This window comes from Felis catus, chromosome F2, assembly GCF_018350175.1.
Source record: "Felis catus isolate Fca126 chromosome F2, F.catus_Fca126_mat1.0, whole genome shotgun sequence".
Lineage (NCBI taxonomy): Eukaryota > Metazoa > Chordata > Mammalia > Carnivora > Felidae > Felis > Felis catus.
Window position 1 is genome coordinate 54,762,929 of NC_058385.1, and position 72,089 is coordinate 54,835,017.

Genomic DNA, 72,089 nt, shown 5'->3' on the forward strand with positions numbered 1-72,089 from the left:
TTCTGGAGAATCTGGCTCTTTGTGTCTGATTCATTTTCTGAGTGGGTGGTGTATGGTTCTAACCTTGTCACTGACAGGAAAGTTCAGGTTTCACACTGTAAAGAAAGAAGAAGTCTGTCCTTACAGATCTCTTTGACTGAAGTATTTGCCTGCAGACAATGATTATACGCACTCTTCCATCATCACACTGGTAGTTGCTAGTGTCAGTTCTTTGAATTGAAATTGCAATTTCCTTTGTTCATCTGGGCTATTTTTAAATCTTGGCAGCTCATTTAAAAGGCACAAGTTGTGTTTCAGGTTAACCCTGTCCAAATTTTGTAATAATGGTTTATACAATTGAGTGCAGCCAAAATAATCAAATGAAGGAAAAACACATATTTTCTAATTTATTTGACCAAAATGAATGTTCAGATAACATGACTTTAGTTTTTATATAAACATAGTGTTTTGGTAAACAACATCTGAGAATAGGTTAATGAATCATCATGGGAGGAAACTAGAGAATCTTTAATTTTATAAAGGATGTTTGCAGTCATTTAAGTGAACCTACCACCCAAAGCAAAACTCTCCACAGTGTGCCTGATGGTCTATCAGTTTTTGACTAAACCCCTTCCATGACTGGATTACCACCTCATCAGAACACCCATTTATTCTTGGACAGCTGTAATTAAAAATTCTCCTTTTTATCTTTTCTTGAGTTGAAATCTTTTTTTTTTTGTTTTTAGATATTCACTTGTTCCTTTTTTTTTTTTTTTTTAATCTCTACCTTTACATCCATTTTCAGAAATATTATTGATTCTTAAATGTTTGGTCTTCTCCAGAACAACTAGGCTGCTAATCAGCTTTTCTTATCATGTGTTCAGGAACCCACTTTCTCAGATCGATGGTTAGGATGAGGGTAAGTGTTAGGGTGAAGGTGAAGGTTAGGGTTAGGGTGAGAGTTAGGATGAGTGTGAGAGTATGTGCCTAGCATCTTGCCGTTCAGAGACCTCTCCATAGGGTTAGGTTTAAGTTAGGGTTAGTGATTAGGAGTTAGAGGTTACAGGCAATGTTAGTGTTAGGGTTTGAATTAAGTTTAGGGTATTTGCCTGGTATTCTGCAGTTCAGAGGACACTTCAGAGAATAAAACCCCAGACTTCTGCCGGGGTGAAACGAAACTTGTCCTTTTGACACCTACTGGATGATACATTGACTTCTTTTTAGGGCCTTACAGAAAAAGGTGTTTTTCTTCTCCTTATAATCCTTTAAATATTTGAGGACATCTATATGGTTTCATTCTTTGATACAAATATCTTTAGCCCATGAAGGCTTTTTTTTTTTTCCTAAGATGATGTTCATATTCCTACTCATCCCAAATGCTTTCCTGGATATTTTCTAATCTGTCCATGTTCTTAAAATAAGGGCTGTAGCGCACAAAATATTGGTTTACCGATAACAGTGAAACCACTTTGCCTTCCTACGATCTTGACTTGAGATTTTTGCTTTACAAATATCTTAGGGACTTCCTTCAAAGTTTGTTATTGTGTAAGATTTCCCTGTTATATACCTATAAGTACATATTATTTCCAACAGTCTTATCCTAGAACACAGTCTCTGAGACATGGCACCTTACTCACAAGAGTTAGATGTAAAGTTGGTAATTATTAAGCTCTTTTATAAGGGCTCCGTCATAAAGCCCAGGTGCTTTTGATAGGAAGTGTGGTTCATAATAGATAAAAACATTATCATTTACACCTGAGAGCTAATCTTTAATTGCACCTTGAATTTCATGACCCATAATGGGAGAAAATTAAAAAAAAAAAAAGAATTTGTCAACACACCACAACGAGCAATAGACAGTGTTGTATGCCTAGGGGATTTGTGGTCTAATTATTTGTAAAGCATATCAGACTTAGATTAAAAGGGATCTTTCACATCATATCCTCTTATATATATGCTCAGGTCATTGATCACTCCTGACCTATCTCAAATACCTAGGAATCATTTGTATTTTGAGAGATTATTTGAGAACGGATTTCACTTTTTTACCTTTTTGTTTTCTTTTTTTTTTTTGACTTCCTACTCTACACAGATCATTATTTTCATCATTTTGAACATCTTGATTGAGTTCAATCAATCTGTCTATTTAATAGAAAACAAAATCAGTTAATGTTTAATGACATTTATTAATGAAGTTAGCCACAAGTGTCAATCTAGCTATTCCTTAAAGATATAAAAATAAAAAATATGTGGTATACTTAGTGCCTTGTCATTTTTTTAATGTTTATTTATTTTTGACAGAGAGAGAAAAAGAGAGTGCATGAGCTGGGGAGGGGCAGAGAGAGAGGGAGACAGAGGATCTGAAGCAGGCTCTGTGCTGAAAGTGGAGAGCCCAATGTGGGACTCAAACTCATAAACTGTGAGACCATGCCACGAGCTGAAGTTGGATGTTTAATTGACTGAATGACCCAGGTGCCCCATTGTGGTTTGTTGAATTAGATTTTAAGATTTTTTAAATTGTGAAACTTATATACAAATACAATGTGTATATAATATGTAACATGCATATGATTATATATATATATATACACACACATATATGTATATGTATACACTATGTATAGAAATATATACATATATCTCATATAGCTCAGTTGAAGAAATAGACATTATTAATGCCAGAAACACCTCTCCCTTCCCCCACCGTGAACACCTCCTGATTCAGACCTCCTCCCAACAACCATCCTGTCCAAAACACAATCTTGGCTTTTATGATAATCATTTTCTTACTTTTTAAAAAAATGGTTTTATTAAGTAAGTATGTATCCATAGGCAATACATTGCTTAATTTTTCCTATTTGGGGCCTTAGTATAAATACAATTCTATTTTGTATATTTTTCTATGGCTCGCTGCTTTTGTTCGATGCTGTTTGTATAATGTATCTACATGGATATGTGTAGTGTGTTTCATTTATTTTTTATTGCTGTATGGATACATTACAATTTACTCAGTTTACTGTCAGTATGTAATTAGATTATTTCTGGTTTTTGTTTTGTTTTTGTTTTTATCTATTAAAGGTACTGCCACTAGTAATACTTTATATATATCAACTGGTACACAGGTGCATGTTTATATTTAAAAATGGAGGGTGCTGGGTTGTAAGGTATGTGAATGTTCAACTTTACTACATTAGGCCAAACCGTTTCAAAGTGATTATATTAGCCATATATGTTAGTATAATCTCTGATTACTAACAAAACTGAGCTTCTTTTCGAATGTTTACTGGTGTTTGAGTGGTCTTTATTTTTGAAGTGCCTGATTAGGCTGTCTTTTTCCTTTCTGATTCATAGACTTCAAAATGAAAAAAAAATTTTTTTTAATTTTTTTTTCAACGTTTATTTATTTTTGGGACAGAGAGAGACAGAGCATGAACGGGGGAGGGGCAGAGAGAGAGGGAGACACAGAATTGGAAACAGGCTCCAGGCTCTGAGCCATCAGCCCAGAGCCCGACGCGGGGCTCGAACTCACGGACCGAGAGATCGTGACCTGGCTGAAGTCGGACGCTTAACCGACTGCGCCACCCAGGCGCCCCTGAAAAAATTTTTTTTAAGTTTACTTATTTTGAGAGCGACAGAGGGGTGTGCACAGGGGAGGGGCAGAGAGAGAGGGAGACAGAGAATCCCAAGCAGGCTCTGCACAGCCAGTGTGCAGAGCCTGACCTGGGATTCAAACTCATGAAACCATGAGATCATGACCTGATCTGAAATCAAGAGTCCGATGCTCAACCAACTGAGCCACCCAGTTGCCCCCAAAATGGTATCTTGATATTGGTCATTAATTGAGAGCCAAAGCATAAGAGACTCTTAAAAACTGAGAACAAACTGAGGGTTGATTGGGGGTGGGAGGGAGGGTAGGGTGGGTGATGGGTATTGAGGAGGGCACCTTTTGGGATGAGCACTGGGTGTTGTATGGAAACCAATCTGACAATAAATTTCATATATTGAAAAAAAACAAATATCTTTTACTAATATAATTTTTTATTGCCTCTAATTTGTATATTTTTGGAACTGATGTTCTTGATTTTAATGCAGTTGAATATATCAGTCTTTTCTTTTTTGGTCAGGATGTTTGGAATTTTGAGTTCTGTTTGAAAATTTTTCTTCTCTATGTTGAGACTGAAAATAATTTTTCTAAAAGGTGTATCACTTTGCTTTCAATTATTATGTGTTTGAGTGGCAGGAAACATCTATCTGTGTTATATATGGACAGATTAAAGACAAAGAAAGATTTCCATTTCTTTGTCCTAAGCGTAGGACATTTGGTATTTATGGAAGACACTTACTGTTCTATCTAGTGCTTAAAAACCAATTTTATAAATAACCTATTTCTGAGGGTTTTTTTTTTCTGTGTATTTCACTGCTTAGAAACAAACTAAAAAATCTGATTCTTCTAGAGCCTATTGTTATATTTCACAGTACCAAACAATTTCTGGAAAGTGCTAGAAAAGGGTAGCTACAAACTGTGCAGAACACCTGTTCTCTGAATATTCCAGAAGACATCACTTAGTCAGGTACAGATAACTACTTTGTAAAGTCACACTGCCAGCCACTCTGACAACTAAGTGTAGCTATTGGAGGGGAGTTTCTCATTGTTTTAAGCTTTCTATGTAGGTGATGATAAATAACCCCTTTTAGCATAAAAAAGTAAAATTAACATTTAAGTTCATGAAAGCATTCCCCAAAAGAGGTAATACTTCAGAATGGTTTAGAATATTCTCTTGCCTTTGGTGTTATGTCTAAGACTTTGCCTAACCCCAGGTCACAAATATTTCTATGTTTTCTTCTTAGAGTTCTATCGTTTTAGCTCTTAGAATCAGTCCACGATCCATTTTAAGTTCATTTTTATGTATGATGTAAAGAAGGGGTCCAACTTCATTCTTTTGCATATGTAGGTATCCACTTCTTCCAACACCACTTGTTGAATAGACTATTCTTTCCTACTGAATTGTCTTACTTAGCACATTTGTTGAAAATCAACTGACCATGAATTTAAGGATTTATTTATGAACTCTTACTGATGTTTCATTGATCCATATGCCTGTCTTATCTCAATTACTCAATTACATTGTCTCAATTACTATAGCATCAATGTAGGTTTGAAATCAGGAAGTGTGCTCTAACTTCATTCTTACTTTTCAAGATTGTTTTGCTTGTATTTTCAAGATTCACATTTAGTTTAGGATAGACTTGTGAATTCTCATAAGAAAGTTAGCTGGGGTGCAGGGGTGCCTGGGTGGCTCGGTCAGTTAAGTGTCAGACTCTTGATTTCAGCTCAGGTCATGATCCCAGGGTCATGGGATTGAGCCCTGTGTCATGCTCTGTGCTGAGCATGGAGTCTGTTTGAGATTCTCTCTCTCCTCCACTTGCACTTGCTCTCTCTCTCTCCCTCTAAAATAAAATAAAAAATTAAAAAACAAAAAAGGAAAGTTAGGTGGGTTTTGACAGGAAGTACATTGAATCTGCAGATTAATTTGGGGAGTATTATCATCTCACAATATTAAGCATTCTGATTTATAAATACGGATTTCTTTCCATTTATTTAGGTCTTCGGTTTCTCTCAGTAATGTTTTATTGTTTTTGAGTATAAGTTTTGCACTTCTTTTGTTAAATTTGTTCCCATATGTATTATTCTTTTTGACACCAAGTGAATGGAATTGTTTTCTTAATTTCAATTTTTGGATTGTTTGTTGGTAGTGTGTACAAGTGCAGTTGGTTTTTGTGTATATTGACCTTGTATGCTGCAATCTTGTTAAATTCATGTATTAGTTCTAAAAATGTCTGTGGGTACCTTGGAGTTTTCTACATACAAGATCATGTCATCTACAAATAGAGATAGTTTTAAAACTTTCCTTTTCAATCTGGATGCCTTTTTTGTTTCTTGCCCAGCTGCCCTGGCTGGAACATCTCATTCTCTGTTGAATAGAAGTGGCAAAAGTGGATATTCTTGTCTTACTGCTGTTCTCAGAGGGAAAGCATTCAGTTTCTCACTATTAATTACGTTAGCTATGGGTTTTTGTAGATGCCTTTTATCAGATTGAGGAAGTTTCTCTCTATCCCTAATTTGCTGAGTGTTTGTATCATGAAAAGGTATTGGATTTTGTCAAATGCTCTTTCTGCATTATTGATGCCCCTTATCAGACTGAAGAAGTTTCCTTTTCTTCCTAATTTGCTGAGTGTTTTTATCATGATAGGGTATTGGATTTTGTCAAATGTTTTCCTTTTCTGCATTATGGAGAAGGTAATACATTTTCCTCCACTTTATTATATTGATGTGGTGTGTTACACTAATTTATTTTCAGATGTTAAAGCAAACTTGCATTCCTAGGATAAATCCCACTTAGTTATGGTATATAATTATTTAAATGTTTTAGGTTCAGTCTGTTAATATTTTGTTGAGGAGGTTTATGTCTCTATATGAAATATTGGTCTGTAGTTTTCTTGTGATGTCTTTGTCTGGTTTTGGTATCAGGGTAATACTGACCTCAAGGAGTGAGTTAGGAAGTATTATCTTCTATTTTTTAGAAGAGTTTGCAAGGAATTTGTTTTTCTTTAAATATTTTTTTTATGTTTATTTATTTTTTTGAGAGAGAGAAAGAGAGGGGCAGAAAGGGGAGGGTCAGAGAGAGGGAGACACAGAATCTGAAACAGGCTCCAGGTTCTAAGCTGTCAGCACAGAGCCTGATGGGGGGCTCGAACTCGTGAACCATGAGATCATGACCTCACCCAGAAGCCAGCCACTTAACTGACTGAGCCACGAAGATATCCCTCTTTTTTAAATGTTTGATAGAATTAACCAATGAAGTTATCTGAGCATGGACTATACTATTTAAGAAGTTTTAAAATTATTAATTCTATATCTTTACTTGTTATAGATCTATGCAGAATTTTTATTTTTTTTCTTCAGTCAATTTTGGTAGTTTGTGCTTTAGTAGGAATTTCCCCATTTTATCCAAGTTATCTAATTTATCAGTGGATTGGCTCTTTCTTCATGTTATTTTGCAGTTAAATGAGGATTCTCAACAGTGTATTTACTGTTTGCAATGGGGTTTTGATTTAAAAAACACCAGAGCCATCTCAAAGCTGGTAAACTAATCTGGTATAACTCCATAAAGGCTATGGGGTCACACTTTTTCTTTAGGAAGTGAAGTCTCTATTACTTCAGGCTATAAAGGGGAATACCAAGGGGGAAGAAGAAATGTTTATATTCAGTCTCTTCTATCAGGATTTTTTTTTCCTGAGGCTTCGGTTTCAAGGATTTCTGTTTCAAGGATTTCCTGATTCCCATGATTGTACAAAGTCTCTACAGAACCATTTTTTTTTCTGACTAGATTGGGCTGGGTGAAGATAAGGAAACAACTATGGTGCTATTTTTATGAAGGAAGACCATTTTTTAAACATCCTTCTTATGCAAATTATATATAACTCTTGGGTCACAGAAGTGCATTTTATCCAGGACTAGCCTCCTGAATAGCTTAGGACTATGGAGTTTCCAGATCTGTTAGGGTCTTATGTAGTCCTGGGTCACCTGCCTGAGGATGTAGCTTGAATTAGTCTCCTTGGCCACAGTGTATCCAGCTGAGGCCAATTATGTACAGCCAATCCATATGCCTCAACAAAGTAATAGATTCCAAAGGCTTTGAGAGCCTAGCATGTGACATTCAAGCCTGGGGAACCAGCAAGCTGAACAGGAGTAAATGCTAGGGGTCACAGATTACTGGTCAGTTCAGATACAGGGTGCAGGGGAGACCTCCTTTGGGTCCATCTCGAGGACTTTTTATTAATACCCTTCTGGGCTTTGGAAGCTTTAGTCCAGGGGACATCAAGTTTCACAAATTGTTTGTGACTGGATAATGGCTTCACAAGGGGACAGGGACAGCCGTGCCGAGGTCAGAAAGTCTGTTTGGGAATTTATTGAAATGTCTTCAAAGGAAGAAAGAAGTGCTGAAAGTCAGTGATTAAGTGGTCCTAATCCTTCATCTTGTAGTGAAGTAGGGCTAGGAGCTAGCTCATTTCTGTTGATTCAGAGAAAATAGACCATTCCTAGGAATTGTACAGTCTGGAAATGTTTACCTGTGAGGAAATCATTCCATTTTAACTTCACAGATTTATGCCTGTCCTTGTATCAGAGTTGGCAAACTGGGGGGGTTGGGAGATGTCTTTATGCCTACTTGTGAGTTTAGCCAAAACCTGGGTGACGCCAGGCCTGTGTTCTTGGAATACACATTTTCCACAGCTGTCCAGGAAGGGTTGCAGGAGATGTCATCTGAAGTCAGCAGGTGTAGTTCGAGGTTAGGTGAAGGGAAAAGAGGCTGGTTAAAATGAGCTCAGCCAGTTCCTGTTCTTATCTGGAAACCACATCTTCCAAAATTTTTAATAACTTTGTAAGTTTAAACTTTTTTTTCTCCCTAGCGTGGACCTTCTGGGTTCTTAGTCTCAGTCTTCACTTATCTTAGCCAAAAGGCCGAGAAGCGATTTGAGTCTCAGTCTTAATAAGGAGTTAAATTTCCTTTAGAAAAATTGTGTGTGTGTGTGTGTGTGTGTGTGTGTGTGTGTGTGTGCGTGTCTTTTAATCTGACCTTGATCTCTCTTTTCCTGCTGTTTGCTTGGTAGGTCCTCTCCCTCCCTTCAGTCAGCTGCTCGAGACCAAGAAAAGCCAGGGGAACATTTGTTTACCTTCCCAGGAAAGGCCTGATAATTGATCTCTGCTCTGCTTTGGAGACTCTGCTTTGCTCTGGAAGATCTCTGCTACTTCAACTTCGAGGCTGTGGCTGCTTCCTTCCCTCCTGCCCAAATCCCTCCTCTTACTGTGCCCCCATCCCTCTTTCTCTCAGCTTTTCACATTTTAGTAACAGATCATGGACACTTTTGCATGTTAGTCTGTCTGTGGATACTGTGTGGATACTGTATACATACAATGAGTCTTATATATTTGACATTGCAAGGCGATTTATTCTAATAACTGAATCAAAGTCTTATAGTATGTGCTTAATTATTATTTTCTCTTCTTATTTTATGCTAGCGCTACAAAAATGTACATTCATAAATTATAGTAACTAAGAATTTGGATTAGAATGATAATCGCAGTATCAAAGATTGGTGGTGGGGGGAACCCCAGACATTATACCAACCTCTTTTAATTCTTACACATTATATTTTAGTTTTTAAAGATGTAATTTTTCAGTGTGTGTGTGTGTGTGTGTGTGTGTGTGTGTGTGTATAGTTTTATATTCCAGTTTTGTAAGTAATCATTATTTCTATAAGTCTACATAATTATTACCTAATGGACTTAATCTTATCTCTCATTTACATACATATGAGCAATTCACTATTTAGGTGATTTTAATTTCCTTTCTTCCTGCCTTCTTCCTGCCTTCTTTCTTCCTTTCCTGTATTAGAACTCCATTTGGAATAGATCTCTTATTAATGTAGGTGTTTGCTTTTGTTAAATGTATTTCCTCCTGAAACATTCCTGTGAACAGGGTTGCTAGGTAAAAGGATATGAACAGAAATGGTTTTACAAACAAAAATAATTTTTAAACTTTTAATGCTTCCAGCTGTGTAAGTCTATACAAGTTTCACCATGGCCTCGAGCATCATATAGTATCATTTAAAACATATTTTATTAATTTGATATGATTAAATTGTTACCTCTAGTTTGCTTTAATTTGCTTTTCTTCTTCTTTTCCTGTTCCTTTAGGACCATGGCTGAGTGGAGGTTACAGAGCTATTCTGATTGGCCTCGCAGTGTCATCCACTCGATTGGTTGTAAGAAAGTAGGCTCATTGTAAGAGAAAGAGGTGGCCTGGCATGGATGGCCTGCCATTGCTGTACCTGGGAGACTTGTTCTACTCTCTGAATTTGTTCCTAACCCTGGCCACCAAGGATTTATTACAGAGCCTTGGTGGCCCCACACATGAGAATGCCCTTTAACCAGTTGGGAGCTCTCCCAGGGAGTAAGTACCATAATATTGAAGCCATTCCCTTTTACCAGTGCAGCCTCCAATCAGAAGTGCTGTTTAAAGGGGCACCTTGTGTGGGGTGGGGGGGACTGGGTGGCTCAGTTGGTTAAGCGTCCAACTGTAGCTCAGGTCATGATCTTACAGTTCATGAGTTTCAGCCTCGTGTTGGGCTCTGTGCTGACAGCTCAGAGCCTGGAGCCTGCTTCAGGTTCTGGGTCTCCCTCTTTCCCTGCTCCTCCCCTGCTCATGTTTTGTATCTCTCTGTCACTCAAAAATAAATAAACATTAAAAAAAATTAAAAATAAATAAGTATAGGGGCACCTTGGAACCTCGAAAGACTCTATGATCAAGCAGGAAAAAGGTATAGCCATCCAAAAAAAATAGGAGGGAAGGAAGTTGTCTCCCAGCCAGAGGCTGCTGGGAAAACAAAAGGCTTCTAGATAGTTCCCTCTGCCTTCAGAGCTTCTTGCAGCACCAGAGGAAATTCAGAGATACCAGTTTGATGGACGTATGCCAGTTGGTTCCAGAGGACTTTTGTCTCTGTCTTTCCTGTGCACATCTGACCCAAGCCAGTCCTCCACAGAAGGAAAGAGGCTGTTTGTTTCTCCCAGCCCTCCTCATCTTCCACATGTGCTTCTCTGCCTCATGAGTGCCCACAGCCTGAGTAAAACAGGCTAATGGCACCACAGACCAGCAGGCATTTTCACCTTGACCTTTTTCAACATGTGAACACATGAATCCAGACTAAGCTCCGGAAGAAGAAGCTGACTCCAGAAATGGCCATCCGCAGCAATAAAAGCCAGGAGCCAAAGACTAGGGAGGAGCACCAAGACTTTCCGCCCCCTGTCCTGGGCCCCACCATAGAAAGTCACAGAAAAGCACAGGTTGTCTTATGTCCCTAGTGAAGGTCACAATTTGGAAGCCAGTCTTAATTCTCACTGTGACTCAGGTGAGACTGATAAACATGAAAACACATCCTTAAGCTTACAGGTCTGCTCAGAAGCAACTAGTGAAACTTATTTAGATTCAGCTCTTATTTAAAAGATGGCTCCTTAAATCCAGAAGCCATGCAGCAAAGTGGGCCATATCCACCTATAGTTGCCCATCCCGCAGATAAGTTCAAGACACGTGAACCACCCAATAGTCTCCTAGATCTCTTAAAAACAATGATTTCTGCTAACCTGTCAGCTCCATTGAGCCAAAAGCTCCAAGTAAAACATGGCTTACACTTGGCTTCTGTCTTCAGTCATAGTATTCTGGTACCTCCATCTGAGTCAAGCCCTATGTCCGGAGATGCATTTGGCACAGAGGATGATATGAGCAGCTTTTTCTGGGAGAGAGCTTCTTGCTAGCTCCTATTTAGGGCAAAATGCTACCATTGGCCAGTCTTGCAACAATCTACAGGCCATTCCAAAAAATCGTAGGTCCTCTCTGCAGAAGAGCTGTTGTCCACCATCATGGTGGTCTGGGACTGGCTCTGCACCAACCATAGCTTCCCACACATTGTCAGGGTCCACTGAATTTGTGAGGTCACCAGTCTGTGCTGCTGAACCTGCTGCCCTCAGTGGGAGACCTTCAGAAACTAGGCGTGGGCATGTCCCACCATCTCCATTATCTGTTGCAGAGCTGTAAGGGTCCAAACCTTCCTAGGTTCCTGCAACTCCCTGGTTATGCCTTCACCTTATTTTACGCCCTGTTCAGGTTTTCAGTCTTGGCTAGAGCTGGGTCAGTAGCCAGACTGCTATGGTATGATTTCATTTGTTCCATCTAAGCATGATAGCAATAGTCCAGGGACTGTGTTTGATAATCTGAGAATAGATATTTGTATTTTTCCCTACATCTGCTGCTCAAATTTTCCAATTTTGGCTTCTATGACATTGTCTCTTACTTTTTTTTTTTTTTAATTTTTGGTTCCCAGATATCTTTTGGGACTTCTTGTCAACCTCCTACTTGGCATGTACTCCAGAGGATAGGTCTTTTCCTACCATTAGTAGACCTCAAATGTGCACTGTGTAAATACTGGACATCAGTTAAAATTCACAACTGCACTCAGATTGGCATGTGTTGAAACTGGTAACATCAGTCTCCTCCCCATCACCCATCCCCAACAGACTTCACTGATAAACCATCACATTTCAAGCCCAAGTTTAATACTCTTTCAGGATCCCTAGTTCTTGAGGCATCAGAGTCCACCTGTGTCCAGTGCACTTTTCACTAACAGCCCCAGATCCAGTTGCTCCCCTGAGGAGCAGAGAAACTCCATTCCTAACTTTCCTTCACTCTGGGGTTCTCACTTCTCAGTTGTCTTAAGCTGAGCCTTTGTGTTTTGGTTAAACTTCCTGTTACTTCCCTTTCTCCACACTTTTGAAAGAATTTTATTCTATTTCTTAGAAAAATTTCGACAAACTAAAGAAAAATAGAAAAAAAAAAAAAAAGAAAAACCCAAAGGTAGTTTCACCCAAACATTGCCACTTCTGTTGTTTTGAGTTATTTATAACCTGCCATGCTTCCTCTGCATACATGTTTTTCTTAGTTGTAATTTAATCTAAAAAATTTTTTTAGCCTATTTTTCTTCAAATTACAAACACTTCTTATATTGCTGCATTATCTTTGTTGCCCCTTTAGTGGCTACTTCCTAGCATCATTTGCTTAACATTCATTTTTCTTTTCTAACATTTATTATTAAATTATTAATAATAATGTGATAAAGATCTTTGATCCATTAGGATTAATTCCTTAGGGTAGATGACCAGACATTGATTTAATGAGTTAAAAGGTTTAGATCTATATGTAGATATGCATATACTTTACATTTCATTATATTTATGTGTCTATATATAGGTGTATGTACATATGTATATAAATATAACTTTTCATGAGACATTGTCAAATGGATTTCCAAGAAAGAATTTATTTCCAAAAGGAGAATAAACATTTTATATAGTTTTATAGCCTATATTTTTCACTGAGTGTATCATGATCATTTTCTTACATATTTATTTTTTAAAGATGATTTTAAAAAGTGACCATCATATAAGTAGACTGTAATTTACTTAACTATCATATTATTTTGGGGCATTTGTTTCTACATTTTTTTCTGTTATATATGATGTAAATACATTTTTGTATGTGTCCTTGATTATTAGAATAAATTCTTGGAGAATTACTGAGACCTTTAATGATACTAAAGGATTAGAATACATTAAGGCTCTTAATGATACTAAAAATGATACTAAATAATAATGATAATGATACTAAATTGGCCTTCAAAAAGATTGAAACAATTCTTACTCCCAAGAATGAGTGGACATATTTCACTGCATTCAATTCAGAGAATTTTAATTTTTTTCTTGTCAGTGGGATAAGTGAAATTATCATTGTGTTATTGACTATAGGAGACTGAAGTTAATAGCTTAGTGGTTATAATATTTTTTTAAATTTATTTTTATTTTATTTTATTTTATTTTATTTTATTTTATTTTATTTTATTTTATTGAGAGAGAGGGAGAGTGTGAGCAAGCAAGAAGGGCAGAGGGAGAAGGAAAGAAAGAATCTTAAGCAGGCTCTTACCTCAGTGTAGAGTCCAACGTGGGGCTCAATCCCATGACCCTGAGATCATGACCTGAGCTGAAATCAAGAGTTGGATGCTTAACTGACTAAGCCACCCAGCTGCCCCAGAGGTTATGTTATTACTTTAAAATTTTTGCTCATGTCTCTTTTCACTTTAAAATAGTGTTTTGTTTTTGTTTTTCTTATTTCTTATTGTTATAACATGCAGCCAATTAAAAGCATATGAGCGTGCAAATTTAATTGGACCCTAAATACAATTGTCTAAGTAGCTGACTGTCCTCCATGTTCTTTGCCTTGTTTGCTGCAACCTGTCAGGTACAGTGGTTCATTCAAATGAGAGAACTGATAATACTTATGGCTTTAGGGGGTGCATAAAGTAACTCAGAGCATGCTACAGAGCAGAAGAAAATACAAGAAAAAGAATAAACTATTTTTAAAAACAGAACCAGAATTGTTTTCCTGGTTGGAGATATTTGGTGGTTTTCACATATGTAAAAACTGCTTTCATCACTATGGAAGATTCTCCCTTCAGGAAGTTTAGGTGGGAGGCTCCAAATTGCATTTGGGAGGTTCTAGGGTAAATAATATGAATGGAGTGAGAACAAGAGAAGCTAAGGCAGTGCTTACTGTCAATATAGTGCAAATTTTAATTGTGTGTCACAGTGGGTTTTGGTTCTTTTATGCCCAGGACCCAGTCCCGGTTCTCCAACTTACTGCTAAAAAGGGGTAACTTGAACATGCCTGGTTAGCTGCGGATGCTAGTGCCAGGGCAAGCTCTCAGAAAGCAGCAATAGTAGTACCAGCCAGATCATCATTGGTCTGCCAATTTTTTTATTTGTTATTTTTTTATATGCCAGGATCATGCAACCCAAGAAAGTCTCCTGTTGTATTCTGTGATATTTCCTTGCTCACCCCTGTAGGCATTTTGGAACTTCAGGTGTTCTGCTACCATCAGCAGATATGCTGCTCTGGACTTAGGGAAACACTGAGAAGCACCAGTGGGTCACCTTGAAGATGTCATTGCTGTGAATTCATGACACATGTCACAGATGTCTCTTGCAAGGCTTGCTGATTCCTGGATGCCATACCAAGAATCTTGCTCAGTCTGTGGATGAGTTGTGAGGCAAAGAGCAAGAGAGTTTGTCATTAAATGATTGAACTTCATTGGGTTTACTTGGAGGATAAGCGCCCTCAAATCAGCCTCTGCCAATAGATCATGGAGATAAAGCCCTTTAAAGAAACATCTTACATTACTTATTGTTTCTACTCATCCTAGAAGTGTTTGTCTCCTAAAAGTATGGTCTTTTGGCTTAGGCCTAAGGGATTGGAGACAAAATTTTATATACTAGGAGATTTAAATTTTCTCTTCGTGTAGTTTTTTTCTTTTTCCCATCGATACATGTTAGGAATGTTATATAAACAACAGGTAAAATTTTAAGCAGAATAAGTACCTAAACCTTAATATTTGTATGGAGGCTCGGCTGAGGAGAACTCTTCCTCAGTGCATTAAACAGGATGATATTGTTTAATGCACACAAGTTTAAAACTAGATGTGGCTATTGCTTAAATGGCTGTAGTGAGAAGGGGATCTTCTTCTTCTTTTTTAAAAATATTTATTTATTTTTGGGAGAGTGCAAACAGGGGAGGGGCAGAGAGAGAGGGACAGAGGATCCAAAGCGGGTTCTCTGCTGACAGGCTGACAGCAGTGAGCCCGATGTGGGTGGGCTTGAACTCACAAACCGTGAGATCATGACCTGAGCTGAAGTCCAATGCTCAATGGACTGAGTGAGCCACGCAGGTGCCCCAGAAGGGGACCTTTTATGAGCAATTGTTTTCTAACTCCTTTTACTCTGGAATGTAGGAAAGAACCCCTATTTTACAGATTAGTAAGGTAAAATCAGTCAAGTTAAGCTGCTTTTTCAGAGACATGTAGCTACTAAGTGACTTACCTGAGATTTGATTCCAGATATACTTGGCTCCAAATTTATCTCAAGTAGATTTGGCTCCCTTCTAGATGCACAAAAGCATAGAGTGTCCAGTAACTAGGCAGAAAGAGGACTTTTAGTGAGGGTCAGTGACAAACTAGAGGGCAGCTTGTGAGGCCCAGAAACCCTTACTCCTTCCCCATCCGACTGCCCAGATGATAACACAAATTTCACCTTTATCTAGATGCCCCTAGGGAAGGGAAGTTTAGTGGAGGGGAGAAATAGCCCCGAGAGGGAGTTTCATCTCTGACTTGAGAGAGTATTTACCGAAGAAAAAACTGCTTTAAATGGGAAGACACTGAGTTATTTTACTAGGTAAATTTACATCTTCAGTAGAATAGGTTAGAAGGTAAGATAGATTCAGAAGAAAACTAGAGCTAGATATTTCTTTCCTATGTATGAGTTCTAGTGCATAAATTTCAACCTCACTAGAAATGTGTGTTATATGTGCTTTTCAAGTAGCTGGAACTGTATTTATTCTGGTTGAATAATATATCTTGACAATAATTTTTCTTATGAACCTAAGACTCATAATTCCATCTGCCCCCTCTACATATTCTGCTGGAACTTTCCATATATCAGAAATTCAACACGTCTAGCAGTGAAGTTATTATTTCTACCTCAACTGGCCTTTTTCTTGTAGGCATTATCTTGATAAGTTGCATTTAGGAAGGTTTGAAACACTGTTTATTTTGAGACAGAGCAAGTGCACAAACACAGCAAGGGCACTAAGAGAGGGCTCTGGAGACAGAATCCCAAGCAGGCTCCACCCTGTCAGCACACAGCCTGATGCAGGGCTCCATCTCATGAACCATGAGGTCATGACCTGAGCCAAAATCAAGAGTTGGACACTTAACCGACTGAGTCACCCAGGTACCCCTCTGATCCTTTTAAAAAAAAATTGAGACTCAATTGACATGTGACATTACTACAGCTTCAGGCATATAATATAATGATTCAATATTTGTACCTATTGCAATATTGCCTGATCTAAACTTGACTCATTATTGCCCGATCTTATCATTCTCAAAGAAAATCTGAGATGAATTAATACAAATATGTATTCCTGAAGTTATTATGAACTCAAAATCAATTTTAATGTACCAGGTAGAACTGTTTGTCTTTTCAAATAATTCGTATCTTAAGTGACTCTTTCAAATGTATTGTTTATAATTTTATACTTTGTTAATTGAGAGAAAAATATTTAGTAGTTCATCTCATGTATGTCTGTCTTGATTTTGCTGCACAACTATTAGTACTTCCTGGCTACTTAGGAAATGCCAACACATACCTTTGCAAACACACTTCTGGGTTTTCCTACTGAAAGTGTGTTTTTAGTTCTTCTTTTCTTTAATTAAGTCTCTATAACGCAGTGCTGAAGAGTATGGGCTTTGAGTCAATCATTCTTACCTCAGTCACTTTACTTTCTAAAGCTGAGAAAATGGATAAGTTTTTATTTTTCTGATTTGATTTCCTCAGGGTTGTCATGCAGATCAGATGAGCCAACATATGCCAAGCAGTTTGTAGGATGCTGAGCACAGAGTGACACAAATACAGCTATCAGTTATACCTCTCTTGAATTATAACTAACTGGAAAATCTGAATGGTTTGTTCTCTATCAAAACCAAATAGAAAGGATCCTGGGCAGAGTACTTATGGGTGAACATTTAATTCTATGTTCTCAGTTTTCTTGCCTCTGACTTGGAATAAAATGAAATAACCTGAATCTGATGTCAACATAGAAAAATTTGTGATCATTGAATGATCACTGAATGTTAGAGCTGGAAGTTCCATTACAATTGATCTAGGACAATCTCTTTTCCTTAAAAATAAAGCATCTGAGACATAGAGAGGTAAAGCAATTTTTTCATGGTTATACACTAAGGAACAGCAAGGTAAGAGGCTCTCCTTTGGGTCATTCTCGTAAAGAAACATGACTCACAACTTTTTTCCTCTTTAACCAACGATTGCAGCACACTTATCTAGTAGAGGAAACTATGTTTTTCAAATGAGTTGGTATCTATACAATATCTATGCAATATTTAAAATATTAAGGACTCATAAAGGTAAATGAAATATTTTACAGAACACAACTCCACAACTAATTTATTTATATTCTTTATTTCCTAATACAATGGAGGTGTATCAGGTTGGATGAGTTTATCTGTAACTAGTTTGACTCTGATTAATTTATATGGTACCCAGTTTAAGCACTCCCACTCTCTGCTCTCTGAGGTCTTAGTGTCAGGAACAGAGGCTGGCATTAAAGTCAGAGCAGATGTGCGATCACTTCCTCCCCTCTAGCTTGGCTTGAGCTGCTCGTATAATCACTAGTCTACTGTAACACTCAATTTTTGGATCACTGCCTTAAAAAGTAATAACATTCTGAATGAGACTCTGGTTCAGAAATCCTTTCCCAGATGGTGTTATCCTTCTTGTATTTCCTTGACTGGAAATTCTGGGAGGAGCAGACAGGTTGGATGGGTGTGTAGTTAATATAATTCCTCTTCTTTGTGTGGAATTTGCTCTGTCCATAAGGAAGTCTGCCTATTGGTAACTTACACCTTGTACATAACATTTGTTATGTGGGTCCAACCTTATTTCCTTTTCTGGGTGTATAATACCTATTTCTCAACAGGGGTGGCTATTCATTGTGTGTGTTCTTTTTATTTTTCTGAGTCTCCCAGGAAAGTTTAAGCAAGCAGCAAATTCTGAAATAGGTTTTACCAAAGTTTAAACATGTTAATGGTTCACAGCATCTTAACTTGGTGGAGCAATGTTTTTTCATTCTAGCTGAGTGGATTCTGAGGAGTCTTCTTAGAGTTTTCAGTTTGACTCCTCTGTTGTCATTTGACATTGCTATTTCTATTTATTTATAATGTTTTAAAAGAGAAAGGGATGCAAATTCATGACAGAAACTGTGGACAGTACTCTGGAGAAGCCACACAAAGTCATATAAAAGCCAAAATGATGAGTTGTAAACAGGGCATTAAAAAACCTAAGAGTAAGCCTATTTGAAGTAGGGACAGAATGAAGACATGTTTTAGCCATTTTAATTTGTGAAGAGAAATCCTGCCACTTTCACATTGGAAGGTGATTCAAATAACGTGGAAATAGATGAAGGTCACTCATTTGAACAAAAATTTTTGAGAGAAAGATGCACTAGGATTTTTTTTTAAACCATATTCTGTTCCAGTAGGAACTAGCTTGTGTCCATCTTGATGAAGTGCCTCCAACCTTTTACTGAGTTTCTTCTGTAGCAGGAACTCTGGATCAGAAATGAGATCAGATTTTTAAGTTGCCACTAAGTGAACATCATTTAGCATTTTCATTCTTCTAAGAGAGCTCATCAAGTAATTGCCCTCTAATAGCAGGCGAGCAGGATGACGAACAGGATAAGGCATCGTGAAGCTAATGAAACTTTAAAATGGTCTCCATTTTCCATCGATTGGGAAAAGCATATTAGAGCAATGACACACACCATAGAAAATGACACACCTCTGAAAAGACCTGCAGAAAGCAAGATGCATCTTCTGGTTTCCCAAAGCATGGCAGTGGCTTGACTTGACAAATTCAAAGGCCAAAAGTCAGAGATCAAGATCCCTATAACTGAAAAGGATGGAGATTGTCTTTAAGTAAGCATCTGCATAAAGATGTCTATGAAACTTTCACTAAAGCTATCTCCTTTTAGGTACTGTATCAAGACTACATATTTCTGAATCTTTCCCAGATGAATTTTCTTAACTCTAACTTCTAGTCCTAAAAAATACTTAAGTTTTTTTTATTAACTTGTTTTATTGTTTTTTAAATTTACATTCAAATTAGTTAGCATATACTGCAACGATGATTTCAGGAGTAGATTCCTTAGTGCCCCTTACCCATTTAGCCCATCCCCCCTCCCACAACCCCTCCAGTAACCCTCAGTTTGTTCTCCATATTTATGAGTCTCTTCTGTTTTGTCCCCCTCCCTGTTTTTATATTATTTTTGTTTCCCTTCCCTTATGTTCATCTGTTTTATCTCTTAAAATCCTCATATGAGTGAAGTCATATGATTTTTGTCTTTCTCTGACTGACTAATTTCACTTAGCATAATACCCTCCAGTTCCATCCATGTAGTTGCAAATGGCAAGGTTTCATTCTTTTTGATTGCCGAGTAATACTCCATTGTATATATATACCACATCTTCTGTATCCATTCATCCGTCGATGGACATTCGGGCTCTTTCCATACTTTGGCTATTGTTTATAGTGCTGCTATAAACATGGGAGTGCATGTGTCCCTTCAAAACAGCACACCTGTATCCCTTGGATAATGCCTAGTAGTGCAATTTATGGGTGTAGGGTAGTTCTATTTTTAGTTTTTCGAGGAACCTCCATACTGTTCTCCAGAGTGGCTGCACCAGCTTGCATTCCCAACAATGCAAAAGAGATCCTCTATCTCTGCATCCTCGCTAACATCTGTTGTTGCCTGGGTTGTTAATGTTAGCCATTCTGATGGGTGTAAGGTGGTATCTTATTGTGGTTTTGATTTGTATTTGCCTGACGATGAGTGATGTTGAACATTTTTTCATGTGTCGGTTGGCCATCTGGATGTCTTCTTTGGAGAAATGTCTATTCATGCCTTTTGCCCATTTCTTCAATGGATTATTTGTTTTCTGGGTGTTGAGTTTGATAAGTTCTTTAGAGATTTTGGATACTAACCCTTCATCTGATATGTCGTTTGCAAATATCTTCTCCTATTCTGTTGGTTGCCTTTTAGTTTTGCTGATTGTTTCCTTTGCTGTGCAGAAGCTTTTTATTTTGAGGTCCCAGTAGTTCATTCTTGCTTTTGTTTCCCTTGCCTCTGGAAACGTGTTAAGTAAGAAGTTGCTGTGGCCAAGATCAAAGAGATTTTTGCCTGCTTTCTCCTCAAGGATTTTGATGGCTTCTTGTCTTACATTTAGGTCTTTCATCCATTTTGAGTTTATTTTTGTGCATGGTGTAAGAAAGTGGTCCAAGTTCATTTTTTCTGCATGTCACTGTCCATTTTTTCTCAGCACCACTTCCTGAAGGGACTGTCTTTGTTCCATTGGATATTCTTTCCTGCTTTGTCAAAGATTAGTTGGCCATACGTTTGTGGGTCCATTTCTGGGTTCTCCATTCTGTTCCATTGATCTAAGTGTCTATTCTTGTGCCAGTACCATACTGTCTTGATGATTACAGCTTTGTAGTACAGCTTGAAGTCCAGGATTGTGATGCCTCCAGCTTTGGTTTTCTCTTTCAAGATCGCTTTGTCTATTTGGGGTCTTTTCTGGTTCCATACAAATTTTAGGATTATTTGTTCTAGCTCTGTGAAGCATGTTGGTGTTATTCTGATAGGGATTGCATTGAATATGTAGATTGCTTTGGGTATTATCAATATTTTAATAATATTTGTTCTTCCTATCCAGGAGCATGGAATCTTTTTCCATTTGTGTTTTCTTCAATTTCTTTCATAAGCTTTCTATAGTTTTCAGTGTATAGATTTTTCACCTCTTTGGTTAGATTTATTCCTAGGTATTTTATGATATTTTGTGCAACTGTAAATGGGATTGATTCTTTGATTTCTCTGTCACTTCATTTTCTTTCTGTCACTTCATTGGTGTATAGGAATGCAACTGATTTCTGTGCGTTGATTTTATATCCTGCAACTTTGCTGAATTCATGAATCAATTATAGCAGTTTTTTTGGTGGAATATTTTGGGTTTTCCATATACAGTATTATGTCATCTGCGAAGAGTAAAAGTTTGGCCTCCTTCTGGCCAATTTGGATGCCTTTTATTTCTTTGTGTTGTCTGATTGCAGAGGCTAAGACTTCCAATACTATGTTGAATAACAGTAGCGAGAGTGAACATCCCTGTCTTACTCCTGACCTTAGGGGGAAAGCTCTCAGTTTCTCCCCATTGAGGATGATATTAGCATTGGGTCGTTCATATATGGCTTTTATGATCTCGAGGTATGCTCTTTCTGTCCCTACTTTCTTGAGGGTTTTTATCAAGAAAGGATGCTGTATTTTGTCAAATGCCTTGTCTGCATCTATTGAGAAGATCATATGGTTTTTGTCCTTTCTTTTATTGATGTGATGAATCACATTAATTGTTTTGTGGATATTGAACTAGCTCTGCATCCCAGGTATAAATCCCACTTGGTCATGGTGAATAATTCTTTTAATGTATTGTTGGAACCAGTTGGCTAATATCTTGTTGAGGATTTTTACATCCATGTTCATCAGGGAAATTGTTCTATAGTTCCCCTTTTTAGTGGGGTCTCTGGTTTTGGAATCGAGGTAATGCTGGCTTCATAGAAAGAGTTTGGAAATTTTCCTTTGGTTTCTATTTTTTGGCACAGCTTCAAGAGCATACATGTTAACTCTTCCATAAATGTTTGGTAGAATTCCCCTGGAAAGCCATCTGGCCCTGGACTCTTGTTTTTTGGCAGATTTTTGATTACTAATTCGATTTCCTTACTGGTTATGGGTCTGTTCAAATTTTCTATTTCTTTCTGTTTCAGTTTTGGTAGTGCATATATTTCTAGGAATTTGTCCATTTCTTCCAGATTGTCCATTTTATTGGCATATAATTGCTCATAATATTCTCTTATTATTGTTTTTATTTTTGTTGGGTTGGTTGTGATCTCTCCTCTTTCATTCTTGATTTTATTTATTTGGGTCCTTTCCTTTTTCTTTTTGATCAAACTGGCTAGTGGTTTATCAATTTTGTTAATTATTTCAAAGAACCAGCTTCTGGTTTGTTCTACTGTGTTTTTGGTTTTGATAGCATTAATTTCTGCTCTAATCTTTATTATTTCCTGTCTTCTGCTGGTTTGGGGTTGTATTTGCTGTTCTTTTTCCAGCTCCTTAAGGCATAAGGTTAGGTTGTGTATCTTAGATAGATACTTTCTTTAGGAAGGCCTGGATTGCTATATACTTTCCTCTTATGACCACCTTTGCTGCGTCCCAGGGGTTTTGGGTTGTGGTGTTATCATTTTCTTTTCTTTTCTTTTCTTTTCTTTTTTTTAATGTTTATTCATTTTTGAGAGACAGAGAGAGACAGAGCATGAGTGGGAAGGGGCAGAGAGAGAGAGACACAGAATCTGAAGCAGGCTCCAGGCTCTGAGCTTTCAGCACAGAACCCAATGCAGGGTTCGAACTCACGAACTGCAAGATCATGACCTGAGCTGAAGTCAGACACTCAACCGACTGAGCCACTCAGGTGTCCCTGGTGTTAACATTTTCATTGACTTCCATATAATTTTTAATTTTATCTTTAACTTTATCTTTTAAATTTTACCTTTTTAATTTTATCTTTAACTTCTTGATTAGCCCATTCATTCTTTAGTAGGATGTTCTTCAGTTTCCAGTATTTTTTACCTTTCCAAATTTTTTCTTGTGGTTGATTTCGAGTTTCATAGCATTGTGATCTGAAAATATGCATGGTATGACCTCTATCTTTTTGTACTTAATTAGGGTTGATTTGTGTCCCAGTATATGGTCTATTCTGGAGAACGTTCCATGTGCACTGGAGAAAAATGTATATTCTGCTGCTTTAGGATGAAATGTTCTGAATATATCTGTTAAGTCCATCTGGTCCAGTGTGTCATTCAAAGCCATTGTTTCTTTATTGATTTTTTGATTAGATGATCTGTCCATTGCTGTGAGTGGGGTGTTGAAGTCTCCTGCTATTATGGTATTACTATCAATGAGTTTCTTTACATTTGTGATTAATTGATTTATATATTTGGGTGCCATCACATTTGGTGCATAAATGTTTACAATTGTTAGGTCTTCTTTGTGGATAGACCCCTTGATTATGATATAATGCCCTTCTGCATCTCTTGATACAGTCTTTATTTTAAAGTCTAGATTGTCTGATATAAGTAAGGCTACTCTGGCTTTCTTTTGTTGACCATTAGCATGATAGATGGTTCTCCATCCCCTTACTTTCAATGTGAAGGTGTCTTTAGGTCTAAAGTGGGTCTCTTGTCAACAGCATGTAGATGGATCTTGTTTTCTTATCCATTCTGTAACCCTACGTCTTTTGATTGGAGCATTGAGTCCATTGACATTTAGAGTGAGTACTGAAAGATATGAATTTATTGCCATTATGTTGCTTGTAGAGTTGGAGTTTCTGGTGGTGTTTTCTGGTACTTTCTAACATTTGTTGCTTTTGGTCTTTATTTATTTGTTTTTTATTTTTATTTTTTTTCATCTTTTCACCCCTCAGAGAGTCCCCCATAAAATTTCTTGCAAGGCTGATTTAGTGGTCACAAACTCCTTTAATTTTTGTTTGTCTGGGAAACTTTTAATCTCTCCTATTTTGAATGACAGCCTTGCTGGATAAAGAATTCTTGGCTGTATATTTTTCTGATTCAGCACATTGAATATATCCTGCCACTCCTTTCTGGCCTGCCAAGTTTCTGTGGATAGGTCTGCTGCAAACCTGATCTGTCTTCCCTTGTAGGTTAGGGACTTTTTTTCCTTTGCTGCTTTCATGATTCTCTCCTTGCCTGAGTATTTTGTGAATTTGACTATGATATGCCTTGTTGATGGTCAGTTTTTGTTGAATCTAATGGGGGTCTTCTGTGCTTCCTGGATTTTGATGTCTGTGTCTTTCCCCAGGTTAGGAAAGTTTTCCACTGTGATTTGCTCACATAACCCTTCTACCCCTATTTCTCTCTCTTCCTCTTCTGGGACCCCTATGATTCTGATGTTGTTCCTTTTTAATGAGTCACTGATTTCTCTAATTCTTTTTTTCTTTTTTTTTTTCAAAAAAATTTGTTTTTCAACGTTTATTTATTTTTGGGACAGAGAGAGACAGAGCATGAACGGGGGAGGGGCAGAGAGAGAGGGAGACACAGAATCAGAAACAGGCTCCAGGCTCTGAGCCATCAGCCCAGAGCCTGATGCAGGGCTCGAACTCCCAGACTGCGAGATCGTGACCTGGCTGAAGTCGGACGCTTAACCGACTGCGCCACCCAGGCGCCCCTGATTTCTCTAATTCTTAAATCGTGCTCTTTTGCCTTAATTTCCCTCTTTTCTTCTGGTTCATTATTCTCTATAAGTTTGTCCTCTATATCGCTGATTCTCTGTTCTGCCTCATCCATCCTTGCCGCCGCTGCATACATCCGTGATTGCAGCTCAGTTATAGCATTTTTAACCTCATTTTTACTATTTTTACTTTTTTTTTATCTCTGCAGAAAGGGATTCTAAACTATTTTTGACTCCAGCTAGTATTCTTATTATCGTGATTCTAAATTCTGGTTCAGACATCTTGCTTGTATCTGCGTTGGTTAAATCCCTGGCTGTCGTTTCTTCATGCTCTTTCTTTTGGGGTGAATTCCTTTGTTTTGTCATTTTGAAGGGGGAAAAGGAATTAATGAGGTAGAAAAATAAAAATTAAAAAATATTAAAATTAAAAAATATTAGAATTAAAAAACTTAAAACACACACACACACACACACATACAAATCTAATAAATGATGCTAGATTCTAGATGTATTTTGGTCTGGGTGTTGAAAGTAGTTTGACAGATTAGAGAGAAAAAGGGGGGAAAGGAAGTCATTTGAGAATTTGAAAAAACAAATACACTAAAGTAGACTAAAATGAGATGATAGGAGTAAAATAGAATTTGAAAAAAATTTACACAAAAGTAAAGAATATAGCAGAAAAAAAAGTAAAGAAAAATATTTTTAATAAAAATTAAAAATAAAAGTGAATTTTTTTCTTTCTGTATTCAAGAAAAAGAAAAGAAATGCAAAATAAAAAAGAAAAAAAAGAAATCCTTTGAAAATTTGAAAAAGTGAATACAGTGTAGTAGACTAAAATAAAATGATGGAAGTAAAATAGAATTTTAAAAAAATTACATAAAAGCAAATAATATAGTGAAAAAATTAAAGAAAAATATTTTTAATAGAAATTGAAAGTAAAAATGATGTTTTTCACTTTCTGCACTCAGGAAAAACAAAAGAAACAAAAAAGAAAAAAAAGAAAAAGAAAAAAGAAAACAAGGAAATCGTTTGAACATTTGAAAAGGTAAATACACTGAAGTAGACTAAAATAGAATGATGGAAGTAAGATAGAATTTGAAAAATATTACACAAAATTTAAAAATATAGTAAAAAAATTTAAAATATTTTTTAATAAAAATTGAAAATACAAATGAATTTTTATGTATTGAAGAAAAAGAATAGTGTAAAAGAGAAAAAAAAGAGAAAAAAAATAAGAAAAATTGAATAGATGGACCTGCTAATGGATTGAAATAGGACTGAAATTACTTCGTTTTCCCCTAGAAGTCAGACTATGTAGAGCTTTATAGTCCATAAACTAAGTAGGCGGTGAGACTTGTGTTCTTGAAGAGCAAGGTTGGCCCACTTGGGCGGGTCTCAGTGTAACAGCTCCGTTCTCCACTAGATGGCGCTGCTAGCCCACTGGGGTGGACTGCTGCAGAGCTTGTAGGTGCGTATGCGCATGTGCAGGAATGGTGAAAATGTCGTCACCCAGTGCCCAGTCTCTAGTATGGGAACTCCTTTCTCTCAGATCAACAATTGTGCACCCGTCCTCTGTCTTCAGCTTTTGTCCACACCCCGCTTCTTCACTATCCGTGACCAAGCCCCAGGTAGTACCCCTCTCCTGAGTCTTGTCTTAGATGCGGCTATTTTTCCCGGCCCCCTACTTCTGAAGGACTGCGGCTTTGACCCGTTCCGCCCCTCTGTGGGAGGGTCTCACCAAGCAATGGCCGAATGCAGGCTGCACCTAGGAATGCCTGCTGGACCCTGCTGCTGCCATTGAGACTGCGGCCAGGTGGCAGCCTGCCCCAGAAAAAGTTCATGAGATATTGTAGCAGCAGCTTTTCAGGGATTATGGAAAATCACAACGCGCATCTGGCACCAGGCTTCACACTTAACGACCTTGTTCCAGCACCAGCGAATGTGGCCGTTTTCTGGGGTCTACTGGGACCAGGTGGCTACAGTCTCTACGAAATGCCCTTCCAGCAGTGGAACTTCTTTTCCCCGTGCGGCTCGAGAACCTCCCAGACCCCACTCTGCTCCTGGGGATTCGCCCTTCCCACCAGAGCACTGCCAGGTATCGAGCTGCGGAGCTGCAGACTTTGCGCTCCCCTTGTTTACAGTCTTGGAATTTAAACCCTCTCCTTTCTCCTTTCTCCCTTTTTAGTTTAGTCCCTGCGGCTGTTTCCAACTTTCCACTTTCTCTCCAGCTGCTTTTGGGGAGGGGTGCTTCTCCCGTATTGTCCTCCGCCCAGTCTCCGTCCTCTCTCCGCCTGCAAAGGCAGCTACCTGCCACTGCCAGCTTCTCTCTCCCCACGTTCACCTCTCTGCGCCACATACCTGCTGAATTCTGTGGTTCAGGTTGTGCAAATTGTTGTGTTAATCCTCCAATCAGTTTTCTAGGTGTGTAGGATGGTTTAGTGTTGGTCTGGCTGTATTTCACAGACATGAGACACACAAAAAACTTCCATGCCGTTCTGCCATCTTGGCTCCTCCCAAATACTTAAGTTTTATTAAGGGTGGAAGGACACTTTTTTAGATTAGGTTGACCCAAAATCAGAGCCTGAGAAAAGGAAATAATTACATGTGTTACATTTGGGAGTTGATCCCAGAAAGCACACAAGAAGGTGTGGGGAAATTAAGAGAGCAAAAGGAGAAAGCCAATGAAGCAAGCATGAGTGAGTGGGTTACCAGTGTGGACACCTGGGATTCAGTTCCTCTGGGGCTCTTCTGAAAAACCATGAAGGACTTCAGTATTGTCTCACCAATGGAAGAGGAAACTGGGTTATTTGTCTATCAACCCTCATCCCTCATTGGTGTAGGGTTACCTGGTGTCTTGGGCTACCTTACAAGTAAATTGAACCAGCTCTTGTGGTACTTGAAAAAGCTCTCAGACAGAGAAACAGAATCATACTTGACAGCACCTTCCTCATGACCTCATAACCTCCCCAGCACCCCAGATCTCCAAACACCATCACATAGGGGTTTAGGTTTCAACATATGAATTTTTTTTGTTGAGGGGGGTCAGAATCATTCTACAGCATTCTGTCCCTGGATGTCCCAAATGTGTGACCTCACATACAAAATATTTATTTCATTCCCCACCCCCCCCCCCCAGATCTTAACATGTTCCAGCATCAACTCTGATGTCTAAAGTCTGAAGTCTTATTTAAATTTTGTCTAAATTAGCTATGGGAAGACTTAGATATGACTTGAGATATGCTTTTTCTTGAGCAAATTTATTCTCCTGCTGTGGACCTTTGAAACCACACAAGTTACATGCTTCCAGAATATACTGGTGGGACAGACATAGGATAGACATTCCTGTTCCAAAAGGGAGAAGTAGGAAAGAAGTGTTAAATTAATTTTAGAAGGAAGCTATTGCCCTGAGGTGGTTTTAATGCCTTAGTAGCTTACATAAGCAAACCAAAACCTAAACCTGGAACACCTCATGTTTAAGAAACTGCAACCTAAAGACAACCAGTTACAAGCAGCCAACTAGACTTTCCCAAATAAGGCAACTGCTTAAGCTGTAGCCAGTTAAATAATTTTCTTGCTTTGCTTTGTTTCTTTATCTTCTCTATACAACATTTTCTGCTAGCTCCTGTTGGTGGAGCAGTCCTAACCACTTCCAGTTTAGTGATATTGGATTTAAACTGTTTTTTTGTAAAATAAACTCTTGCCATATGAATATGGCTCAGTTTATCACTCAACAGAAGAAAGGAATGATGGGTCCCAAGCAAGCCCAAAGCCTAATGAGGCAAATTTCATTAGACCATAAGGCTCAAAAAGAATGCTCTTTGACTCAGAGTTCAGCTTTTCAAATGCGCAGGGGGTGGCAATCCACTCACACATCTTGGTGAGCCCCACTCATGCCAAGGCTCTCTGCTGGAATGTAGTGGCTTTGTCAGATGACGCTGTCCTTTAAAACCTAGGTGAAGGTGTCATTGATTCCTCAAAACTATCAAATCCCAAGATGAATTAATTATCTTTATTCTCAAACATTCCTTTGTTTGTGTTTCTTTTCTGAGGGAATGACACAATCCAGTTGCCAAAAATAGTCATAATGGATTCTTCCCTCTTGACACCTCCCACATTCCAGGTCACAAAATTCTATAAATTTTGGGAGGATGTTGGTATTCCCTTACTAGTACATTCCTTATTTTTTAGTGAAGGAAATGTCATTCAGACCTTCCCAAAAAACATAGATGTTGGCCTTCTGATTTCATTCTGACTTGCTTACCCCTCCATTCCTTCTGATCTTTTCCTTATTACTTTGCCAAGGCAGTTCTGCATCTCACTTTTGGTGACTGCAGGCTATCATCATATCGAGTCTCTAGGGACATAATAATATCAAGGGAGAGTACTCCCGTACCAATAAACCTCACCTCCCCAGTCCTACACCCTAACTATTCAAATCCATGTCCCCATTTCTTGCTAGTATGTCTTTGCCAGATGCTACAGCTTTTTTTGGTAGATAAGCTATTTATTCACATAGGACTATGCTTGTCTGCTCAGGATATGCTAGTTATTGATCTATAGCATATACTCTAACCCAGAGTAAAATGGGTTTTGGGAGCATGAAAGATATTTATATATATTACAAGTTTGTGTTGTCCTCCAAGGGACTACAAAACAAACAGATATATGGTATATCTGCGGCACTAAAATTTAATCAGGGGGGTTAGTAAGGGAAAAATATCTAAGAAGGTCCTTAGGTAGATGATAATGAAAAAAGATTGAGAAATTTTTGTCTAGGTGCTACAACTGTGTTCTGCAACCTTGGCAATATTGACATTTTGGACTAGATCATCTTTATTCTGGGGCCTGTCCTCTGCATTACATCCCTGGTCTCTATCACTAGATGCTAGTAGCATTTTTCTCCTCCATCCCAAGTTGTAACAACCAAAAATGTCTCCAGACGTGACAGTGGTTCTCAAACTTTAGCACACATCACAATCCCCTGCATAGATTTCTGGGTCCTACTCCTTGAGGAGACCTGAGAATTTGTTTATCTAAATAACTTAAGGAAAGCGTGGGTGATTTTTAGTACCCCATAGGATTATTTTGAGGATTAAACAAAATGAGGCAGAGGACAGCCAGTACAAAAGCCTTGCAGTTGGAGTATGCTCAGTTTGGTCAGGGATACCAGTGGCTGAAGCAGAGTGAAAAAGGAGGAAAGTAGAAGTAGATGAAATAAGAGCAGTAGTGAGGCACCGTATCACGCAGAGCATATTGACCACAGTTTGACTTTAAATTTAACTCTGAAAGTGATCAAGAGCCGCTAGAGTATTTTGAACTGATGAATGGTGTGACTTGACTTACACGAGGAGGTTTACTCTGTCTGCCTTGTAGGGTGTAGACTGAATGGAAGCAACAGCAGAAGCAAGAATACTAGTTAAGAGGTTATTGCAACTCACGAAGAAATGTTGGGGTGTGGATTTATTGTGGAATTGAGGGAAAGCATCAGGTTATGGAGATATTTCCAAGTAAGAGTTGGCAGAATATGGTGGTGGATTGCATATGGTGTGATGGAGAAAGAGAGGAGCCGTGGGTCAAGGATGTCCCCAAGGATTTTGGCCTGAACTGGAATATGAAGTTACCATTTGCTAAATTGGAGAATAATGTGGAAAAGGAAAGTTTTTGGAGAGAAGATCAGGAGTTTAGTTTTGGAATGTTAAGCTTGAGGTATCTCAAATGGTGATATTATGTAGATGATTGGATATATATGAGAGCACTGAATCCTAACCACTAGACCACCAGGGATGGTGATGATTGGATATATGAATCTGAAGTTCAGGAATGGATCTTGGATAGAAATACAAACACCCAGTTATATTCCCACAGATAATGTTTAAAGTTTTGATATTGGATGAGATTATCTAACAATGAATACAGATATAAAAGAAGTAACATCTGGGGTCTGAACCATGTATGCTAAGAAAATTTTAGTGTAATTAGAAACTAGGGTTATTATTAATAAAATGGATCATGAAGAATTGTTTTGCAAAACTTTACAAGTAAGGTGATTGAAAAACGCATCAGTCAAATGTCTCCTAGTAAGACAATTGGGGTAAAAGCCAAAAGAAGTTATTAACCTTGGTCTTTAGAGTTTAGGGTAGGTTAGATTTATTGAAAAATTGAATTTGCATGTGTATCCATGGGCTATAATAATTACCTCTGGAAACCAATTATAGGAATTAGGAGTAGTCTAACACAGTTATTATTTTACTTGAAAAGGAGTACTGAAATTTGTTTTATGCTGCATAAAGAACTTGTTTGATATATATTTCATGAGCCCCAGTTGAGAGGGAACATTTTATATTGGAATATATGAAAGCTTCTAATCAAACATTTATGTCAGCAAGAGTTTTCTTTTGTGGAAGAAAGTTAACGTGATAAAAAAGTAAAAAGGGCATAATAATGCCCTGAAGATGCTAATCCATTTTAGACGAGACAGAGGGCAGGGAGGAGTCTTGGTAATGGACAGACCTTGACAAGTGGCCTGAAGAGTCTGAGCCATAGACATGGTTTTTGACCTCTGCTTCTGCAAGAAGCCTCTTACCCTTCCGTTCTCTTAGCTAACTCTGAGCTCATTCTGTTACACCTGCTCAATGACACAGCACTTGTGAGTGGTTGCCTTTAACTCTTTTCATACTTTTGCATTTGAATGGGAGGAAACGATGAAGTTTAGTTTAAATGAATATAGGATCTAACATGAGCAATTTCTGAAAGGGAGATGAGATGGTTTAAAATGTATTTATTTTACTCAGTGTAATATGTTTCTTTTCAACTTCTGTCTTTTCCAGCTATTCCAAGCTGACCCTCTGATGGCTTCTGGCATAGACTCACTCTCCCTGGAAAAGTGAAGGAATTTTCACAGACCTTGTGCATGACATCCACACCTTCACCAAGGCTCTCTTTTCTCTATCTTCTTCCATCTTCTCCATGGCTGATTGGAGATTGGAATAAATCTAGTGTTCTAGTAATGACCACTGGGTTCTTGATTTCAATTTCTTTATCCCTGTACCATGCTCCCTTCTCTACTCCAGTAAGTTTTTTTCTACCCATAGACTTGGGATCTGGTACACAAGGGAAGAACTCTGGGTGTATGAGTAGGTCAGAAGATCAAACATCCTCACCTGTTTTCCTCTTCTCACTGTTTTGGTCCAGTCCCAGGTCTGGGTATTGACCCATGTTCCCATCTCACTCATTCTAAGTAGTGTCCTTCTCTGGTGTCCCCTCCTCTCTAGAACTGGAGTCCTGACCTTAACTATGTATTATTTGACTAGCTGGACCAGTTCTCCTGAGAGTGGACCATCTTTCTGCTTGGGGTTAGTGTATATTTACAGATCTCGTGTTAATCAACTATTTCTTACTTGACAATCAAGTATGCAGCTATCATCTGGTTGCTTTCTTCTACCTTCTTAATTATAAATCATAATGCTAACTAGTTCCAGAACCTTTGTTGGTGAAAGTTGGATCGTAAAACACTGTGTCTTGACCACGTGGGCTTCTTCTCTGGAATGATCTGGGAATATGTTCCTCGGACTTCCTCCTTCTTGTCTGGGTCTCAGTCTTGTCCTTATTCGATCCCCTTCCCTCTCTCTCCGCCTCCCTTCTGGCACACTGTAGGCTTTTAATCATCTGTTAAGTAATGAAAATAACTTGAGTTAATAAAATATTAACACAGTAACATTCATTTATTATAAAAATTTGGTTTTAACTAACACCAAATTTTAACTTCCAGACTTAAGTGGAACACAATTTTGAATCCCTCTCGGAGACTCAGATTTACTTTCACTGAGGTTGTGTCAATTTCATGAACCTTTCTGAAGTCAGAACTGTCTTTTCAGGATGGAAGTGAGAACAATGATAGATCTTGTGTGTATTCCCCATGAGGATCAATCAATGCACATTTCCACGCACTTTCTTCCAATCAGAAGTGAGTGGTTTTTCCTATTTTTTTTTCCTTTAGCTTAGGTTGGAAAGTGATTTTTACTGGTGAATTTAATTTTACATAACCTTGGTTCTATTACTGTCTCTGATCTAATCACTTTTAAAAAGAGAATTGAAAGGCACCTGGGTGGCTCAGTCAGTTAAGCATCTGACTCTTGATTTCAGCTCAGGTCATGATCTCATGGTTCATGGGTTTGAGCCCCATGTTGGGCTCTGCACTGAAAGCATGGAGCTTTTTTGGGATTCTCTCTCTCCCTCTCTCTGCCCCTCTTCCTCTCATGCTCTCTCTCAAAAATAAATAAATAAATAAATAAACTAAATTTAAAAAAGATTTGAAACGACTTTAATGACAGCCTACCCGAATGCCTGACATTTGACCATTATGTGATAATATTTTAAGACAGAGATATAATTTCTTTACATCCTACTCCCAAAGTTATGTGCTTCAAAAGTACAGGTACCTTTGTTATTCCTGGAAGTGAGAAAAGCTTTGAGAATACTGTGCCTCTGCTCTCTGATCCCCAGAGCCTTTAACATAATAATGATGCTTGCATTTATGTACCATTTTATGCATTAAAAAATGCTTTCACATACTCTTCTTGTAGCAGCCTAGCAAAATAAAAGAGCATGAATTTTGGCGTTAGGCAACCTTAGACTTAAAGCCCAGTTAGCATCCTACCATCTGTGTGGTCTTGGTCATGTTCCTTAATCTGTCTGCGCTCTTTTTTCAATTCAAAAAATGGGGGAGATGCTACTTATTTAGGGAAGTTGGGAGGATTAAATCACATAATATATGCACTGTTACTGGCACATGTAGACTTTCAGTACCTCCTGGTTTGATAGCAACCTGGGGAGATTGAGAGGAGTTAAAATAATAACCAACATAAATAACTTGCAGGGACTTTTTATATGTGTAATAGGTAAGTATTTCCTCCTCACACATCAGCACAAGAAATGTTATTTTGGTTTAATTTTTTAAGTCAAATAAAATCTCTATGCCCCTACTCTCTGTGGAGGTGAGAAATTAAATCTCAGTCATATGTTTTAGTGTCTTCTCACTCCTTGGATTCCAAATTTGGAGGGGGAAAAGAAGGATGCTTGTGTGCATATAGAAAGATGTGGGAGGTGGAATGGCCCTCCCAGTTCTTATAGCTCCTCTTTCTGCAAGAGCTACTTTCCATTTTTCCCTTCAGAGAGCACTGATGCTCTCTGTAGGCTCAGAAGTGCATTCCCTAGAGATCCTGTCCATGGACCATAGGCCTGGTCACTGAAAACCTTTGCTGATCAGTGTTTGGCCTCCATCAGTATTCCATAAGGATAATCCATCAGAGATAATCTCTGTATGTATGTTACCTCCCCAAGTCCCTAGACCCTACCCTGTTTAGGACAACTTCTCTTTCACTGGTCTCTAGTACCAGCACCAGCCTTTTATCCCTGTTCACTCCAAGGGTCTTCACCTAAAATTAAGCCCAGGGCGAGGGGTTATTCCTTATGCACAGAAGATTTTACTTTCAAATATCAGATTCTCTGAGATAGTGGAACTCAGAGCAGAGGGGCAAGTTTTGGTAACTTTTGGGAGACAGCGAAGGAAACAGTAACACTCATTGTTTTGAGCACCCTGTATTAGTGAAAATAATATGTATGTTAATACCATAGTAGATCATTCTGCAATGATTTAGTTCTTTCACCACTTTGGTGATGTAAGTTCTTCAGCCACCATACCATGCTCAATAAGGAAAGAGGTAAATCCTGGCTTCCCACCCCAGAGGATTTGCCTCTTCCTAGACTGCAATACTGCTTCACTGTTAAGAGGGAAGAGGTCCTTCAGTGACTGGTAGTTCTGATCAAAGTCTTCTGAGAGGGTGTTCACTTATCCCTTGGCCTCAAGACATCTAACATGAACTATTTCTATGTTTCTAATAGAAACTAACTCTTCCTTGACGTCACTTACCTCCTTCAATCCTTTTAAATGAAGGAGGTGTTTTCTTCTAACTTTCTTACCTCAGAACCCAAAAGTGGGGTAAATATGTTCCCCTTTACCGCCATTGTTTCCTATTGATTCCAATGAAATAAAGTCTAGAGAATGTCATCCAGTTCTTTGTTGTCACCTGCACTTCATCATTCCAGTTGAGGGGCTGTGGGGACAAGGATACAGTCATACAAAGCATTCCCAGCACCTGTTTCAGTGGCAGGAAAAGGAAGGCATCGTGCTTAAGTTATCATAGGAGCAGAGCCTGAATTTAGACAAAGAAGTCGTATCATATGTCGAAAGAATATTTGGCAGCCAAAATGATTTTTGAGTAAAAAAATGAACCAAATGTGTTTCAATGAACTTTTCTATCACCTCTGGAACCAGATTTTTAGATTAAAAACTATTAAATTTTCTATAAATTTACTTCTACATAACTATGTTCATAAATAAAGCAAACAAAAAGAACAAAGGAACGAAGCAGGAGAAGATGATAAAAAGGAAACAAATGATATTCCTATTACCTCATATTAAATATAGGACCGAGGTCTGGTACTGAAGGCTAATTATCATGAGTAATTGCTATATGCTGAGTACATTTTTTGCTAAATGTTGTCTAAGTATAAACTCAGCTTATCTTTTTTTTAAATTGAGCCTACACCCTGAATAGCAAAAGAATAATTCCCAGACACAATTTTAGTAGCAGTTCTGTTTTCTTGCTTGAAAACTTAAAAATTAAAAAAAAAAAGGTCATTGTTATTGGATTGACTATAAAGAAAATTTTTACCTTGTCTTATTCTGAGAGGTAATGATTTTGGTGGATTGCTTATTTTCAAGACATTTTCCCAAAAGACACTGGTTTGAGATCTCAGCCAAAGAAGATGAAGAAGGAGCCTGCTTTGCCACCAGATGGAAGCCTATGGTAATCAGAGAAGTCAGGTTTCTGTCACCAGGCACACGTCACCCAGATGATGAAATCCCCTTTTTTCCACTATGCGCCATTTCCAGAAAGCATTAGTTAAAATTGGCTAATCTTTGCTCTGCATATATTTTTTCAACCTGATTATGTTATTTTCGGGGAACAAGATGAGATGCTAGGATCAAAATGTTAGATTCAAAATGAGACGTTTTCCATATTCATAACCCTTAGGTCATTGCCATATTCAGAACTATATTAGATAATAAAATTTAAAAGCCCATTTTCATTCCAAGATGCTCAATTTTAGTAACTGTTGAATTTCACACACCACCTCTTATCCCTGCACCAACTGCCCACAAGAAACACAGAAACTTAATTATTGACAGACCAAATATTTGCATCCTGTGGAAACCAGAATATTCCATAATTTAAGAATGTAGCAAATATTTTCCCTAAAGCCCGATCTTGCCCTTCGTTGTGGGCTGCATTTAAAACAAGCGGTATCACTTTTCAAGCTGCAGTTGGGATCTTTTATCTCTTTTGAGGTCTGAACACGGGTTATTAGCTTTTCTTCCTCTTTAAAATTTTACTCTGCCTGCTCCTGCCGCTTCTTCATTCATACGCTATGAACTATCAGCTTACAAACTGGTAAAGCGCTATGTACTATTTTATTTCAACATGTGAGTAATTTCTGTGCCATCTATTCACCAATTATGGTTTTTCTGTGCAAGAAGATCTCGTTTCAGAATGCCCATGATCAGATTTTATTTTTTCTTGCTTCACCTGCAGCTTTCTGCAAAAGGTGTGCTTGACGCACATGTCATTGCTGTGAATACATTGATTTGCTTAAAGGGGCCGGTGCTACGAAACTACAATCATATGCAAGTGCTTGAGAAATGTAAAGTGCTATGAAAATAAAAAACATCATTATTTTCTTATGGCTTATAAGTGACTTGCACTATAAGAATGACCTTTGGGAAGTCTTCCAAGTTTTTACTATCGTAGAAACAGCTCTGCTTCATGGAGACTTTCCAGTCTGGTGTTTGTACATCAAAACAAGGCTGTCGAAGACGGTTGCTGTCCCCGAGACACAGAGGCTGGAGTCCTTTCTGTGCTTTGCCAATGGTCTGGCCATTTCATAACAGTGCTTCTGTGAAAAGGAAACAGGATTAGAGAAGAAAGGGCCATGAGATTAAGAAACAGTCTCCACTCTGTTATTTTTCTCCTACATAACTCTGGGCAAATCATTGAGCCTGTTTGGAGTCTACCTGTTTCCATATCTGTAAAATGAGGATGACTATACTTGTTACACCTAGCTCTGGGAAACAGAAATAATCATGAATTTCAAAGTACTACCCAAAGTTGGTTATTACTAAGATTTAATTACTGGTGTATTGTTTCTCACCAGAAAGTCATTCATCCAAGCTGTACTTTGTAAAAATTGTTTTCACTAAACTGCATTTTAATGGTATTCCAGTAACCAAATTTGAGGGATATTATAAGAAAATCAAAACTCTTTCCTATTTGTTGTACTGTAAAAAAGTAATAGAGGAAATTGTTTACACCTCACATAGTGTCCTTTTTTATGAGGACCTAAAGAGTTGACACATTTTTCTCAGATTATTTGGGTTTCTTTTAAACACAGCTTTCTGTTTATTTAAAAGTCATGTAACTGGTTGTGTTTTCCTCCTCATACTGGCTTCTAGGCAGCTCTGAGTTAAATCCATGGTTCATATTTAGCAAAGTCTGTATGACTTTATGACATGTATTTTAACCTCACAACTATCTTTAACTTACTGTTTCTGTGTTTTCCTTTTCTTCATGATTTCCTCACTTTACCCTCTTCGTATGCTGCATGTATTTTGAAAATGACATGATTTTTGGAATGAGGTTGTATCTAAATATAAAATGTAATTTCTCCTATAAGACGGAATATTTGAGGGGAGCCTGGGTGGCTCAGTCAGTTAAGTGTCTGACTTTGGCTCAGGTCATGATCTTGCGGTTTCATGAGGTTGAGCCCCACATCAGGCTTTCTGTTGTCGAAGAACCCACTTCAGATCCTCTGTCCACCCCTCTCTCTTTCTGCCCCTCCACTCATTCTCTCTCTTTCAAAATAAATAAATAAATAAACTTAAAAAAGATAGAATATTTGAATTATATAATAATAATTGCCAATATATATTGAACACTTACTATGTACTAGGACCTATGAAAAACCCTACATGATATGTCACTTATTCTTCACCATGAAAATGGTGTTGTTTCCTATATTTTACCAATGAAGAAATTAAGCCTTTAAGAGTTTAATCAGCTCATCAAGGGGCTCACCACTGGTAAACGGAGGTGCTAATACATTTATCTGATTCCAGTATTCATGCTGACTAGTCATTACACTATCCTGCCTTTTCATGCCAATTATAATAATGTGACAAATGATTGATATTATTGTAGAATTATCAAAGGTTTTTGATGTAGTAGAATATTTAATCTTTATCAAGAGCGTATGCAATTTAAAGAAAATTAGGTGTTTTAAGACCCTATTATTCATACCTTTGCTTGAAAATTTGATAGAGATGTTTTGCCACCCCTTATCTCTATTGCCCAAAATGATATCAGTGTTTGTCTCCATATGTGACTTGGTATTAAAACCAAAAGAAATGCATGCCTCTTAATGACATATGGAGAAACATATCCAGCCATCCTTTTTTAGAATGTAACAAATACCTTCTGGCACTTTCTTGCAATCTTCTGCCATGGTTTGTTCCTTCAAGTTGTACTTCAAATACCTTTACTACTCTGTCTCTCTCTTTTTTTTTAAGTTTATTTATTTATTTTGAGAGAGAGAGCACAAAAGCAAAGGGGAGGGGGAGGGACAGAGAGGGAGAGAGAGAATTCCAGTGCACAGCCTGACATGGGGCTCAGTCTCACGAGAACATGACATTATGACCTGAGCCAAAATCAAGAGTCAGACACTTGGGGCACCTGGGTGGGTCGGTTGGTTAAGTGTCTGACTTTGACTCAGGTCATGATTTAATGGTTCCTGAGTTTGAGACTTTTGGGATTCTCTCTATCACCCTCTCTGTCTCTGTCCCTCCTCCACTTGCTCTTTCTCTGTCTCAAAATAAATTAATTAAAAAAAAAAAAAGTCAAACACTTAACTGACTGAGCCACCCAGGCTCCCTGAGGCAATGATTTTTAAGAGAATTGAAGGAGACAAGATGTGTGTCCCTTTAATGTTCGAACAGGTCTGTGTGTTAACTAATAGGACTGGGAGCAGCTGGAGCTATAAGCATATTGTTCATAAAAACTCTTAGAGAGATGATTTTTGAGCATGATATTCAGAAAGAATGAAATGCCTTTGCAACTGTGTTATCATTCCAGTACAAACCTGCATAGGACAAAGATCAAGAGGGAACACAAAAGATCTGCCAAGGACACCAAATCAGACCATGAAAAAAAAGGAGGATAAGAACAGAACTATCAGGGAAATTTTTTGCTCAGCCAAAGTTTGCTAAAAGTTTCATTAAATCCTTATTGAAATAGAATGAAAATTGAATTTCTCAACTTTGTCTTTTATTTTTAGAATTTTTTGTGTGTGTGTGCAGGGCCATTTTGTCTATTAGGTAATATAGACACAGTTCCTGGGGCTATAAACTTTCAGAAGATCCACAAATAAATGTGTCACCTAAAAAATGATCTATTAGCTCTAGAATATGAAAGAAACCCCTGTGAGTCAAAAGGAATTAATACTTAATGAAATATCCACAAAACATAACATCACATTAGTTGTCTGGCTGCAACTTCACCCAACAGTTATATCTTAGGATAGAATAATAATAAGAAAGATGGAATATTTGTCCTCAAATACATAAAATTATGAAAATACTTTCTAAAACTTTCACAGCAGAAATATTCTTAGTGTGTGATGTGGGTGTTTTAAAAACACTTTTGATATGCAGGGAGATCTTTAAATTAAGAAGATTAAAATTAAGAAAGTTGTCATAAAATAATTCAAAATGAGTTTATGTACATATATGTTTTAGTTTTCTATTGCTATGTAACAAATTACCACACATTTAGGAGATAAAAACATCCCATATTTATTATTTCACAGTTTTCCTGTGTGAGGACTCAGGCATGTGTTATCTGGGTCCTTTGTTCAGGGTCTAACCAGATTGAAATCAAAGTGTCAGTTGGACCTGTGATTGTACCTGGAGACTTAATTAATTCAGTTGGTTAAGAGTTATCATGGGAGTGACATCCATCAACTTGGTCACATTATGTAACGTAGGTAGGAGAATAGCATCCATTACCTTTGCTATATTTTATTGATAAGAAGCTAGTCATAGGTCCCACCCACACAGAAGGGGAAGGGATTATTCAAGTGAGGAGTGGACCATACATCCTAAAATGACTTACTGGGGGTTTCCTTTGGATGTGTCTGCCACAGTGTTTAAAGTTAGCTTTTTTCCTTTTTTAAAAAGGATTTTGAAATAATTGACAATAACTGACCCCTTACATGTGTGTGTGTGTGTGTGTGTGTGTGTGTGTGTGTGTGTATAAATGCATGCTTATATGTCTGTGTATAAACTTAGTGTATTACAATCAGATTACATTTGGTACAAATTACAATTAGTCCTTACAGTTTTGTGTGAGTATATGTGTTCTTGCACTCCAGGCTGGAGGATCCAGGATCGCTCAACTTACAGTGTGAGTGATTCTTGAAACCTACCTATTTTTGGAATGAGTCTGGTAACTGGAGCAGAAGCTTTGTTGGAGAGGCCTTGCTTGTAGTTAGGACTTCACAGATGGAACAGAATTCTGAAGATGAAGTGAAATTTGGTAAGTCTCAGAAATAACGGAAGTTTGTTTGCTTGGATTAGATTCTTGAATTTTTGAAAGGCACATGGTCTTGAGGGGTAGAAATATACATCTAACAGCAGTAGCAAAATTTTAAGATGAAGATGATGACTGTTAGAAGGGAGGGTCTCTGAGTGATATTATTGGTTTTTAACCTATCACATTTGTAGTCAAGCTGTGAAGCAATCCTATATGATAGGGAGTTGCATTTGCCAGAACCATAAAGCATTAAGATGGCTGTATATGGTCATAGCTCCCAGTTAAAATTTCTACTCTGAAGAAATAAGCAATATGTATTTGGAAAATAGTTGCTTCTCTGGAGATGTGCTTTACACCACAGCCATCTGAAGAACTTTCAAATTCAGTATATTTTGATGTCAGAGCAAATAAAAACCACATCTTTAATTAGTGAAAATGTCTAGTCTTCTCCATTTTTATTTTCTCTTCTACCAATTATTGCAGATGCTTGAACTAGCCTCCTCAGCTGCAAATTGATGGATACAGAGAACCAGCCACATGGAGTGTTCATATGATTGTTGCCATCTGTCTTTAAATATAACATTCTACCATGCGTCTCTAAGTAACAACAAAATCTCCACCTGGAACCACTAATGAAGCTTAAGTCTACATTTCCCAAACATACAGATTATGGAAAGATCAAGAACTAAAGAGAGAACAAGATAACTTATATGAAGAAAATATGAATATTATAAAAGAAGATAGGAAAAGTTAAAGAAAGTAGGGAATTAATTGAACAGCAGGAAGAAGATGGACAATTTCCAAGAACAATATATTCCTCCCACTCTAAAACTGGGGAGTTTAATTTCCTCCATTTCTTTCATAATTACTGGGAGAAACTCTTCAGAGCTAATATATTTTATTTGTTTAGTTAGAAAATACTTATTATACAGGACCTACATAAATGTCAATAGAGTTGTTTTGACTCTTTATTAAAATTTTATATTCTTAGATACTATATACTATACTACATTTTAAAATAGCCTTCACAAATAGAATTGCTCTACTTTTGTTGCTAAATTTGGAATGAATTAGGAGAGCTTTAGAATGCATTAAAATTAACTTCATGCGTATGAAATCACCTTTTGAATTTTTTTAAATAAAACCAGTTTAACCAAATTTAAGCTGAAGGAGACTTTATGAACTGATTTAAGAAAAGCAGTTGCATCCTGGGACATCATAAAATGAGCAGGATTCAAAATAATTAAGCCCCCTCTTACCTGTAGGGTGATTTCTAATTAGAAGTTTCTTCTTGGAGAGTATAGTATTGTGTCATCAAACTTCAGTCCCTTCTTAATATGTCCTGGATATAGACCTTCAATTAAGGAAATTCATGTCCAAATACTCCATTTAAGAGGGTAGATTTGCACTGCCTACTTCTCAAACTAAGTGGGATTTTGGAAACTCCCCAATTCTTTTTCAATTCCCAAAGGAACATTACAATTTACAAGTTAGATAATACTTTTTAAAGACAGAAAGTGCTTCCTCTATATTGATACTTTATTTTTTTTCAAAAAGCATTAGAGGCCACGAAGGGTGAATCTTTATACTACCTAGACAGAAATTGGTAGCTATGTAGAGAATAAAGATATTATCTTATTTGAGTCATCTTCATATTTTGAAACACTTTGTGACTAGAGAATAAATGCAGATGCTTAGCTTGACTCAGAAGTCTTAGATGGAATGAGAGCATATGTAAAACTAAGTCTAAGAACAATACACTCCTTGTTGTTGAAAGAAGAAAACCACCCACATAAAGTCATTAGAGTTTGACATTGAAGATCAGTCCAGAGCTGGAAGATTCTAAGTTGGAAGACTGATGATCTATCAAGACTGGAAGTGAAATGTTCAATGACTGGGTGTCACTGAGGGAAATACTCTTGGCCCTATAAAATACACAGGAAATGATATTTCGTGGAAAAGCCCTATACAGTACCCCAAATGAGTCATTAATGGAGTCAGGATAACATGGAAACTTGTGATGAGTTTCTTTACTAAATTAAACTGACTTTAAAAAATGAATTAACTTCCTAATATTAAAATAGAGTTCATTATTAAGAAACCGGAAAACATCAGAATACTGGTTGAAAGAATAATCTGAAATCACAGATTAGAACCAATTAAAAAAAAACTACATGTATCCTCTTATTGGGCATTTTCAAAATTTAGAATATTATTATAGTTTTTATGTTTACTATGAAAACAGCTAAATCTAGTTTCCTGTTGTTTCCTAGAGTGTTTTAGATGCCACAAAGGTGAGGGGCTGGCTTTCTTCCATTTATAACATTGTGGTTGGGAATATGTTTTTCAGTTCATTGATTCAATAGAGGAGGAGAGATAAGTAACTGAGTAAATAAAGGGATTATTATGTTGCTCGATTGAGACAGCATTATGAAAAGGAAATAATAGATTTGAGGTGAGATTAGTTGTATGGATTTATAAGTAATTTGAACTTTTTGATTCTCAATTAAAAAAATTTAAAGTAAGGATAACAACACCTATTTAAACATGTTGTTGGGATGTATATAGAGTTTGCAGAAATCATCACATGAAAACTTATACTGATTTTTTATTATTGAGATATCTATATATTATTGAGATATCTCTCTCTCTATAGATAGATAGATAGATAGATAGATAGATAGATAGATAGACCTATATATTATTGGAGGAAATGAAAGGTAATTCTTTCAGATACCTTGAAATTATAGACAAAGCCCACAGTTAGATTTTATTCTCTATATAAATAAAGTTGAGCTTGATCATACAAAAGAGATTACATGGTTAAATTTTACAGCAAGGAATAAAGTTTAGAACATTTTGTTTCATAGGCATCCAGTTACTTAGGGCTTTCTGTCAGCTGGCTCACATTGTATCTCCCTGTCTGCTAAGATTGGTTGGGGAAGTTAGTTGAGCTTTTTTTTTTTAGCAGGGAAGTAGAACATGAGGTGAATTCTCAACTTAAAAGAATGACCTTGGGATAAGTTTAATTGAATTATTCTATCTTGGCACATTTTGGGAAGGTATTATAAAAGAGATATAAATAAAGTCTTGAAAGATGGTAGTTCACATTTCGTTGGTCCCAGGGACTGTATAAGAGCAATGGTAACATAAGGAGGCAGTCTAATACACCTTGTCATCCAATGTAAGATCAAAGATTGGGTTGTGAATTTAGTGGTAACAGGATGAAGAAGGATGTTCAGCCTGATTTAGTTTCCAGCAGTGGGTCTACCTCCTGCTATGGCAAATGTAGTTTTCTTTGTGGTCCAGCCAATATATTAGGGAACTAAATTAGAGTTTGGAATCAAAACCCCAGGTAATAAGTATTTCTCTACCTCTCCTTGGTCTTTATGCATACACATCACTGGGAGGTGTTTTATGGAGGGATGTGTGGTTAAAGACAATGTGGATTTGAGATCTTAGGTTCCTTATATCTCTGTCTATATATTTATATGGATACATTGCTTATCTGAAAAATAGGGTTTAGAATGTCTAACCTAACTTTTTTTCTTACCTTACATAATTGAGTGACACTTGTATGTGGAAGAGGTTTTGGAAAAAGTTGATTATTCAATACAAACCTGAGGTGACTAGCAGGAACTTTTGTGAAAATTGTACAGAGGATGAGATAATAAGAAGCCCTCTTTCATTTTTCTCTAGCTCTTTGTTTACTCCTTTTGCTTTATTTTCAAAATAAGAGGAATAGGAAATGAATTTATATTCAATATTTTTCTCTTTTCAGAGCTTGCTTACATAGTGATTTCAATGTCACTCTTCAAATGAAGAGTTGAAGGACAACACGTATAATGGTTGAGTTCAGTGTCACTCTTCAAATGAAGAGTTGAGGACAGCATGTATAATGGTCAAGATCAGGGATTCTGGAGCCAGGCTTTTGGGTTTGAACCTTGTCTCCGTCATTTATTCTGACCTTTCATAGGTCGTTGAGCATCTCTACTCCACAATTTCCTTTTTGTCAAATGGGGATAATTCTACACAGTTGTTGTGAGGATTAACTGAATTATTTCATGTGTAATACTGAGAATCGTGCCTAACACTTCCTAAATTCTCAGAAATTGTCAGCTATTTTTCTTCTTCTTAATCTTATTACTGCAAAGGTAGCCATTAATTTTTTCCAGGAAATTTATGACAGCTCCAGGCTGATCAACTGATTTTTGAACTTGTGGGGAGAATGTAGAAGGATATTTGAAATTAGTTGCTTGACATTTGCGGTACCAGTGCCTTGTTCTCCAGAATTGTGGCATTCTGACTCACAATAAGTTAAGACTTTACTCCACATTATTATTATTATTATTATTATTAGTAGTAGTAGTAGTAGTATATTTGGTGATGAGTTCAGCTTTGGCGGGAGGTACAAGGATTATGTTAGAATTTGCTCTATATGACAAACTGAAATCAGATTAATCAGAGGATTCTGTCATAGCAAGAGGTTGCAACAGCTTGTGTGGTATTGGATGCTGAACATGACTAAGGAGTATATGACTCCATGATACCTTCCTCCTTCTGGTGCCTGTGTCTATTGTGTAATAAATATGGCTTAATCTCTATAGCTACGAATTGAGGCTAAACATTCTTCCTTTCAGCTAGAAACGTGAGAGCTTTAGGTTCCTTATTGATATTGTGTCCTGCAGAAAGAAGTAAAGCTTTAAAATTAAGCAAATCAGTTGCACTTTTGATTGGCAGATTGCACCTTGGGAGAGAAATCTTCCTATACCTATCTTTTTATCTTTACTACTTTCTTTGATAACTTACATGTCTCACAAATTAGACACATAGTTCAAAGATGAAAAATACTCAATAAACAAGAAATTCACATTAATTTGTACAGAGGAGTCACCTGCCTAAGTGGAAAGAAGGAGCCCATGGTTTCCTTGTTCTTGTTTACAATGCAGGAGTCACTGCAGTCACTGCAACACAAAATATATTTTGTGTTGTTGGACTTGATAGGAATTAGATGTCATATTTCTCCCCCATAAGTTTTATCTCTGATGAACAAGCTAGAAGCATTGATTGGGAGCTCCATTTCCAGACATTATTTTGAGATACAAATGTTCATCTGAAGATGACTGCCATTATAGGGGCAGCCTGCATTGAAAGACTGACCTTATTTCCTCTTCTATTAAAAAACAAAACAAAACAAAAAAACCATGCAAACTTTAAACAGAGAATGGCATACACACAGAAATGTGTACAAATTATAAGCATATAGTTCAATGAATTACCATAGTGTGAATCATAACATTGTAAACATCCCCAAGTCTTCCTGTGCCCTCTTCCAGTCTCCCCTCTCTCCTTCCCCAAATGCGACCACCATCCTGACTTCTAACACTTTTAGTTTGCCTGGTTTTGAACTGTATATCAATGGAAATATATAGTATATACTTTTTTGTTTCTGGCTTTCATTTCTCACAATAATATTTGTGAGAGTCATCTGTGGTGGTATGCATGACAGAAGTATGGCAGACTCTGTGATTATTACTCTATGCACATTCTCTAAGACCTACCGCTGTAGTGAAGGAGGCAGAGTCCTACCTGCCTGAACGCTTTCTTTGGCATCTGAGGACCTGAAGTCCAGATTACTGTGGATTTAACTCTCCTGCAAATCTCAGTCAGTGACTGACAGGAGCTTGTGTGTAAACAAACTCTCTCACTCCTTGGGTGGAATAACTCTGGGGCATGTATCTTATACCGATTCTTAGAGTTCTCCAGGAGGAATAAGCTTTACCTACTCACAACAGTAACTGGCTCTTTCTGGCCAATGTACCTTTTATTGGCTACATTCCCTTCCCTGTCTCATTTTTGCACTTCTCTAGTAATGTTTCCTGAATTCAACTTCCAAATAAATGAATTGGGCTTGGATTCTTATCTCAGGGTCTGTTTCTGGAAACTTGATCTAATAACAAGTAATTTGATCAGTTTCATTGCTCTGTGGTATACTATTATATGAATTTATGTCATCATGTCAATAAGCTATTGTTAATAATATTGCTATGAATAGTTCTTACACCTTTTGGTTAAATGTATGATTCGGGAATTTCTGGGTCAGATTTGTGTAATATATTCAACTTTGGTAGATGATACTAAAATATTTTTCAAAGAGGTTGTAACAATTTATACTATAAAGAGAATTCCAATTGCTTATAGTGCTGGAGAATTTCAGTTGCTGCACATCTTTGTCAATTTGTTACTTTCTTTCCTTTTCATTTTAGCCATTTTGCTAAGTATATAGCAATATTCATTGTGTTTTTATTTATATCACCCTGAAGATAAAGGATGCTGATTACATTTTCATATGCATATTTGCCATTTGGATATTCTATTTTGAAGTGTCCTTCTTATGGACTGGATGTTTGTTCTTCTCCAGACTATATATTGAAGGCTCAGTCCCCAGTGTGACTATATTTGGACATAGGGCTTTTCTGGATATAAAGTTAAATGAGGTCATAAGTGGGGGACTCTGATCTGATAAGATCAGTGTCCTTACAAAAAGAGACAAGAGAGTTCTCTGGCTCTCTTCCCCCTGCCCACATGCACCAAGGAAAGACCATGTGAAGGCACAACAAAAAGGTGGCAATTTGCAAGCCAGGGAGACAGTCTCATCAGGAAGTGCATCAGCTGGCACCTTGATCAAGGACTTCTATCCTCTAGAACTGTGAGAAAATGAATTTCTTTTGGTCCAGCTACCTGATTTGTGGTGTTCGACTGACTAATACAGATTTTGGTACTGAAAAGTAGGGTGCTACTGGAACAGTGGAAGTGGATTTTGAAGTACACACTAAAAAAAGCAGAGATTGCCTGCTTTTGTGAAGGGATTGTTGGTAGAAATATGAATGTTAAAGGTCGTTCTGGTGAGAGCTCAGAAAGAAAAGAGGAGAGCTGCAGAGGAAACCTCTACCTTTTTTAGAGAATAAATAAATAATCCTGAACAGAAGGTTGGTAGAAATATAGATGTTAAAGGTCATTTTGGTGAGAGTTCAGATGGAAATGAAAAACAGGCTTTGAAACTGGAGGAAAGGCGATCCTTGATACAGTGGCAAAGAACTTGACTGATGTGTTCTACTGTTTTGTGGAAGACAGAACTTGTGAACAATGAAACTGGAGATTTATCTGAGGCGATTTGTAAGCAAAATGTTGAAGGTACTGCCTGGGTCCTTCTGACTGCTTATAATAAAAAGCAGGAAAAGAGACATGAATTGAGGAAGGGATTGTTGATCAAAAAGGAACCAAACTTAAAGATTTGAAAAATTCTCTTGAGTCTCTCTGTATTGCAAAAAAAGAGGAAGCTTGTTGTGATGAAAACTGTAAAGGTGTGGACAAACCCATCTGATAAGGACATCATGGGTGTGACTCATGGACTTAATCAGCCATCTCCGCAGGAGCCAGAAATAGAGATGGAATTATACCAGCAGAGATTCTGCCAGTTTGCCAGTTTGAACTAAAGGGGAGAGAGAAAGCGGGATGGAGTGAAGGAAAGCTGTCAGATGTCTTGGATTCTACAGGACCGGACCATAGAGCTATCTGGCTGTGAATGTGCCTGCCCCAGGGGAAGGGACGAATGACCAACAGAGGTCATCCGAGCTGCCACTCATCACAGGCCCAGGGAGCTGGTTGTTTCCTGTTTCAGAAAGCCCTACTGACACGGTTCGCACATTGGGCCAAGGTGCCCCACTGAGCCCAAGAGACGCTGCTGTCCCCACAGAGCTGTGGGGGTAATGCTGCCACACTGGTGAGCCCGGAGGGTGGGACATTGAGCCAGAGGGACAATTCTTAAGTCTTAAGATCTAATGGAATTTGCTTTTTTATCTTTTAAAGCTACTTGTTCAATAAATTTATTGTCTTTACCTGAAAAAATCTTCAAAGAAAATTGCAGCTTAGTTTTTTAGCTTTTAGAGGCCCACTCCGGAGCTCGGAGGAAGTTGGTCTTCTGAGCTACTCAGTCTTTCTTCTCAGCAAGAAACATTTTGAGATGATTCCACTTTCCCTTCTTAACATCTTTCTTAGGCTTCTTTTCATAGATTGGATTCTCTTGTATAGCAGCCTGAGCTTTCTGATACATTTCCTCTCTTACATTTGGAGCTGCACTGTTCTTTATATACTGACAGCATTGTTTCTTGTAAGCATCTTCATCTTCTTCCATGAGGGCAATGCATGTAATCTGCAACGTTCTGACCCATAATGTGCTTCTGATGTAATTCTGCATTGATTTCCTTGTTTTTTGAATCATAACCAAGGAGTCATTTTGTTCTGTGAGTGACAAACAAGCCTCTGTCCACAGCTTACCTTCAGGACCCCATTCTGTTGTAATGGAATTAGCCGGGTTCTGGAATTGTTTGGGACCTGCCACCCCTTTCTTTGTTCTTATCTCTCCCTTTTGGAATGGGCATGTCTATCCCATGCCTGTCTCACCATGGTATTTTGGAAACACATAACTTGTGTGGTTTCACAGGCTCATAGTAGAGAGGAATATTGCCTTAAGAGAAATTATTCAGTGAGTCTCACCTATATCTGATTTAGATGATATTTAGATAAGACCGATCATACTTTAGAGTTGATGCTGAGGGGCGCCTGGATGGCTCAGTCAGTTAAGCATCCGACTTCGGCTCAGGTCATGATCTCATAGTCTGTGAGCTCAAGCCCCACGTTGGGCTCTGTGCTGACAGCTCAGAGCCTGGAGCCTGTTTCAGATTCTGTGTCTCCCTCTCTCTCTGACCCTCCCCCGTTTATGCTCTGTCTCTCTCTGTCTCAAAAATAAATAAACGTTAAAAAAAATTTAGAGTTGATGTGGAAAGCAGTTAAGAATTTTGAGGCTGGTGGGAGGGAATGAATGTGTTTGCGTGTGAGAATGACACGAATTTTGAAGGGCCAGGGTCAGAATGCTATGGACCAAATTATGCCCTCCCCCAAATCACCTGTTCAAGCTCCAACTCTCATTGTGACTGTATTTGGAGAATGCAGGGCCTTTATGGAAGTAATCAAGGTTAGATGAGGTCATAAAGGACCTTGTTCCAATAGGATCAGTGTTCTTATAAGAAAAGACAAAAAGCGAGCTATGTGAGGAGATGATATGTTAATTAGCTCGAACTGATGCATGTTCTTTTTCCTTCTTTCCCTCTTTCATTCTCATTTTCTCCACCATGAGAAGGCAACTGTCAGCAAGCCAGAAAGAGACCCCTACCAGGAATAGAATTGGCCAACACCTTGATCTTAAACTTCCCAGCCTCTAGAATTGTGAGAAAATAAATTTCTGTTTCTTAGTCCATACAGTCTATAGTGTTTTGTTAATGGCAGCTCTAGTAGACTAATATAGTCCTTTTAAATTAAATTTAATTATAGTCTTTAATTATAATTAAATTATGGTCTTGATTTTTTCTTTTGTATTGAGAGATTATACTTTTTCATTTGTTTTTTATTACTGATTTGTGTATTCTTTATATAGGCTGGGGAACACTTTTATTGTGTTTCACATACCTTCTCCCACTCCATGGCTTATCTTTTAACTCTCTTATGGTTAATTTTGATGAAAAAAATAATTTAAATGTAATTTTTGTATCTTTATTCTTTTATTATTGTTTTTCTCATTTTTTAAAAAAAATGTAAATTTTAGTTAACTTACAGTGTGATAATGGTTTCAGGAATAGAATTTGGTGATTCATCACTTACATACAACACCCAGTGCTCACCACAAGTGCCCTCCTTAGTTTTTATGTATCTTTCTATCATGATTAGTTATTTTGGAGTCTGTTTAAGAAGTGTCTTTCTACAGAGCACCAAGGTGGCTCAGTGGGTTAAGCGTTTGACTTCGGCTCAGGTCATGAACTTTCAGTTTGTGAGTTCCAGCCCCACATTGGGCTCTGTGCTGACAGCTCAGAGCCTGGAGCCTGCTTCGGATTCTGTGTCTCCCTCTCTCTCTGTTCCTCCCCACTTGTACTCTGTCTCTCTGTCTCTCTCTCAAAAATAAATAAAGAATAAAAATATTTTTAAAAAATAAAGAAAAGAAGTGTCTTTCTACTCTCAGGTCACCATGATAGTTTCTTATGTTGTGGTCTGTGTGCTAACATGGTGACCACTAGTCACGTGTGGTTATTAAGCATTTGAAATGTGGCTATCTGAACTGAGTTGTACTGTGAGTATAAAATACACATTTCAAAGACTTGGTATGAAAAATTAATTTATTAATATTATACTAATATTATACTATATTATATTATACTAATATTATACTAATATTATATATTGATTACATAAAAATTCTATTTTGAGTACATTATGTATACAAAATATTATACATATGCTATATATATTGAGTGCATTAGGTATATATAATATTATATGTATATATTATTATTAACACCTATTATAGCTCTCTTTGGTGTGGTGGAATTCATTGTCCATGAACGTTTCTATTCAAAATCTTTGGTCATTGGCATTTATTGCTGTAGTTTGGAAATCTGAGGTCAGTTTGACTTTTGTTCTGTCATGTTTTTCCTGGGTGCAAAGATTTTCCTTGATCTTGGAATTAAAATTGTTCTCAAATGTGTTTATTTTCATTAATTTTCCTTGGTAATTACTTATATGCATTACTTGAAATTCAAGTATCTCCTCTGTTATAATTTCTATTTTTTTCTGTCATACCTCTCCTTTTGTAATTAATATTATGAATTTATCTTTTTTATTCTGTTTTTTGTCTTTTTACTTTTTGCATATTTTAATATTGCATACTTCTCTTTTGACCTCCGAGTGAATCATTCTGGCTTCTTCTGTCAGTAATTTCATTTTCTACTGCATCCAAGATGTTCTTTGACTTAATTTAGTTTTTGTTTTTAATTTTAGCTTTTTTATTTTGGTCTTTTCATTTTGAAATAATTTTAGATTATAGAAGTGTTGCAAAGATAGTAACAGAGAGTTCCTGTACAGCCTTCACTGAGTTTCCACTGATGTTAACAGCTTACATAGCCATAGTACATTTATAAACATTAAGAAGTTAACATTGGGAAAATACTATTAACTAGGTATAGACATAATTTTAATTTCTCCAGTTTTTAAACTAATATTCTTTTTCTGTTCCAAGGTTCAATTCATGATACTGCATTACATTTAGTTGTTATGCCTCTTTAGGCACCTCAAATCTGTGACAGTTTGGTGGTTTTTATTTGTCTTTTGTGACCTTGACAATTTTGAAGAGTACTTTGTAGACCCGTATCTTGCAGAATGTCCTTCGATTGGGATTTTTCTGATGTTTTCTTGTTTTACGTGTCGCCGGGGTTTTGTTTTAATCAGGTGTGGTAAGATATGCAGACATGGAAATGACTGCTATGAAGGAAGAGGTTTATTATTAGATTCCTGGAAATAGAATGTGTGGCATGCCAGGGAGTGCTGGCTACACGATGCAGGAAGCACCAGTTGGTCAGGAAGCAGGGGAAGCAAGTCTAAGAGGTGGGGTGGGAAGAAACATGGGCAAGAGAAATTATGTGGTTTCTGTGGAAAGCAACGGGATGCAGGAGAAGCAGGCTCAGGATGGGCTCTTTTGAATAATTTCAGTGGACTCTGGGGCATAGGGCCTGTCTCCAGTTATCTGGTACCTGGCCCTGGGATGACTGGGCAAGTGGACAGTGGTCTAGGGTATGAGAGCCTGATAGAGGAGGTGGTGGCGATATGAGCTCTGGGTTGGTTGGTTTTCATATGAAAGGTACACTAGAAGGGGAGTCCTTTATTTATCTCTAGGAATTGACCAGCCCTGGAAGGGGGACCCTCTAGGGTTAGTAAAACCTTTAAATATCAAAACATCAAAAAAAGGAAATAAAAAGACATGATTAATACATTTCTTATGATCGGACCGAGGTGGTCTCAATTTAGATGTAGAATTAGCAACCATGCTTTTCATCAAAAAATCTTTCCTGATTTCAGAATACTCTGTTTTCATTATTTACTAGTTTGAGTGTCTCCCATATCTTTTTGAGGAGTTGGAGCTTTTTAAAAAACATTTTTTAATGTTTATTTATTCTTGAGAGAGAGAGAGAGAGAGAGAGAGAGAGAGAGAGCGAGCACACCAGCAGGGGAGGGGCAGAGAGAGAGGGAGACACAGAATCTGAAACAGGCTGCCTGCCATTAGCACAGAGCCTGTTGCGGGGCTCAAACTCAGGACCTGTGAGATCATGACCTGAGCCAAAGTTGGCCACTTAACTGACTGAGCCACCCAGGTGCCCCGATAAGTTGGAGCTTTTAATGATTGTCTCTTATTCTTGTTGCAACTTCATTTTGTAAGAGAAGTTTACTTCCATTTTTCCACTTTTGTTGAAACAATGTGTTTTTCCAATGATTGGTGTATTCCTTTCACTACTCGGTGATCCATACACAAAATTGTTTGTATTGAAAACAAGATGGCTTCTATAGCAAGTTGTGTGGGTCTTTATCCAAATCTTTCCTTCACATGTAGAGGGAAATGGAGATGTTTATATTTGATGCATTGTTGATGTTGTTGTTGTTTAAGCTATAAAAGTGCAGCAGCACATTGGCCAAGGCCTGCAAGTGAATTTACCTGCAATGGTTTGCATTTCTTCCCTCTAAGTTTTCCACAATCTGATTTTTTTTTCTAGAACTATATTGCTGGTAAATTTACCATGTTATTTAAAAGAAAGTGTGAATCAAATTTAAAGCTCGTGGTATTATTAAAATTATCATATTATGTGTTGTTAGGTCTGGTTCCCTAGATGCAGTCTGAGATGGCAAGTGATTTATTGAGGGAAGGCTGGGGCATGAATTGCATTGCAAAGGTTGTCCTGCATTGAGGAAAGGAGACTAGAAGTTTGCACCCCTGCATCAGTCACTGTTTGTGGATTTCCCACGGGGGCAGGAAGTGGGGAGGCAGGGTGTAACTCTTGGGGTGACTCTGCTTCCATGTGTTGAGGACAAGTTTTCAGAGAAGGCAACAGCTGGAAACCATGAGCAGACAGCACTCACAGCGGCTGAAGAATGGGCAAAGGGCCCTGGGCAGGCACCAGTAGTGCTTTCTGCGTGTGCACTAGCTCCAAGGGTCAACCAAAAAGATATAGTTTCCCTTTATGTTTCTGGTCACTGGATGTTAAATAAAGCAGCCTTTTCAATTATGAGTAAGTGAGCATTAAGGTTACAAAGGACTGTTAAGGTTGTAAGATCTCTGACAAAACAAAAATCCTCAATGGCTGTGTTTCCCATGACATGAGTTCATTTGAAGTTTAGCAGAAAATAAGAGTTTATCAGAAATATACCTTCTTCCCAGAGGTAGTATAGTATGCTAATTATACACCAGAGTGACTTTTATATTCAAATCCCCAACAACCTGAGCTGTAATGGAGGTTGTCAATCTAGAAACAGAAGCCAATTTAAAAAGCATTAATAGGAAAAACAACAGCTGTTATAAATAGTGCTTCCACTGCCATCTAAGTATATAGTGTCAGCTGCACCTGAAACTGAAAAGAAGTGGGAATGTAGAAAAATCTAGTCACATATCCATTCAAAATTCAAATAGAGATTTCAATTCAATACATGAATTCAATAAGGCAATCGATTAGTGCTCAGTGATGAACACTGATCTGGGTTCAGTGGGGGATCAACAGAAAGAAAGCCTTCAGTGGGTCTTGCGGACTTCTACCATTATTAGAAAATCAGGATAACAAATTACCTTTTTGTTTTAGAAAACTTTTTGGTTTTCTAATAACATGTCCTGACTCCTAACATGTACAATAAGTATCCACTAATCTTATAGTTTAGCTATGGTTAACTTCCATAATTCAAAATATAATTGTGATAAAATGTGTTCAGAGGAGAGAAAAATTACTGCCATGAAACACAGAAATTCTGTTCTTAAGGAGAGATAGGAAGTTGTGCTTTAAAAGTCTAATGACCTAGAGACCTTTCTTAAAATAAAGATTTGATTAAACATACTTATTTATATTTTTAAAATTAGGAATCCTAAACTTTTCATAGACTGTGGTAGAGTAGAATTACAGTTGTGGTGGTCACGAAAATTTGCTGCTCAGGTCTCCGGCTATAGGGAGCAGAATTGACTGATAGCTTCATCTGCTGTCCCGATGGATCCAACACTGCCTTTGTGCTGAGGCCATACTTCTTGTGAGCTGCTCTCAGCCGATGACTGAGTATGGGGAAGGTACTACAGCAAAATCATTCTGAAGAGACACTGGGCTCCTCGTATATGTTTTTGGATCAAGAACTCCCCATTTGCTGGACTCCATCTTTCTTCAAACTGTTGCTATCAATGACTCCTCCCACCCTGTCCTTCTTCCCTACCTTTTTTCACAGGAGTCATGGTCTGACGTCTCCTTCCCCACAAAAATCTCTTACATGTATATATTTCATATTGATATATGGTTTTCAGTGGACCTAACGTAACACAAGTGGTTATGAATGCAGTTTAAGAAAAAAGACGGTGGGGAGGGGGCACCTGGGTGGCTCTGTTGCTTGAGCTTTTGACTCTTGATTTTGGTTCAGGTCATGATCCTGGGGTCGTGGGATCGAGCCCAGCATCAGTCTCCATGCTGAGCATGAAGCCTGCTTTTAGATTCTTTCCCTCTGCCCCTCTTCCCGGCTCCTTCCCTTGCTGGCTTTCTCCCTCTCTCCAAAAATAAAAAATAAAATAAATTTAATTAATTAAAAAATAAAAATAAGAAACAGGTGGTAGGATGAAGATGTGGGACTAAGTCGCTAAGCACGTAGTGAGCAAAGAAGATGCCACCTGCTAAATGTTCTACCAGTGGTAACCTGGTAAGACGTCCCAGTACAGGGCAGTGCTCTCATAAAAACGTGAGGATTCAGACATTTGAAAGAAATGTGGGGGATGTTTACAATGATGGCAGCACTGGATTGCCATCCTGCCAAGGGGTAACGAGAAACTGAGAGCTGGTAAGAGTGAAATGTGGGAACCAGGGGATCTCCTTGGTAGCTTACAAAAGAGTTACATTTTCTGAGTAGGTCAAAGACAGATAACAAAAATGCAGATTTGATAGTCACAGAGCTGCAGAGACTTTTGAAGGCTCATCATCTAAGACAGGTCTGTTACGCTAAGTTCAGTGTTCTGCATTGGGACTCTGGCCTCTGAAGCATTTGATATTTGGGTTGATACTCTGAAAGAGGTTTGCTTTGCAAATTCTCTAGAATCCTCATAGTTTGAAAAATAGTCCACCCTTTGCTAGAAGACTCTGTAGAGGCCAAATGTAAGGTGATAAGTGTCCCCCTCAGGAACTGTTCCTAGTTACTTTCCTGGCTTCCAGACTAGTTAAAGTTAAATCCCAGCAAATCCCAGCTGGTGGGCCTGATAAGGGAGAAACTATATACTGGAGGCATTATAAGACTTAGCTATAATGTACTGGCAAGAGCCAGAGTATTATGCCTGGGATTGGATTTCCAGGGTGATTTGTCAAGGAGCTGGAATATAAAATAGAACCAGCAGGAATTCATTTATTTGGTGGTACTTGCTCTGGACCAGGCATTTAAATCTCTTGCCCAGACTACAGGGGATGAGACAAACTCACTGATAAGGTGGCTTTTAGAGGCTTGGAAGAATTGAGGGTCAATGCTAAGCCCCCCGTATGACATGATTCTAAAAGGCACCTCATGGCAATCATCTACATTAGACTCTTCTGTCCTGGAATGGCCAGCAGTTTGCCTTTAGAGTGGTAGATATATATAATCTGGATATAAATTTGCCTTTCTTGCATGGAGAACCTCAGCCAGCACTACTATCTTAGAGCTATGGAATGATCCATAGGCATTGAATCCCACACACAACACTTTACAGTTCAGGGGAGGAGTAAGTCCATGGGGTACATCGTTTGTGTCATATATTCTGTCATATGCAGAAGCAGCTAGAACACCCTTCCAAAGGCACAGTTTCAGAGGTAACACTCTGAAAGAATGGGATACCATCTTTCAAGATACATTTGTCAAACCAGAGACCTCCATATGGTGCTGTGTCCCTCGTAAGAATACATGGGTCCTGGAATAAAGGCCACCATTTCTAATGGCCCGTTGGGGACTTTGTGTTTTGTGTCCCTGTAACTCCAGGGTTCATTGAAGATCTTAGTTCCCAAAGCAGGCTTACTCTTGTAGGGGACACAGCAAGCGTCTCCTTGAACTACAAGCTTCATCTGTTATCAGGGCACTTTGAACTCTTTCTGCCCAGAGACCAGAGGCAAGGGATTGCCATCATGACAGGGATTAATAACATTGGTCAGTGGGAGGATATAGGGCACTTTTCTACAATGGGACAGCAGGTATATGTGTGGCACTCAGGTGATCCTGGGGCACCTGTTGGTATTCCCTTAACCCACTGGAACCATGAATGAACATGTTACAACAGTGTAACCTGAAAAAAGCATGAGTGATAAGGGCTCACACCCCTCAGGAAGGAGGTTCTGGGTCACACTACCAGGAGAGACACCCATACCTCCTAAGACAATAGGTTAAGGTGCAGGGAGTGAAACATGGAGGAGGGCAAGGATGACTGCCATTTGTGGCCCTATGCCAAACTTCATGCTGAAGTTCTAGTTTATCCCACTAAACTTCCTCAGAGGTAGAGACCCACAGGAGCCTTCATGGAGAAGAGATCTGTAAGATACAAAAGTGGACTGACTGTGGTAGCTATAGAACATACTGCTGAGCTCTCCTCCAGGGAGCATAGCGGACTGCTGCCTCTGCTGCTGCCTGGGGAGTCTACACTGTGTTTGCGTGGAGACCTTGATTCCTGATGGCTGCTCCTACTTAGTGACTGAGCATGGCAGGGCTTCCATGGCAGGATCATTCTAGTGAGGTATGGGACAACTCATATGGGTGACATAGGACATACTAAAAATATTTTCTATATAAATACACACACACATACTTATGTACATCTGGGTATAAAGGAAACATCTTAGTTTCTTATTATTTCTTTAATAAGAGGTTTTGAATTAGTTGAGTGATTGTGGTGATCATTCTGCAATATGTCAAGATACTGATTCATTAGGTTTTGTCATTATGTTATCATTATGAACCAAACTACCTGAAAATAAAGTAGTATTATATGCCAATTATATCTCAATAAAAGAAAGAAGCCTCAGGAGTATCACAATTAAAAATGAGCAGAATATGGGGTGCTTTGGTGGCTCAGTTGGGTGAGCATCTGACTTTTAATTTCAGCTCAGGTCATGATCTTGCGCTCAGTGAGTTCAGGCCCCACATCCCTGTGCTGGTAGTGTAGAGCCTGCTTGGGATTCTCTCTCTCCCTCTCTCTCTCTGTCCCTCCCCTACTCTCTGTCTCTCAAAATAAATAAACTTTGAAAAAAATTAGCAGACTAGATATCAAATAAATACAGTCATGGAATCAAAAATAAAAATGAGCAGAAGACATGAAAACAGACACAGATAGCTAATAAATATATGAAATCTGTTCTTCTTTCATAATTAAAGGAATTTTAAAGGAATCTCTTGTGATTAAAGGAATCATAAAAACAATGAGATATTTTTTCATCTTTTAGATTTTCAAAAGTTGGTTGAATGACCCAGTGCTTTGAGGATATTGGGATGATGGTAAGCTCATATACCATTTTTGGGGACTTAATTGTTAATTATTAATTGTTTAAAGTTTGGGGGAGGGCAATTTCTATTATTTATATAAAATTTAAATGACATTTCCTTTGACCCAATAACCCTACTTCTAGGAAGTATTCGTAGTGGCATACATACAAGCCCATTGAACTCTGCAGCATTGTTTGTAACAATAAGAACTTTATGGAGGCTAATATTCATTGAGTACTTACTTTGTGTTAAGAATTTTACATGTATTAACTTATTGAATCTCCATAGCAGTCCTATGAGGTAGGTAATTTGTTATTCCATTTTGGAGATGAGGAAACTAAGGCACAGGGAAATTAAGTCACTTCTGCTTAGTCTGTTTAGTAGAGGAAATAAAATTGAACCCAGACAGTCTAGCTTCAGTGTCTATGCTCTTAACTACTATCTACATTATTTCTTGAAAAATGGTAGCACAGATTCACAATTGCTTACCCACACTTTTGCTATTCAGCTCTGATAGCTAAAAGCTCTAATTATAGTATACTTGATGGAAAAGCTGACCTGACTGAATTCAAGCGGCAGCAAAGCCTGAAATGAAGTTACATGAACTATTTATAGCTATTATCTATCCCATTTAGTGACATATTAATTAATGTTTCACTGAAAAATATTATATTAATGTGTTTGATTGTAGGGTAATGTCCCATACCCTGCCAGGGATGTTTCATAATATATGGTATATACTGTGTATATGGATGGGCTAAATAGATGCTTAGGAGATGAAAATTAGTAACAGTAGAAAATTGGGGTAGGGTGAAGGAAAGGTAGGCTTGAAAAGAGACTCATGGATTAGTAACTTGCAAACCTACATGGATCACCGAGCCATTCACTGAAACAGAGAACATTACAGTGGGATGGGTCTGGAGGAAGCATAAATTCAGCTTGATGTGCCTTTGAGACATCAGCAGGGACATCAGGTAGGCAGTTGTGTATGTTGATACAGAAGTCAAGGACAGCTCTCTGATGGAGATGGAAATTTGTGTTTCAGGAGTTGGGTGTGTGAAATGCTGCTGCCATATCAAGTAAAACAGGACTCAGGTTAGCCATTTGTAGATTACTGATAACTTTAGTACAAGCTGTTTCCATGGAATGTTATTAGTGGAATCCTGGACTGAAGAGGGAGTGGCAGTGTGAGATACAATGGAGATAAAAATATGGAGATAAAAATACAGGTAACACTGTCAAGAAGTTTGGCTCTTAAGGGTGGAGAGTAAGAAAAGGTCTAATTGGAGGAGACTGTGAGGCAGGAGGGAAGATTAGTGAAACACAAGCTGGAAATGGCATAATCAGTAAGCATGTTTTCTGAATAAATGAGGTGGGGTAGGAGCCAGCAGGTGGGCAGAGGGATAGGCCTTAGACAGGAGTAACATGTACAAATCCTGTGTACACATAGAATGTTTAAAATCCAGAAGAGGAAGAGATCCCATCAGGTAGCTTGGAGTTAGTGCCTCATCTTATGGGCACAGGTGTGGGCATGGGATGCACATGTAGGTTTCATGAGCAGAGAAGAGATTTATCAGTTGTGGCAGATCATTAAAGAGACCAGTAGAACACTGCCTTGAAGTTTTAATTAAGATCTGTTGAGGTGAGAGTTAATCACTTATTTTGGTACCAAATTGTAGCATTGTCTCCAAAAAGGCTTTCTCCTAATAAAGCTGTGAGGGTACAGATGTAGAAGCATCCCCTACAGAGAGGGTTATGCCCCGTCAGCTGACTTCTCTCTGTTTAAAGAAGATTGTTTGCTGGCCCCCAAAAGCATAATTGCCCATTTATAAATAATTATTATATCCAGAGTACTAAAATGAAAGTTATAGTGCGGCTATTAAATCAAGTTTGGGCCCTGAGTTAAGTGGTTTTGATTGGAATTTCAGCTCTGCATTTACTTAGCTGGATGTCCTTGGGCAAATTAATTTACTTTCTGCATCCTGACTGCCTCATCTCTTAAAACTGGTTAATTAATGGAGAACAGAATAGTCCTTGCACATAAGAAGTACTCAAAAGATATGAGACCCTGTCCAGTACCTAATAGATAGTAACTGAAGGAGTCAATAAACCAGGCAGTCTGGCTTCAGAGTCTAGATTCTTAAATAGTATGCAAGACTCCTCAAGGAGATCACATGTTAGCTGCCATTTTTTAAATTTATAAATATCATCTAAAGAAATATGGCCTTTCGATGTATGCTCTTATATTTTCAGTTTGTTCACTAAAAGTCAATGAAGAATAAGTGGTTCATAAAATATGCCCTGCAAGACTGTTTTGGGTGATTTAGTGGTTATGTGTAGCTTTCTCTCAGTGTGTTGACACAGAGAGAGAGAGATAAAGAGAAAAAGAGAGACAAAGTGGCAGAGAGGCAGAGAGAGACAGAGAGACAGGAGACAGAAAGCTCTCTGGTTTCTGTGTCTTTTCTTATAAGGGCACTAATCCTATTCATGAGAGCTCTAACTTCATGACCTAATTACTTCCCAAAGGTCCCATCTCTCAATACCATCACATTGGGGGTTAGGATTTCAACATATGAATTTAGGGGGAACTAAAACATGTAGTCCCTAACATTCCTGGATACTATTTGTGACTTTAAAATATTTGTTAAATGAATCAACTCATTTAATGAGAAATAGAAAGTGTCAAGAATAGTCCTATATCAGGGTGAACTCTATTCTTTATTTCATGTGGCTTTCAGCATCAGGTTGATTGAGTGGTTTCTTGGTATAGATTTTTTTCTATATGGGTATTATTTTAGCTCTTTCTGTTCCTCTGCTTCACTATTTTGGCCCCAAAAGTGTTTCCTGCCATTTCTTCTCTGCATCTCAGTTCTCAGTATTTATGCATATTTCTACTTAATCCTCGGATCTTTGAAACCTGATTTATGGAGATCTGTGTTTCCCTGTGAGATAACAGCCTACTTTTCTTTCTTTTATTTTCTTCCTTTTTTTTTTGAATGTTTATTTATTGATCTTGAGAGAGAGAGAAAGAGAGAGAGAGAGAGAACAGAGGAGGGGCAGAGAGAGAGAGGGAAAGAGAGAATCCCAAGCAGACTCTGCACTGTCAGTGCAGAGCCCAATATGGGGCTTGATCTCACAAACTGCAAGATCATGACATGAGTCGAAATCAAGAGTCAGATACTTAACTGGCTGAGCCACCCAGGTGCCCCCAAATGGTGATACTGAATGATACAACCGTGGCTTCTTAGAATACTTGAAATGAGTCACTCTATTCTGCTTACAAGAGTCTTCTCTGGGCATCTAGTAAACACTTTGGGTATTCCATGTTGTGTGTTTTAATCATTTTGGAGCAAAATACTTTATTAGTTTGATTTACTTATAAAAGCATAATGTCATTTTACCATATAGACAATATGATCTTTGGCAATAATTATAAAGATTCTGATTATTTCTTAATTTGTTACATTAATACAATTTTCAAATTGAAGTATTTAAATTTATTTTTTGAAAATAGTGATACATTTATCTCTTGAGAGAAAGTCAGTATTTGACTTTGGATAAACAGCATAAATTATGTTTTCCTCATCCTTCTTTTATTCCATAGTTCATAACCCATGTATATATATATATATATATATATATATATATATGTATATATATATATATATATATATATCCATAAATGTGTTTCTTTAGGATGTGATACTTCATTTTGTTGTGTATCAGAAATATCATTTAAAATATATCTTTTATGCCACAGGAATAGTATTATTCATTTGATATCAGTGATTTGAAACAAATAAAGATGCATTCAATTTAAAATCATTTGGCTCTTAAAGTTTGCTACTTTGTGTTTAATTTCAATCATGGCTTTCTCCACTCACCCTCCACCTTCTTCCAAAAAAGACTAGGATTAGAACCATAGATTGCATTAAAAGCTATTGAGGAACAGTGTTTCATCTTTACGTTTGGTGCCATGCCCAGTATGTGGCAAGACTCTACAGATCATGAAAATCAACATTATTATTAATGTCTTAACACCAATAATTTGAAGAACGAACAACCCTTAATTTAAAAATAAAAGTGAATCAGCACTAACGATGTTGCTGCCACCAGGATTCTTATACATCAGAATACTTTTAACATAATACTTTAAAACTATAAATTAGGGGACTTGTCTTCACAAGAAATGTAAAAGAAAGATAAAAAGGAAAGAACATTTATGAAGTTATTATAGGGTAAACATGAGTAAAGTTTGAATATTTCTCCATTTCAAGAATTGCTATGACTATAATAAAAAGGACTTTCTTTCATACCTATATTTACTATTGTGGACAAAATGGAAGCTGTTTTATAGTCACTATATTAATCACCATAAAAGTAATTTATTCAATTTCCATTGCATGTAGTGCTCTCGAAGGTATATATGGAGAAGTGTGTGGGTTTTGATTATATTAGGAAAAACTTGATTTGATTTTTATATTGATTATTGATCAATCAATATTTTATAAATATAATATAATTTTTAATATAATATAATTTTTATAATTTTATAATATAATATAATTATAGGAAAAAATATATGAATATTCATTCTACCAGGGAAGATTATACTTTTTCTAATACAATGTTATAACCGTCCATTATTTAGTGTAAAATACTGCATTAAATAGATATCTACTGACTTTGGAAAACTTTATCTCAAGAATGAAGAATGAATCTAAGTAGTGGAATAATACACAATCTTCTGACTTCACTAAATCCTCTTTCCAATTTCCACAACTTTGATTGACACCATTAATTACCTCCTCATTCTGGGAGCCTGAAGGCCTCATGATTTTTACTACAATAACCTTCACATTTCTCTTTTTATGTCATTTCAGGTTGTGCCTCTTTCTCTTGTGCTTTAAATGTGGCTCCCTCCTAGGGATACTTTTTAGTGTTTATTTTTTTCTGCACATTTCTTCTCAATAATTGTATGGTGTGAATTCCATAGCTTTAAGCTGTACTAAATCACACACAAGAATTGTTTTATAGATTCTTGAATTTATTCTTTTATCAAAAATTATAAAGAATTTCTATGTATCTGTCATAGGTGATGGGGAAGTAAAGATAAAAGGTACAGTCTCTGCTCATTATTATCTCAGAGTCTTGAGAGAAAGACAGACATGGAAACAAACATTCCCCTCCAGTGTTTCAGTGTTTCATAAAGACTACATTAGAAATACAAAAAAAAGTGCCATAGTGGAACAGAGAGAGTCACCTTACAAAAAAGGGAACTTGAATTGGGAATGCACCAGCAACCAGTTTCCAATCCAGGCAAGTATTTCCAACAACCTGCTGGCTACTTGTACTCAGGAATTCCAAAGAAATATTTTCCTCAGTCTTCTTTTTTTTTTTTTTAATTTTTTTAATGTTTATTTATTTTTGAGACAGAGAGAGACAGAGCATGAGCAGGGGAGGGGCAGAGAGAGAGGGAGGCACAGAAGCTGAAACAGGCTTCAGGCTCTGAGCTGTTAGCACAGACCCTGACTCGGGGCTCGAACTCACAAACTGTGAGATCATGACCTGAGCCAAAGTCGGACGCTTAACCGACTGAGCCACCCATGCGCCCCTCTGCTCAGTCTTCTTAATGTGCTGGTCTGAACCAAGAATTATGAAAGAAAGATAATCAAGTTCAAAAAACGACTTGGGGTACCTAGCTGGCTCAGTCAGTACAGCATGTGATGCTTGATCTCAGGTTCATGAATTCAAGCCCCACATTGAGTATGGAACCTACTTAACCAAAAAAAAAAAAAATTAATGACTTGAAGAAGATATTAGTCCTGAAAATTTTCTAATTCAACACCTGCTCTTCTCACAATTGGGAGAGGCTTGGCAAACTCAGAAAACATGTGATAAGGAAAATCCCATTATGAATGTGTTTGTTATGGTGTGTGTGTGAGTGTGTGCATGTGCACACGTGGTAGGTGGGGAGAATTGGTGTTTCAACAAGTGTGGACAGATGGTGAGCTTGCCTTGTACTTAAATAGGAAATTTGGATATTGGGATGAGTTGTGAGCTTCCAAGTGAGAAGGAAAATTGAAGCAAAAAAATCTGGGCTGCTAAATGCTCTAGGGGATTCCCTATAAGCTTAAGAAATTTCTCCCTGAGGACATTTCTCTTTGATTTCGCCCCCATTTTCTGTGTTTCTGTTTTGCCTTTTCACTCTTTACTTAATCTTTTCCTTAATTTTCATATTGTCTTGATTGTATTAAATTTGGTTTATTTCATTTAAAAATATTATTTTGACAGCTCTTAATATATTTTGCATTTTCCCCCCAAAATTAGTGGTTATTATTCATCTTAATCAGTGATATTTAATTAGTTCTTTTCAGATATGTTTCTTATGTTATTTCTAAATGCATATTTCATAATTTCTTATTCTACCTTATGAATGGTATTCCTTGATTTACTGCTTGTTAATGCTAGGGCAAAACTCCTTTTCCTTATTCTTCCATTATTTTTACTTTATCTGGATTGAATTCTTCTCTGTATCTAGGTAATTTGTGGATACACTACACCCACCAATGATAGCACCACAGATCAATATGAAATATATGAATTATAAAGAAACTAACTCTCTATAAAAAAAATTCATTCATGCAAGAGGGATCTGGGATCTCTATTTGGGTTAGACCTAACTGTGAAAGGTAAACAATAATTGTTAATAGGAAAAAAAATAGTCTCCTATGTTATAAAGAAAAACTCCTTAAATTTTCAACACATAGACCAGAAGGCAAAGAAATTGATGAATTGAATTGCATCCAAATATTTCTGTTATGTTAACTAACTGGAATTTAAATAAAAACTTTCAAAAAAGGACACTAGAGAGAAAGTTAATAGATGATACAATGGGAGAAGAAATTTGCAATGTTTACACCTACCAAGATTTTAAGTTTTCCTAGTCATTTAAAATATCATGTCTTTAAAAAAAATCCTATTTACCTTACCAAGCCTTTTAAAAATGATTTTTTTTTCCAGATCTGTGCTCACAGCTCAGAGCTTGGAGCCTGCTTTGGATTCTGTTATCTCCCTCTCTCTCTCTGTCCCTTCCCTGCTCGCACTCTGTCTCTCTGTCTCTTAAGAATAAACATTTAAAAAATTGTTTTTAATAAAATAAAAATGATTTTTCTTTTCTTACATGCGTGTATATTGTTTTTATAATTTTATAAATGATTAGTTTCAGGTAGGGAGTGTGTGAATATATATTAACAGTGGAGAAAATAAACATTGTGTTTCTTAAAAATTATCTCTTTTGGAAATTGGTTAATTGTTTAAAGTGCAGATTCCTGCTCTCATACCAGCCCTATACAAACTCACTCTGGCTTTGGGTAATTCTTTTCCACACTGTAGGAGGTGGAAATAGTTTTTTCTTCTAGCTCTTTCTCTGTAGTGAAGAAGCAGGATTTGTTGCTTCCCAGCAGTCCTCACAGAGATCCATAATTTCTCTAAATGGTTGATGCTACAATTTGTTCTCCAGAAATCCTTACCACCTTTTGGCTACTGGCACTTACATACATGGTTATTTAATTGTAATTTTCTCTGTATAGGAGGCACAAATGCTTTAATAGAATCGTGTTTTCTTTGGATAGGTTGAATTGTTTAATTTTTATATGAGTAGCTACATGTTTTAAAATCCAGACTCTGAAGAAATTGTTTCTTTTCTCACAATATGCCCTACCGTGAATGGTATTGCTGGCAGAAGAATGAGCAGAAAAGTGAGTAAGGTAAGGAAGAAAAAATTAGTAATTTTGGGGAATGAAGATGGTCACTTTCACACGATGATTCTTCAGATTTTGGACGTTCTGCGTTTTCACTTCTTTAGAATAGATACTCTTATCCTTGTTCAAATTCGAGGATACGGCAAAAGCCTTAGAATTCAAGAAAAGAGCATTTTGTATATTGCCAAAATCCTGCTACCATCTTGGTAGCTACTCTGATGATCACAAATGAGGGTAATCAGTTTGATTTTAAATGACTACGGAAGATTAGAGGTTGTCAAACTTCTGTAAACAGCCAGAAGACAAATATTTTAGATTTTGGGGCTGTATGCTCTCTGTCACAATTGATTTTTACCTTTGTAGTGTGAAAGCAGACAAACAATACAGTAACAGTGGGCATGGCTGTGTTTCAATAAAACTTTATTTATAAGAACAGTTTGTAGATTTGGCTCACAGGCAGTATTTTCCAGACCTCTGGCTCAACTATAAATCACACTGGCTCATATTTAGTTGTGGTGTGTAATTCAGGATTGGTTATTGACCCTAAAGCTCAAGTCAGGAGTTCAGCAGAGGGATTGAGGTTGGTTGCAGAAAAATAGATATCTTGGAACGGAGACGTATCAACTCAAAGTCAGAGTTTATTAAATGTGAATGTGTTTACAATGACAAATTAATGCCCTTTAAAAAGATAAACTAGTGGGTTTCCATTTCCATGGAGATTTTATGTAACACAATGGCCTTTTCACTATGCCATTTTAAGTAATTACCATTAGCACCGAGGCTATTAATTCAATATAATTAAGGAATGTAAAGGTCAGATAGCATTGCACTATATCCATCACTAGAATTTCCCTATGTTTTTCTACATTTTATAATTGAGTTTTCTTGTCAGACTTTTCAGTGTTATTTTGAGTTTTGGCTATTTCTACCAAAATGAAATGATATTATTAGCAAGAAGTAGTCAGCATTCATTCACGTTAAAAATTCCATTTAGTATATTTTTCCTGTTACATTAATCAGAAGAGGCTTTCATTTATCTCCAATGTCCCCTTGCTCAGTGTGGGTGAATGGAAGGGACATCACTTATTGACCTCAGTCAGATTTAATGAGCTGTAGTTACTTGTTAGCTCATGTTCTTCTAACACCTTTCTTCTCTTGCCCAGTGACCCAACAGCCATTGTAATGGACTTGCTTTGAACATTTATCATGTCCTTCCTGATTGGGCTGCTTTTGAAAGTCAGGCATTTTGAGCTTGCAACCCTTACTTGCTACACATGTTAGTCTCCATATGTAGAGTTATACTTAAGACATAATCACTCTCCAGTTCCTTTCCAAATGAAATAAAACTGGAAATTATATTCCTCATATAATATATAGCACGGAAAAAGTAAATTGATTAAAAAATTACTTAATAGGAAAAATACTTTAAAAATTGCTGAGAGTTGGGGCACCTGGGTGGCTCAGTCAGTTGAGCATCCAACTTCAGGTCATGATCTCATGGCTCGTGAGTTACAGCCCTGTGGTGGGCTCTGTGCTCACAACTCAGAGCCTGGAATCTGCTTCAGATTCTGTGTCTCCCTCTCTTTCTGCCCTTCCCCTGCTTGTTCTCTCTTTCTCTCTCCCTCAAAAATAATGAGTAAACATTAAAAAAAATTGCTAAGAGCATAGGGGTGCCTGGGTGACTCAGTTGGTTAACTGTTCAACTTTGGCTCAGGTTATGATATCAAGGTTTGTGGGTTCAAGCCCCACGTTGGGCTCTGTGCTGACAGCTCAGACCCTGGAGTCTGCTTTGGATTCTGTGTCTCCCTCTCTTTCTGCCCCTCCCCCACTCACACTCTGTCTGTCTCTCTGTCTCAAAAATAAATAAACATTAATAAAAAAATTGAAAAAATTGCTAAGAGCATAGTCTTGTTGTAGACTCCCAAATTCAAAAGGGTCTTCTAGAACTCTCAGTTTATCTTTGTGAAGTCTATGTTTAAAGCATCCCAGAAAAATGGGTGCCAGTTTTATGGAATTTCTTGAGAAGCAGGTGCCACAGTCTTTCTGGATTTCGGCATATCACTCTTCCTCTTTGAGGAACGGTGGACAGTGCGTCACAGTACCTCAACAATAAAATGGGCGATATTCTCCCCATAGCTGTTTCACTAGCACCTATCCACCCACACTTACCTCTCTTACTCTGCAGTGCTTATAAAATGTTCATGATTATTTTACAATCCCTACTTTCTCTCTCATTCTGTTTTATTCTCTCTCCCTCTCTATTTTCATTGCTGTAGTTTAATTACTCATTGTTATCTGGCTTACTGGATTTATCTGCTGACTTGCTTTTATAACATCAGCCTTCCCTTCTTTTCTTTTTTTAATTCTTTTTTAATGTTTATTTATTTTTGAGAGATAGAGACAGAGCACAAGCAGGGGAGAGACAGAGAGAGAGAGAGGGGAAGACACAGAATCTGAAGCAGGCTTCAGTCTTGGAGCTGTCAGCACAGAGCCCGATGTGGGGCTTGAACTCATGAACTGTGAGATCATGACCCGAGCCGAAGTCAGATGCTTAACTGACTGAGCCACCCAAGTGCCGCAGCCTTCACTTCTGTAATTCTTCCTTTACACTATCATCAAAATGAATTTTCATCCTTGCAGAAGTGATTAGTTCACTTTTCTGATCAAAATTCTTCAGGCAATCCAAATTGTTTATAGGAAGAAGATTTGGAATCTTAAACATGTTATCTTAGTCTAGGTTTCTTGGAAAACAGACTCTAAGACAAAGACTTTCGTGCATGTAGTTACATTGGGAAGTGATCCCAGGGAATGTGAACCTTCTCTGAGCAGATATGGCCTGTGTTATTTCTGGGCAGAAGTGTTTCTGCCATGTCCCCTTCTCCCTGCAATGGTGACTGGTGACATATCACATGACAGCCTGATGGGTTTCTGAAGTTGTCATTGCTGCATATCTACCTAATGAATATACTTACTGATACAGATGCCATAAAAGACACAAGCTTTATCTTCTATGTTTTTCCATTTTCTGTTTCTACCCCATGCTTGTTTGTTACCTTATATTCTCAAGATGGCTGCTGCCACTCCAGCAATCATTTCAGTGTTTAAAGCAGGAGAAGCAATAAGGAAGTGTGGTACCAGGGGCATCATCCCTTCATACCGAGAATGCAAAAAACTTGAAAATGTTTTCAGAAGATTTCCTCTTACGTCTTCTTGGCCAACACCAAGTTAAATGGCCTCCACTAGTTAGAAGGGACGTTGTGAAAGTGAGCACAATGCCACCCCAACAGAAATTGGGGAAAAGGCGGTAATGATGTTGAGCAGGCAATTGACAGTATATGCCACAAGGGTAAAATCACTGTGAGAAAAGTTCCTTTTCCAAATTAAGAAGAAAGCCCTCAATACCATAACTCAGCCCAACTCCAATGGGATAAACTCAAAATCTCCATTTAATTATAGAAAACTAGCTTTGTAGTAATTCTCTGCATTATTTGTATGCCGGCCCATGATTTTTACGAGCTAAACCCCATTTTCCGGATTGTTATTGTACAGTTATAGGAGGTTTAGTAAAAAAAAAAAAAAAAAGTCTGGCTAAGGCAAGATGAACGTGATCTGTCACTTTTCCCCATATATAAGGCACTTCATTTTGGTATGAAGGAGAAATAGATTGATTTGCTTATGATATTCTTCCATAAAAAAGTATTAAAGGGACTTACATATTTTTTGAAGACTTAAGTAGTTCTGATTTCAGTTATTGTACAAACCTTATTGATCTTTTAGAGATTCAAAATTAACTGGTGGTACGTTCCAATATCCTAATAGATATTAGGGTTGCTGAGTTTTATATCTACATTACTATACTTTCACTTTCTTTCATATTTTCCATTTTTGGGAAATCACATGTACTGCTCTTATCCTCCTTCTTCTTTTTAAAATAAATGTCTTTAAAATGGCATGCTCTTTTTTAGAAGAGTTCCACTTTTAATTTGGACTTCTTGATGTACATTATACAAAATCAGTGATGCTTTTTATATTTTAAAATCCTCCGTTGATGGTATAATGTGTTTAGCATATGTATGGGGGTGGTGGCTGAGAAGATAGGCATTTCAGCCACAGTTTTTCCTAAACTTGAGGGCTGTCCTCTGATGTGGTTTGAAAATCTAATCACTAGTCATTTTTTGAGTTCCTTGAAGATCTTAAATAATATGGAAATGTACGAAGCCTGCTAATGTTTGCAGCTCCATTTTTCCTTAGTGGTTAACTAATAATGCACATTCTTTCCCCTGATTCTGGTATATGAAAGTTTGGGCTGAAGTTGCTGTTTCCTTTCTGTGTTTGATCATCAAGGTTACAATTTTGGAAGGCATGTGTATGGTTCACTTTGAAGTGACTTCCCTTCAACAAAACATCCAGTGGAGGCTTTAGCAACCTGAACACAGGGCATTCTTTTCAACTTTTCTGGTCTACTTTATCACAGGAATGGAAATTATTGGTCACTCAGAAAAATGTGACCAGAGACTGGATTTACTAGAATCCACTTGAAGCCCATGAGGTCCTTGACCAGATCTCAGTCCTACAAATGTGTGAAACTCTTGGGAGAGCCATATGAGATTCTTAGAAGAAACTTGGAGTAAAATATTCTTGTCTTAATTACATTACAATTGACATTAAAAGTAGTAGAATATCCTTTAAAGTACTGAAGACTTGAAGACCCATCAAGTTGCTTAATGCTATGAGCCATATGAAATTTAACTGTTAAAATACTTAAAAAAAAAAAGGTTTATAGTTTTTGTGACACTACTTGTTCACTTGCTTAGCTTGTAGTAAAAGATTAACTTTGCCCAAAGAATAGTTAAGCCCTTGACTAGCATCTGAAAGATAACTTCAAAGTCCTTAAAATGTCCTGCCTGATTAACAGTGCTTGCCAGAGGGTGTTGGTCCATGCCAAACGCTCTATGTCAACAATGTAATTTATGGTGGGGGCCTTGGGCCATGCAGTATCTACTGGAGGGTCTGGGGACTGAGGTCACTCACATCTATGTGCCAGCCCTGACAAAATCTTGCACACCAAAGTTTAGGTGAGTTTCCCTGTTTGGCAATACTTCCTGTGTGTCACCACACATTATTTCTGGGAGGAATAAATGCCGTCTGCAAGATTCTTAGGAGAAGACAACTGGAAGTTCTGCATCTGGTTTATCATGAGTCCTGCTTTATGTGCTTTGTCCTTTTATTGATTTTTATCTGTATCATTTCACTGAAATAAACTCTAACTGTGAATATAATGACTTTCTGAGTCCTGTGAGTCCTTCTAGCAAATCAGTGGACTGCAGGGGTGATCTCGAGGACTTCCTGAATTACACTCAGATTGGCATCCTTTGTTCTAGGAAATTTGCTCTAGGTGTAAGAAAATGTACAAATAATCCCTGTCCTTCCTCCCCCATTCCCTGTCCACAATGGAGTCTTCTTTGGTGGGCTCAGAAATGCTGCACTTGGATGACTTGAATGCTTGTGACACCTATTTCATTGTACCTCTTCAAGGGGAGATTGTGGCTCGTTTCTGATGCAAGTCTTTCTTTCCTTCATTACTAGTGAATGTGACCCTCACACATTCTATCCTCCATTGCTGCTGCTGTGGTCAACTCTACGCTGAATTTGGAAGGAGATTAGGAATGTTTCCATCCAGTGATTCTCCTTCCAACCCAACATTTCATTGTATTAACTTCTAATTTCCTAAACTATTGAGCTACAGTGTCAAATAACCCTCAACTAAACCCTGCTGGCATTAGCTAAAAATGGCTTAGGACACTTCTTTTGGGAGGCTTTTCTTTATGATTAGGGATACAGAACATTGGCTTTCTAAAGAGAAACAGTAGAGGAAGTATCTAGGGAAAAGAATTTTTTGATGCCTATTTACAGTGACCCCAACTGGGACAAAGCAGTGTAAGGAAGGTGTCCTCTCTCTCTCTCTCTCTCTCTCTCTCCCTTTTTAATGTTTATTTATTTTTGAGAGAGAGTAAGAAAGAGGGCAAGCAGGGCAGAGAGAAAGGGAGACAGAGGATTCTAAGCAGGCTCTGTGCTTACAGCAGAGAGCCCGATTCAGGGCTCAAACTCATAAACAATGAGATCATGACCTGAGCCAAAGTTGGATGCCCAACCGACTGAGTCACGCAGGTGCCCTGGGAAGGTGTCTCTCTGATATAACTCATTATTTCTCTTAAAAGGAGGGGAGGGTTGAATTACAAGTAGCTGCTCTTCATTTGGACACTTCTAATGGTTTTCTTTCAGGCTGTACTGATACAATAGCTTTCTCTCCACCCAGGGCTTAGATGTGAGGCACTTTATGTGTCTTTGAGTAGAAATTCTGGCACCTCCAGTTTTCCCACTAGAGCCTCCTTCCCTAAGTTTCTTGCACCAGTTTTTGCTTCTCCCCAGGTGTCAACCCCTTTATCCAGCTCTTTGGAATT

General features: G+C 37.6%; 2 long non-coding RNA genes across 10 annotated transcripts; one reads left to right on the forward strand and one right to left on the reverse strand.

The window, feature by feature from the left end:
- Positions 1-14,382: 14,382 nt before the first annotated feature.
- LOC102899313 lies at positions 14,383-48,679 on the reverse strand. Of its 9 annotated transcripts, XR_002739606.2 has the most exons (13): positions 48,161-48,677; positions 41,521-41,615; positions 40,155-40,243; positions 36,394-36,572; positions 35,291-35,420; positions 34,536-34,669; positions 32,996-33,143; positions 31,955-32,222; positions 26,916-27,138; positions 19,052-19,162; positions 16,964-17,084; positions 15,518-15,610; positions 14,383-14,673 (listed from the first exon to the last, which is right to left on the reverse strand). It is a non-coding gene; the product is annotated as an uncharacterized LOC102899313 (long non-coding RNA). The 9 variants fall into 9 exon arrangements; XR_002739607.2 differs by lacking the exon at positions 41,521-41,615 and having other exon boundaries at positions 34,486-34,669; positions 48,161-48,679; XR_006592484.1 differs by lacking the exon at positions 41,521-41,615 and having other exon boundaries at positions 14,383-14,771; positions 48,161-48,673.
- Positions 39,979-41,964, forward strand: LOC111558575. Its single transcript, XR_002739608.2, has 2 exons — positions 39,979-40,264; positions 40,745-41,964. It is a non-coding gene; the product is annotated as an uncharacterized LOC111558575 (long non-coding RNA).
- Positions 48,680-72,089: the final 23,410 nt, after the last annotated feature.